General features: G+C 38.6%; 1 protein-coding gene and 3 long non-coding RNA genes across 18 annotated transcripts in view; 2 read left to right on the top strand and 2 right to left on the bottom strand.

Annotated features, from left to right (window-relative positions):
• LOC123629942 overlaps positions 1 to 3,181 on the top strand; it is a 3,682-nt gene extending 501 nt beyond the window's left edge. The window contains exons 2-3 of the long non-coding RNA XR_006732410.1: positions 560 to 685; positions 3,160 to 3,181. This is a non-coding gene — a long non-coding RNA (uncharacterized LOC123629942). The remainder of the gene's footprint in view (positions 1 to 559; positions 686 to 3,159) is intronic.
• Positions 3,182 to 21,460: 18,279 nt separating this feature from the next.
• Positions 21,461 to 27,303, bottom strand: LOC123629933. 2 transcript variants are annotated; one of them, XR_006732402.1, is made up of 4 exons: positions 27,289 to 27,303; positions 26,199 to 26,394; positions 25,037 to 25,265; positions 21,461 to 21,735 (listed from the first exon to the last, which is right to left on the bottom strand). It is a non-coding gene; the product is annotated as an uncharacterized LOC123629933 (long non-coding RNA). The 2 variants fall into 2 exon arrangements; XR_006732401.1 differs by lacking the exon at positions 27,289 to 27,303 and having other exon boundaries at positions 26,199 to 26,435.
• LOC123629938 lies at positions 21,461 to 31,344 on the top strand. The gene is made up of 3 exons (XR_006732407.1): positions 21,461 to 21,793; positions 28,808 to 28,936; positions 30,258 to 31,344. It is a non-coding gene; the product is annotated as an uncharacterized LOC123629938 (long non-coding RNA).
• On the bottom strand, positions 27,363 to 50,477 carry LOC123629928 (putative coiled-coil domain-containing protein 144C). 14 transcript variants are annotated; one of them, XR_006732387.1, is made up of 10 exons: positions 50,266 to 50,477; positions 47,012 to 47,234; positions 44,605 to 44,647; positions 42,681 to 42,885; positions 42,512 to 42,538; positions 33,738 to 33,919; positions 33,425 to 33,542; positions 32,216 to 32,448; positions 32,025 to 32,115; positions 27,363 to 27,401 (listed from the first exon to the last, which is right to left on the bottom strand). XR_006732387.1 is itself a non-coding variant. In XM_045539290.1 (5 exons), the coding sequence occupies exons 1-4, from the start codon at positions 50,400 to 50,402 to the stop codon at positions 42,782 to 42,784; spliced, it is 507 nt and encodes a 168-aa protein (XP_045395246.1). In that variant the 5' UTR covers positions 50,403 to 50,473; the 3' UTR covers positions 32,273 to 32,448; positions 42,681 to 42,781. The 14 variants fall into 14 exon arrangements, 6 of the variants coding, with proteins under 6 accessions (XP_045395246.1, XP_045395247.1, XP_045395250.1 ...); XR_006732386.1 differs by having other exon boundaries at positions 32,234 to 32,448; XR_006732383.1 differs by having other exon boundaries at positions 32,025 to 32,448.
• Positions 50,478 to 72,089: the final 21,612 nt, after the last annotated feature.

Raw genomic sequence — 72,089 nt, 5'->3', positions numbered from 1 at the left:
CGAGTAGCTGGGACTACAGGCATGCACCACCATGCCCGGCTAATTTTTCTATATATATTTTTAGCTGTCCAGATAATTTCTTTCTATTTTTAGTAGAGATGGGGTCTCGCTCTTGCTCAGGCTGGTCTTGAACTCCTGAGCTCAAACAATCCACCCACCTTTGGCCTCCCAGAGTGCTAGGATTACAGGCGTGAGCCACCGAATCTGGGCAACAGATTTCTTAAGTTAAGAAATTCCAAGACTTAAGACAAAGCTTCATACTTTAACCAGTTACAAGTCAAAGAAACTGTAAGTGCACATATAACATATAAGAACACACTTTAAGATGTCCTGCCATTTCAGGGAAAACAATACATGCCCTCCACATACTGACTTAGGGAGTTATTTGTAGTTCCTACCTGCATGAACCTATACAACCAAACTGCACCGCAGTAGTGTGGGCACATATTCTCAGGACCTCCTGAGGCCATGTGCTCCAGGTGAGCCAGTCATGCATGTTCAGATCAGAATAAACCTCTTTAATTATTTTAAGGAGTTTGGGTTCTTTTCTTTTCACAAGATGGTGCTCACACCTGAGGTTCAAAGAAGACTCAGGATTCCTTGAAGGAGGAGCCCAAAATCAGCAACAGGTAGCAGCACAGCATCCAAAGCCACCCACCTCCAAGCTTTCCCTTGGGCTGAACTGGTAAGTCCTCCTGTGTCCCCAGACCTCACAATCTTGGTTGATGGTCCTGGTATATTCTGAGCCGTGGATACTTTTTCTAGGAAGCTGTTTTGATGGATCCTAATTTTGACTTGGAGGTGCACTCTGAAGGGTCTTCTCCATTCATTGCCTCTTCCTCACCAAATTTCTCTGAATTGGCCTTTCTGGGCCTTTGTGAAATGAAAGAGGAAACTGAACTGTCCCATTTGTAAACAAATAAGAGTCTCAGTTGCTCAGCTCCGAAGAGAAAGGGCATTTTCCTCCTCCCAGCCAAAGGGAAACCTGGGTGACTGCAGGTGCAAGTGGGAGTGCTTGGGGTGACTGCCCCCGGTCGGACATGTCCCTGCAGGGAATCCCCAACAAAATTAATTAAAAGAAGGATCAGCCTGGAAATGCACATAAGAGCTGATCACTTGGCATTTTGAGCCTTCTCAGAGGTGGTAGACCCCTGGAGAGAGAACCTGAGACACGGGTGAGAGGCAGCAACCAACTCAGTGGTGAAACCCTGTGCGGTCCTGCCCACAATCAGCACATGCTGATCCAGTACACTGACCCGTAGACCGCCGTTCGGTTGCTTCCTGTAAAGAAAAATGGGAAGCCAATCCTCTACAAGTGAGAAAAGGCAAGGAGAATGATCCTATCTGGGCACCCCGGTCGCATTCCGGCAACTCTACTCACAAGTGTGTGTGTAAATGGCAAGATTCAAAGGCGTGCCAGGTACGCTAGGACTGCAGCTGGTTAGGGCCAATTCTTGTGCACATGTTTTAACTGAAGGGCAAATTGCATCCATGAAAATTCAGAGCTCAAGTGCTCGACCTGCCTCTATGAATTTAAAATGTCCAGTTTTTCAAGCTCTCTGTCTCTGTTGTCTGTTCTGTCAACTCTCAACCTGCTAAGTTTTCCTGTTGCTCTTGAGGTGGACTCAAAGTTTATGCTATTTGTCATTCAAAGCTACTTGGAGATCTTACAGTGAGTTCAAGCTAAAACACAAAGATTGAGCACTCTTTTTCCTCTAAGGAAAAGAAAGAAAAAAAGGATAAAAGGGTCTTTTTAAAATCAGACTGCCACCAAACTCTTTTATCCAACACTTTGGTCCATAGGCTTAATTAGCTTAACTCTCACGGCCATGAAAATTCAAACGTATGAAAGAGACCAGTTTTGTCAGAGGTAATTCTGGTCCAGTGATGTTTTGTAAACCGGGGAGTTTCTATCAGAACCTCATGGCTAGAATTGTGAGGTTAAAGGTAATGGAACATTGTGTGTGTGTGTACGTGTGTGTATGTTTATATGTGTGCATGTGTTTAGATTTATTTGTGGATATCCATGTAGTATGTGTTGTGTTTACATGATGCCAGACTGGTTTATACATAAGGCAGCACTCCTAACTTACTTAAAAAGAAGCAAGATTACTCTGTATTTCCTATGAATTTAGTAAACTTTGGTAAATGAATTGGCTTATTTAAACAGGGTAAGTATGAATGGTGAAGTGAAAGTGAAAATTTTTTCAAATTGTGAGCATACATTTTTATGTATGCTCCTGGACAGTTTGATGTGTTTAAAGTGTCAGTTTTTAGCACAAAAATCTTACAACTCTAAACCCATCCTAAAGCAAAATGGTCTGTGTTTGTATCATTTCTGATAAGTTAGGGATATTTAATGTTAGTCTCACAATAACAGCAAAATCTCCTGCCTTATGAACAAAACTGCCCATGTGTTTAATGTTCTTAAGTATCTAAAAAGGGAGACAGGCTGAACTAAAATAAATGGTCAGAAAATTAACATAATGGAAACATGAAGCACATAGGAGCACAGAAAGACATACTTATGGTCAAAAGCTTATGAAGTTATTATGGTTTTGGCCATTGAATCCTAGATACGATGTATTTTCTTCCCCTGATTTCAATGTCTCTGCAAAGGTACACATAAAATGTGTTTCTAACTCCCTCTTTCTATCATTTGATATGAACGTTACCATTAGGGATTTGAAGCTGTGGTTACAAGGGCTTAAACTGGCAGCTTCAGTTTTCCCTTTGGTCTTATCCACTGTTCATTTGTCCAACTCTTACTAGCTAGGACGTTATGTGTCCACTGCACAGACACAGCACAGTTTCTGCTTAGGAGAACAAATCCCTAAGCTGTTAAATTTTATATAATACTTTATTTTAGGATAAACACAATGGTTATTACAATACAAAGAGAATCTCCAAACAGTATCCTTAAACCCACCAGTAACCTGTAATACCCCCCTTTGACATGTCATGCCTTTTGGGGCAAAACCAATGTATACCTTCTGTATACTGAATTATGGGCAAACCCTGCCCTTCTGAAAGGTATAAAGCCAAGATGTAACCCAATCAGAGTGAGAGCACTCGCTGAAAACCTCTTGCCTGTGATTTTCCGGTCCATGGTCACACGTACTCAGCTCAGGATAAACCTCTTTCATTTACTTTTCCGAGTTTGGGTTCCTGTCTGTTCACAAGATGATGTCAACCTGTGTGGCACCCAGAAAACTCACCAACCCCTGAGAGAGTAGCCAACCATGAGTGCCAGGTAAAGGCATGGCCCCCTCGGGTGCTCACCCTGCTTCAAGATTTCACTTGGTCTGAACAGGTTAGTTCTCTTGAGACTGCACGGCCCTCACGATCTTGGTTGATGGTCATGGATTTTTCTGATCTGTCAATACTTTTACTGGGAAGTAGTTTTGAGGGGTCCTAATTTTGACATGGTGATGAACTCAAAAAGGTCTTCTCCATTCATGGCCTCTTCCTCCCCAAATTTCTCTGAATTGGCTTTTCTGGGCCATTATAAAAGGAAAGAGGAAACTGAACTGTCCCGTTTGTAGACAAATGAGAGACTGAGTTGCTGAGCTCCAAAGAGAAAGGGCATTTTCCTCCTCCCAGCCAAAGGCACGCCTGGGTGACTGTGGGTACAAGTGGGAGTGCTTGGGGGGACTGCCCCTGGTGTGACGTGTCCCTGCAGGGAATCCCCAACAAAATTATTTAAAAGAAGGCTCATCCAGGAAATGCACATGAGAGCTGATCACTCGGCATTTTGAGCCCTCTCGGTGGTGTTAGACCCCTGGAGACAGAACCTCAGACACAGGTGAGAGGCGGGAACCGACTCAGTGGTGAAACCCTGTGTGGACCACCCACAATATCCATCTGTGTCATAAAGAAACTCCCAGTAAATTGTTAGGGTACAATCCATGTTAGTCATGTGTTCAAGAATTCACAGATATTTCTGTATTGCATTCCTTTCTTTCTTATTCTTGTCTGGTTTTTATGGAGAAATAATGTTTTAATTGCTAATGGAGACCTATGAGTCACAGCCAAGATGCAGCCAAATATGGGATCCTTAAATTAACTACTTTACTTCACCTACCTATGCATGTATACATACTAGGTGTTTGTCTAAGCAAACAGTTACAGAAATTGCAAAAATTTCCTAACAGCGAAGTGTTACCTAGCTAGCAATTGCTTAAAACAACAAAATATGCAAAGATTTGTAGTTAGATTAAAATATAATTTTAAGATCCATGGAAAAAAATTGTTTGTAAGACTGATTACATCTTCTTCCATCTGTATAGCTATATTTCCTTGTGTCTATATATGTTATGTATATAATATTTTGCTACCAATATATACAAAGGTACTTTAATTGATTATCTTAGAAATAATTGCTACATCAAATATTTTTCTAGAAAATAGAAACTAATTGAAATGCTTTTTTAGAGTATGTGACTTTAATAGTACAATAATTGACCTCTGCTCAACTTTTTTTTTTAATTCCATTTCACTCTACTTCACAATTTCTGTTACATTCACCTACACAGTGAGACTATTAACATGGACCTGAGTATTCAGAGATACTGTGAATGTCCTTCAGTATTCTCTCAAATTGTCACAGCTGATTCATACTTTGACGTTTAGCCGGGGATCCATTCTTTTTCCTTACTTGTTCAGCATATGGACAATGTTTTACTCCATAAACCAGGTGTCCTCTTAGACATCCTCATTCTTTGAAAGTCTCTGACTGAGTGACGCCATAAAGCCTCTAGGTCCAAACTCCAGAGGGTACATGCAACTGTTACTTAGTTTTAACATAAAATATTTCTGGGCACTCAAAAGCTCACCCAAAAATTCCTTGAGTCAATTTTGTTATAGCCCTCATTAGAGATTATATATTGGTAAAAGGAAATTTTGCCACTATTTACACAGACTCCAAAGATGCCTGTGGAGGCAGGTGATATTCTATTGCCAGGGTGTCTGGAAACTGTTGGGATTTAAGTGAACAATTTGATACCGGGACTAGCTATATGCAGACACTGACTAATATGCTTGAAACATATCATCAGCAGGTGAAAGGATCATGGCTTCCACCAACTGATATGCTCTGCCATCCTTTTTGACCAAGAGAGTCTGTATACATCAAAATTTTTAGAGAAACACATGTACTATCATCTCTCCGGGCAGGCCCCTTTGAAGTACTGTTAACTACCTACATGGCCATCAAAATAAAAGAAAAATTTTCCCGGATTCATGCGAGCTACACCAAAGTGCACTGAGACAGTAGGAAGATCACCCCTACAGTGACCTGAAAGCAAGGATTTCCAGGGCTAATTCCCGGGCCCCTGAAGCAGACATCACATCAAAAAGTAGACAGGTTTCTCCCAAGATGTTAGATCAAGAAACCACATCTTCTATCTAACAACTCCTTTTTGTGTTTTTTTTTTCTCTTTTTATCCCCTCCCCTCAAGAAGGGTTCTTCATAAACCCTTTTTCTTTTGAGCCTCCCTGTTCGAGGATTGCACATGGGAAGCTGAGTGGGGATTGCCTCAACCTATCCCAATTTCCCTTTTAATCTTCCACTATGACTTTTCTTTCAAACTATGACTCACTCTTACTAACTCTTACTGTTTTTCCAGCAGGTCAGACACAGACCCAGCATCCCTTTGCACCAGTTTTTCAAACCCTGGCCACACTTACTAATCAATCCAATTGCTAGTTATGCCACCATGTAAATCATACAAAGGAACTTGAACTCATTTTTGTTTCTGCCAAAGTGAGTGCCTGGTGGGACTGGTCTGGAAGATGGAGATATGACAAGCAGTGGCATCCACAGCCAAAGAAAACATGTTATGGTACTGCTGCTGTTGGTGAGTAACTGAACACAGAAAAAGTGTCTTTTTCTCAGGTAAAGTCACTAGAAAGAAAATTTTTATCTCTTCTGGGTGACATTCTAGGGCAATATTGTGATCAATGGTTTGATTCCACAGAAGGCATTCTTGCACCTCTTAGATGATGTTGACACTACCCTTCATGATGTCAATGCTTGCTAAATGATAAGATGTTCTGGATGGCTCGCAAGCCAGGCCTCTGCAGCTTGCTCCCTTTGCTAAGTTGACGGACACTAATGATTACATATGGACAGACCAAAAGTCTGGACTGACTTGGTTTCGTGACAAAACCAAGCCCTGTATCTGCCAGAACTGGACCAAAGGCCTTTTGTATCAAATATTTCACAACCTGTTTTGTTCTCACAGACTGGCAGGGACACATGGAGATGAAACTGTCCATATTAAAGTACTGTGAAGCCACAAAGTATAAATAGTAATCCAGGTCTCATTTTTATAGAAGTACAGATACAGACAGAAATCAAAGAGCCATTGTTCCCTAACTTCCTTGCTGCTGCAAAGGGTTACTACTTAATTGCACTACTTGTGCCTCCCTGACAGGCACCAGATATGTGACTCCCCCCACTATTTCTATAGATAAAATTGCTATTGTAAATCCCAAGACTTTTGACTCCATTGCTGTTTAAGTCTTAAGACTGGTCTTTGAGGTGTTTTTCAAACTCTGCATCCTGGAGACCTGCTGACACCAACCAGACCCGTGGACAGATGTGGGAATGGATCCAACAGCCTCGAAAGCCCCTACCCAGGAAACCTACCAACTGAGAAGATAATTTCTGCATTCCAACCCTATGAGCTCATCCCTCACCCATCAGCAGACCCCATTCCCTAGCCCTTTGCTCACTAAACTGCACTTAAAAACCCTTTCTCCCAAATTCTTCAGGAAGATGGATTTGAGAAATTACTCCCCTCTCCTCGCGTGGTGCCTGTGATAATAAAACTGTTTCTCTGCTGTAACCCCTGCTGGCTCAGTGTGTTGATCTCCTCTTGAGCAGCAGGCAGTGAACCTGCTCGGGCTGTAACAGATACTGGAGATGTAGAAGTGCCAACGAGAAAGAGCAAGTACAGCAAACTCCACACTGGGAGTCACAGGTTCCAAACTGACCCTCTCGGGAAATAACACTGGTATTTTAGTTCTTAGGAGAACTCTTATGGTTTCAGCCTTCTCACATGTTTCAGTCACATTTTCACAGTGAAGTGTTTTCTGTACAATCCAGTATATTGATAACTGAGTCAAACTGCTTTACCCAAAATTTGGTTGACAGCCTTTATGAGATGGCCTACTTAGGAAAATCTTAACCTTATCCCATTTTGTTAGAAAAATGATTTAGGTCCAACTGGTTTTTATAAACTGGTGAGTTTATGTTTTAATATCCCATGACTAAAATCCTAAAATGAAAACTGTAAGACCTTTTTTATGTGTATATGTATATATATATACACACTATATATATATATATTTAGACGTATTGGTGCATATACACATGCATTATGTCATATGTAATGTCTACATAATAAAATCTTGTGTAGTCAGCAAGAAATCTCTTCAAAAGTTGTATTTTGATTGGTTTAAATAAATGAACACTCATAAAATATTTAGTAATTAAATTAAATTATTTTTAGTTCATATGACAAGAAAAGTTTGGCAAATTAATTGGTTTAAAAATTAATGATAACATAAAATTAGAAATGTCTTTAAAGCTGTCAGCATACTTTCTTGCCTGGTTTACCGGCTTACTGGTGAAGGTTTTTGCATCCATGTAACTTTCTGTACTGCTTTCAAAGTCTTTTGATTATCACTTTGGTTAGATGAATGACTACTATTTTACAGTGTTCTCTGATTTTGTTTTGGTCAAATGTTTTGAGCCCTTTAACATCTTTGACAAACCTCCCCTAAATTGAATTCTAACTTAAGCATCTTTAACCTAGAATTAATTATGAAAATTTCCAGTTGGGTCCCTGGAAAGATTCAAAATATATATCTCTCATCTTAAAAGGATATTAAATGATTAGACTCATTGGATAAATTGTATAAGAAACATGGTCCAATGATAAGTGACACTAGATCTTACTTAGTTTCATTTATTGGTATGCTGTTGATATGAATGTTTCAAAAACATCATTTCTACAAGCATGTAAGTTTATAGAAGTTTAATATATTATCAGTCATAATTCTGGTTACTATCTGTCATAGATATAGTGACGTTTCCTTGTTGACTGTAAACTTTCATCAGATTTTTAAAATCTCTAAAAATCATTTATACTCAGATTCATGAAACAGACTCCAACAAACACTCTTACATACAGGTTTCTGATAACTTTAAGGACAATTGACTAAACAAAAATTTCCGGAACTCTGCTAAAGAAATGGGTGGATTCATGATACTACTAATGGAGATTAAGCAGAACAAATGTTGACTATATGACATTGAATACCTGATAAAATCATGTCCGTATGACTTTTATTTAAAACATTTTTGTTTGTCTACTTGAAATGTTTGTTTTCCAGATTTATTACCAAAGCTTTGACTAAAATATCATATTTGAAAATATGCATACAATGCCTGACTTCAAAGGTCCCTAGACTTAAAAAAAGTAAATAAAAACTCACTTTCTGTCAGAGCCAGCATCCTTACAACAGTAAATAAAACCTGAAGTCTGCCTTGGTTTGGCTTCCCAGCCTTAAGAAGTTATTAAACCTGAGGTTTCTATGTGATCAATATAGAGAAAAAAAAGTTATACTTCTAAAAAAAAACAGGTATAATACATTCATTATTTGACTGTAGCTCTGTATACTATTTTCTTAATTTTTTCGGGTTCTTCTCATCCAAATTTCTTACAAAAAATTACAAAAAGGCAAACTTCTTTGTGCCTTAACCCCTATAAGTTGAAACTAGATAAATTTCAAGAAACAAGTCTGTGGGTAATGTATGGGCCACACAGAAATTCACCAAACTATCTGATGCTATAGCCAGAGACATGGAAATGTAAACCAGGACAAGTTGAACTTCCCATGCTATAAACGGCTTTTCCTAAGTGGTTGAAGCAAGACTCCATATAATAATTCTCACCACGTATGTCTGGACTTTTTAATATGTTCAGCTGATTACCTTTAAAATTAGTTTCATGGTTTAAAGCTATTATTCAAACTGGGCTTATTATGCCATTCTGATTTTAACTTTGTTCTTATTGTCTGCCTAATCTCTGTAAATCCAGCTCTCTTCACAACATAATTTGCCTAAATGCTTCAAGATAATTTCTGATGCCTGTGGAACTGATAAGATGGAACTTGATGCTGGAATCCAAACAGCTGTGCTCAGAGAACATGTTTCCTTCTGGCCTCTTTGTTACTGTAATGTGTCCTGGGTCCCTGACAGGGCCTCATACTTTCTCCTGACTTGGGACAGAGACCACCAGGACAGGTTCATTTTCGCACCTGTCAGGTGCCAAGGGACAGGGTTTGGCACTCAGTTTTGTACCATTTTCTGCACAATTTCCCACGTGCCTTTGTGGCACCCCGACATGACTGTGTGATCTCTGGGTTAGAAGCTATGTCTTTACAGTCAATTACATTCTTAAAGCCTTCATGGGTCCCTTATTACCCTGTGGGTGCAAAGCAGTGTTTTCAGGGTATATGTGCGTGTGTCTGTTAGAGTATGCATGTCTGTGTTTGTGACTGTGTCTGTGTGTGTGTCTGAATGTTGGTTCGCGTCTATATGTGCACGTGTGTAAGCGTGTCTGTGTGTGAGAGAGGGACACCAAGGTGAATGAGACACACCCTGCTTTGAGGAGCTCCGACTGGAAGACAGGGCCATCCAGGGCACAGGTGACTGTGGTGGGAAGCAGACATGTGGTGGAGACGGGGTAGAAATCTGGGAAGGGGTGGGAAAAAGCTCCGTGGAGTGACAGGCCTCTGGGCTGGGTCTTAGAGGTGAAGCACATCTCACCTGGGCACAGCGCAGGGGGACAGGCCTTCTGAGGAGGGAACTGCTGGAGCCAGGCTCAGACGGCAGGGCCAGGTGTGTCCAGGGTCAGGGAACTCCAGTTTGACTGGGTGTTCTCAGAGTCTCCTTTGGTACTGGGACATCTGATGTGGTCACGAGGCCCAGGCCACAGACCGAACCCTCCTCTGTGTCCAGGAGGTCGGCAGAAGTCAGGAGGGGACATGGCTGTTTGGACTCTCTACAAGCCACACTGGGGGCCCAGGAGACTCAGCTGTGAGGTGTGATGGAAGATGGGGCATGGATGTGCTCTGGCTGCACCTATGTTCTCAGGGCCCCCCGCCAAGCACTTCTCACCCCTCAAGCCAGGGGCCCCAACTGAAGTTTTGGGGGGAAGCCACAGCCCACAGCTGAGTGAAAAAACTGGGCACAGACTCTGATAGGAGCACACCCTGATTTTGTCAACCCATGTCAGTTTATTTTCCCTCACCCCAGAAAGTTCAAGGCAGAATTGAGCACAAGCTGAGGTCCAGGCTCTGAAAGAAATCCAGGTGTTTCCCATTAGGAGCACGTCGTAAAACCAGCACACACTCCGGGCCCCAGATGCCCACTCCTTCCTACCAGGGGAGCCCGTTCATGTTCTCGGTGAGAAGGCACCTCCCGGAGGTGGCCACCATGCAGCATCTGATGTGACTCAGTGCCCCTTAGGCCGCTGTGTCAGCTGGGCCAGCTCCCTCCCATGCTCGAACTGCTGTTGGCCGCCTCATGGAGCAGGGACAGCTCCCACTCCAGGTCTTCAATCCTCTGAGCGAGGTGGACTCTTCTCACCTCCAGCTCCAGGGCCTGGTGGCTCTTCAGGGCCCAGGGTCCCAGCTTCTCTCCATCTGGGCCACTTGTCTCCAGTGGATGAAGTTTATCTTCCTGCCACTCACAAGGGGAGATGCTGGGAGACACCTGGGAATGACAGATGCACAACATGGACAGGTGACCCCTGAACGCTCTCAGCTCACTCTATTCTGAGCCCTCTCTGTGGTCTTGGCCCTGACTTTTGTCATTTAGACACTCTCTAGGCACCAACATCCACCCCAAACATGGGAATATGCCAGTGAGCTCCCTCCAGGGACTGACCTCATGATTAACAAATGAAGACACAGTGTTCACAAGTTTCTGTCACCACAGTAATGCACAACAGTGGCCAACTATATCATTATACAATTGTCATGTTTAATAATTTAGAATGATTATTGAATAATTAAATCTCAGCATATTTTATAATCCCTCATCTAATCCTAATTTTCCCTTCCTTAAAACCAGGGATATTTGTATAGAATGTATTTTTAAGGATGATCACCTGTTACTTTATCCTCACCGAGTCATGCTCTTCTGGCCCCTCAGTGCAGGTGAGGACAGGCTCCTGCACCTACCTAGTCCCTCTGCTGTCGAGCTACCTTCACGACTGCCCCTCTGAGGTGGACGGAGGGCGGGTTCACAGAGGAACTGACCCCTCAGCTTAGAGCAAACGCTGTGGAGGAAGTCCAGATAAAGCTCAGGGCAAGAATGATTGGTGCGATGAGATGACAGGAAGCCAGCATCTGCATTTGGGTTTCCCGAGGGGACCCACCTCTGGGGCTCAGGGACCCTGGAAGGCCGTGAGAGACACAGTTCCCGCAGCCTCACTGGGAGGGGCATCTGTGCCTCTCGTGGCCAGTCCTTGGGCCACACCCTGCCTTGTCTGCTCACAAGAGAAATGTCCCCTCAGCTGTTTGTGGACACAGGTGCCCTTTCTTATCATTTCTGTACTAAGAGAGAGGTCAGTTTGACCAAGAAGAGTTGATATTCCAGATCTTCAGACATCAAGACCCAGATACCCACGATGTTCTCCTGAAACTCTCCATATTGAGGGACCAACCTGACGTTCCCTGCTGAGTAAGAATGAGAAGAAAACCTGCCCCTTGGCCCGGACTCCTGGGGTCACCGTGGCAGAGGGTGTTCCCTGGCAGGGGAAGAGGGGATTCTGTGGTATTTCAAGGTATCCCAGCCCAGACGCCCACACTGGGAAGGCGGATGTGAGAAGGTGCCTACCCATGCCCCTCCGCCACCCAGGGTGCTTCGCTAATTTTAGCAACGCACGGACGAGGCTGGGACAAGTGAGGCACTGGGCTTCGGTGTGAAAGTCCAGAGGTCCAGGGTCTAGAAGAGAGGATTAAACATGACCCGATAGCAAATTGGGGACATGACACACAGAGATAAACGACATAAAAGGTGCCAGAAACTTCAAGTCCGGTTGAATAGTATGTTATGCAGTACGAAAACAATCAAACTGGTGAACTAACACCCAAAGACTGGCTGTCAGCTTTAGCAAATAAAGTTGGCTTTTTTGCTTTACTTTTTCTTTTTTTTCTTCTTTTTTTGAGACAGAGTCTCGCTTTGTTGCTCAGGCTAGAGTGAGTGCCGTGGCGTCAGCCTAGCTCACAGCAACCTCAGACTTCTGAGCTTAAGCGATCCTCCTGCCTCAGCCTCCCGAGTAGCTGGGACTACAGGCATGCGCCACCATGCCCGGCTAATTTTTTCTATAGAGATTTTTAGTTGGCCATATAATTTCTTTCTATTTTTTTAGTAGTCACGGGGTCTCGCTCTTGCTGAGGCTGGTCTCGAACTCCTGACCTCGAGCAATCCACCCGCCTCAGCCTCCCAGAGTGCTAGGACTACAGACGTGAGCCACCGCGCCTGGCCTTGCTTTACTTTTTCTATATTTTTAAGGAAATAAAGTTATCTTGAGCTCAGTGCAGACACAATGGCATGATCACTTCTATCTTTCATCCTCCTTTCTTCTCCATCGTTTCATGTGTCTGCAGCTAGGACAGGGAACAGCCTGGATGGAAGATGCATCTTGCAGAAAGCTCCTGGTCCCAGAGGTGTGCACTATTAATTAGGCTACATCTACAACAGCCATTGTTAGTGCTCCTTTTCCATGCCCGTCCTCAGTATTTTCAGGCTGTGAATTAATTTAGAGAGTTTCAACCTAATCTGACGGTGTGGGCTTCCCTGTCTCCAGCCCCAGCTCAGCTTTCCATTCATGAAACCAACAAAACAGAACCTGACTTTGACTGGCGGACATTCTGGTCAGAGCTGGCTATTGCAGTCCTAACACCTCTCTGTGGAAGGGGCCGTGACTCCATGGGTCCCACCCCCCTGGACACCTTAGGAGCTGAGATGCTCATCTGCTGGGCTTACCACAAATGTGGAGCATTCACCTGGGGGCAGTGGGTCTGGCTCATCCTCCTCTTTCTGGAGCTCCAGGGCTGGAGAAGAGAGCTGGAAGAACTCCTCATTCACCTCATGCACAGTGTCTTCCACATGCCGTATCTTTCCCTAGAAACAAGGAACATGTGGTCTTTATTACTTTCATTTGTATTCTAAGTTCATTGAAAATTTCTTGTGCTCCTACTCCATGATTGACAGCGGGGTCAGTGCAGGGCACACAGACTCAGAGTCAGGTGTTGCTCTCGGACAGCTGAGCATCTGAAGGCAAGGGGAGCCAGACCTGCAGCCCAGCACAGCAAAGTAGTAAAGCTAATTGTAGAGAGATACACCAGGCACTGCAGGAGCAAAAAGCAAGACACCTAGTCCAGGAAGGATGGTCAGGGAGAGCTTTCTGGAGGAGGGAATGTCTCAGCTGAATATTAAAAGGTGGACAGGAGTTAGCAGGGTGGAGAGAGGGAGAAGAGCATTTTAGGCAAAGGGAGCAGCATTTGGGTAAACACAGGCATGAGAGAGTATAGGTAACATTGATCTATTTGTCCATCTATTCATTTGTCCACCCATTCGTTCATCCATCCATTCATCTAACCTTTCATAAATGAACTGAACCATCCATCTACCCATATATCCATCTAGCCACCCATCCACTCGGTTATTTGTCCACCCATATATCCACCCATCTATCCACCCACCCACCCATTCTCTACCCAGCTATCTATCTATGGTTCCATCCATAAGTATAGAAAGACTTACTATGAACCCAGTGTGTATCAAGACAATGGTCAGTTATGGGACACTATTAGGGAACTTCCATGGAGTTTATAACCTGTGAAGAAAGGCAGACATATGGCAAGAAATTACATGCGAAGGGGGTTATGTGAGTGGATGTTTGGGTTGCAGTGGGGATTAATTAAAGTTCATTTGGCAGTGGCATAGAATTTGTCAGGAAAAGTGTCAAGAGATGATGCTAGAGAAATGAGGGTGGCATGCTTTTCTTACATTGTGGGGTCATCTAAAGGCCAATTTGGTAGAACCTTTCTTATGAATAGAACCTTCATTTTCTTGGGAGGGTCAATTTGCCCAGCTGAAATATGATTTATCTCAGACTCTCCATAAGATAGAGATGATCATGTGGCTAGTTTTGGCCAAAAAGATGTAAAAGGCAGTATTGCCTGCCCCTAAATGATGGCTTTGTTGTCAGGCTGGCCTCATAAAATGACTGCCAGCAGCACGCATGCTGGCTACTCCTTCACATCCAACAGCAGAGCAAAGGCCAAGGCCCCTTGTTAGAACCGGTGGTTCTAAAACCATATGGTCTCAAGCTTCACTCTGACTGGGCCACCCCGATCCAATTTATCTAACTAGGAAAGTGTCATTCCCTGATTTACTTACATCTGCGTCAATCACTATGACAGGGAAATGGGATTATTTCAAGTGGTTTAGAGCAACCAGAGCCCTCCTCTGGATCTGAAGATGAGGTTTCCCCTTCTAAACACCATGGCTGTCGCTCGAGGGAACTGAAAATGGATGGTAGAACAACTTCAATGTTTGCTACAATTAAAAAAATAATTTTTAGCTATTTAGTGCAGTGTTCCTCGTTGCCTTTTTTTCATTTTAAAGTTATCACTTATTTTACTACATTAGACACTTTCCAAATAAAATATCATGCTTTAGCATCCACAGGCAGGCATAGCTTAGAGTGAATTAATGGAAGCCAAGACATTAGCAACAATTTCAGAATATCCAGGTTAGCGGTCTTGTCTTCTCTCTCCAATTCTCCTGATTTTTCTCTCCCTCCATTTTCTCAATGATCTTTTGTTTTCCCTTTCCTTCCACTTATAATCCTGTTTTTCTTCTCTCAATATGACTTTTAACATATGCAAACATAACTGGATGTATAGTTAGACATTTGCCTACCTCCCACAAGTTTAGCTAAAGCCTCAAAGCTGTTGACACAGGCGACAATGTCCTCCCACAGAGGAACTACACATGCCCTCTCAGGAGTTATTCAGAGGAAGCCAAAATCATCCATTGCTCATGTCCCAGGCATCGTGTGAAAGAGAAAAATAGAGATTCATTAGAAAGAAAGTTCTACAGAGGTGAATTTATAGGTAGAGATGAGACAGGGATGGTCTCACCCCCCCAGAGCCAACTGGAAGACTTTCAAGTGACTCACTCAGAGAGTGCTGGTGCTTGTCACAAGGGGGAGCTAGTATCTTATTCTCCAAATGGATATATCCCAAGAGCCACAGTCTAGGAGTTTGGAGGGTGAAACAGGCGAAGAAAGAAGAGAGTAAAAGAACAAATATTGCCCATCCTTCCCACCGCTGAACCTCAAGCTTTAGGGACAGGGTTGAGCTGGGCTGAGGGTGGAGAGCTTACAGGAAACCTTTAAGTTGCATGCAGGACGGAAAGTTGGACTGAACTGGGCTTTCTAATACCTGAAAACAGCACTCTTCAATAATATCCCCAAAAGGCCCCGCCGAAGCTTTTTTCAAGAATTGAGAAAGAAAAGTCCAAAAGAATACCATTTTAAGTTAGTTGTGGAAACATTCCTTAAAGTTTTACATTACCTGTTTAATGTGAAGAAAAAGGTGGTTTCCTAATTCTACCCTACTGAATTCAGTTATTTATTAAGCAGGAGGACTGGCTGCCTGAGCCCACAGAGAGATGGAGCTGAGCTTCTCTGGCTTGTGCCCTGGACACCACCAGGGGAGGAAGCCCGGCACTGCTGGGCACAGAGCAGAACGTACGTAAACAGCTCACTGCCCCTGGGAAATGGCAAATATTTAGCACATATGAAATATTTCCATTTCAGAATTCTGACAAGCAGAATTGTAATATACAGAATATCCAAATTACTTCTGACTGGTAGAGCTGTGTAGAATAAAGTAGAATTTTTCCATTGAGTCTTTTGTCAAAACATGCAATTACCTTCCTCTAGGAAAAGAAATTCACTTGGGATCAATGAAACCAGCCTTAAGAGTGTAGAGAATGTATTTGAACAAAATTATTATTAGCCTAAAATGAATATGGATAAGTACCTGATAGAAAATAATCACCAAGGCCAGGCACGGTGGCTCACGCCTGTAATCCTAGCACTCTGGGAGGCCGAGGTGAGAGGATTGCTGGAGCTCAGGAGTTCAAGACCAGCTTGAGCGAGAGCCAGACCCTATCTGTACTAAAAATAGAAAAATTAACTGGGCATAGCGTCTGTAGTCCCAGCCACTCTGGAGGCTGCAGCAGGAGGATCGTTTGAGCTCAGGAGTTTGAGGCTGTGGTGAGCTATGATGAGGCCATTGCACTCTAGCCCAGGTGACAGAGAGAAACCCTGTCTCAAACAAAACAAACAAAAAAAACCCACATTACTCACTTGGTATGATTTATACTCAAAAAATCCCTATCAATTTGAATCCATTATATTTGAAATCTCCAAACAACTTTCAAATATTGAAAAAAGACACATGCCAGAGCTCCTGCCTAATAACTTCCAAAGTGGAGAGTTTATGGATAATTCATTCTAACATTTCGTAAGCAGGTAGCATACCCGCATACGTTATGATGGTGGAAAACATAAAAGGGAAAAGCCAGCGAAAGCTCTGCTCATTCACAGTCAGCACAGTAGTGGGCTGGTGACAGTTTTCTAGGTGACTCTCAGGGAGGCTCCAACCCGGCGGCGCTGGGTCAACGTGATTCCTTAACCCTGGCCCTTACAACTACACACCACTGTGATGCGCTCCGAAGCTGATTACAAAAACCTGACTGCTTGGGCACATCAAGTACTTGGGCGTCCTTTTGTATTTCTCTCCCACGGAACACGAAGCCTGACACCTGAAACTCGTCTAACCTTGTTCAGGGGCTTTGGAGTTTTTATTACTTTTAAAGCCCACTGGGCATAAATTCAGTTTCGTGTGTGCTGTGTATGCAAGACCAACCCATCTCCCGCATGCACGGGGAAGAACGCGTGACAGTCAAGCGGCTCCGTCTCCCGAGTAACTTTTTTATCGGTTAGTCCTGAAATTTCCACAGGCAGCAAACGTCAAGCACCGGCCTGGCCACGCGCACAGACCGGGCCCTGGCGCCTCCCGGGGCGGATCTGTCCACCCTGGTCCCGCCGGGCCCAGCCCCGGCCCAGCCCCGGCCCGCTCCGGCCCGGCTCCGCCCGGGGCCCTGACCCGCGCCCCCCTCGCTGGCTCGGGCAAAGCAGGGCGCCTCGTCGCGAGCGCGGGGCTCCCCCGACCGCCCGCCGCGCGTGTCCCGAAACCGTCCCGGCCCGCGCCCGCCCGCCGTCCCCACCCGGGTCGCACCCACGCCTGGCCCGGCGGCCGCACCCCAGTCGCCCGTCCAAGGCCCCCGCGACTCCCCCAGAGGCCGCGCCCGGAGCCCGTAGGCGCCCCCGGAAGGGGGTCCCGCAGGGGACTGAGCTCGCAGGGTCCTCTCCTCTCCGGACACGCTCTCCTCCAGCCGCGCTCACCTGGCCGGCTCCCGCCGAGGGGCCGCCCGCCCGCACCCCGGGCCGCGGCGGGAGCGGGGCTCGGCGGGTCCGCAGTCGTCACGGCGCGGGGCGGGGGCTCCCTCTCGCCGGTCAGGCCCGCCCTTGAGTTTGACCTTTCCCCCCAGCCTGGCTGTGGGGAGGGGCCGAGGGGGCTCGTGCATGTCTCTGTGTGCGTGCGCGCTACCGGGCAAGGGGCCAGGGTCGCTCCCCGATGCCGGCGTCATTGCCATGACAACGGCAGCCCATACCCCCCCCCCCCCCCCAGTTTTCCAATTCCTGTCCCCGCCCACCGTGTGCGTCCCTGGGCCTCTTGTGCTCTCTCACAGGAACGCACGCACTCTCAGAGCACTGGGGCGTTGGGAGGTCATCTGGGCCTCCTCGCTCCCTGTCCCTCTATCTCCGCCTCTCGAAGTTCGACCAATCCGGTGAGGAGTAGGTGTGGGCGGGGCGGGCTCGGTTCCCAGAGAGGTGTGAAAAATTTCCCGAGGCAGAGTGAAAACTGTTCCAGAGCGACAGAGCATGTCCAGTAGCAAAAGGGCGCGCTGGAGGCCAGTTTAGGAAAGAAGAGGAGGTGGCGGCATTGGGGTAGGTGAGAGAAATGTTAGGGTAGGTACTCTGCTGTCAGATTCGGACCCTGTGGATTGGAATGTAGCTCCGCCGCGTCTGGCTGTGTGACCTGGGGCGTGCTCCTTAAACACTGAACTGCACGTCCCGGGTAAAATGGGGATGGTGAGTAAAATCGACCGCTGTTCTTCCAAGGATCGAAAGAGAGAACGTGGGAAACGCCTCACCTGGCAAAGGGTAGAACCTAAACGCCTGGGTATTATTATGGAGCCCACATCCTCCGTATTTCACAGATGGAGGGGACAGGGGACTTAGTCAAAACTTAAGGGACTCGTTCCAGGTCAGGTAGTGGCAGAGAGCCAGGCTTCAAGTTCAGTAATCCTCATCCTACGTAGCCTGTCTTGTGCAGGGGCATCACAAATCCCTTGTGACCTGTGCGTCACTTCGTAGTCTTGCCTCCTTCCCAGCCCCGCGAAGGTTTAAAATTCCGCACATAGGGTTGAACAGCTTTGGGGCAACTTTTAGAAATTCAGCTTCTGAATTTGCCCCTGAACGACCAGCAGAACGGTGCTTTCCTCAATTCCCTTGGGGCCGCTGCATTTCTTCTAAAGTTTTGGTTAAAGCGTAAACACAGTAGCAAGGACCTCCAGGACCTCCACAATCCCTAGCTAGTGGAGGGAAGGTAACTCGGTTAACCAACATTTACCTAACATCCACCAAGCAGCAAATGTATTGAGCACCCTAATGCTCACCCACACCCTAATCCCTAACCCTAACCCTAGTTCTAACCCTAACCCATTCACCATTGTTTCTTAGGCCTGAGTACTACTCCATGGTATACATATACCAGATTTTATTAACCCACTCATGTATTCACGTGCACTTGGGTTGTTAACACCTCTTCGCAATTGTGAATTTTGCTGCAGTAAACATTTGAATGCAGATGTCTTTTTTATACAATATCTTTTGTTCTTTTGGGTAGATGCCCAGTAATGGGATTGCTGGATCAAATGGTAGGTCTATTTGGATCTCTTTGAGATATCTCCATATTGCTTACAACAGCGATTGCACTAATTTGCAGTCCCACCAGCACTGTATGAGTGTTCCTATCTCTCTGCATCCACACCAACATGTATTGTTTTGGGACTTTTTGATAAAGGCCATTCTCACTGGAGTTAAGTGATATCTGATTGTGGTTTTGATTTGCATTTCCCTGATGGTTAGAGATGTTGAGCACTTTTTATATGTTTGCTGGTCATTATTCTGTCTTTTGAAAAGTTTCTGTTCATGTCCTTTGCCCATTTATTGATGGGGTTGTTTGATTTTTCCATGTTGATTTTCTTAAGTTCTATATAGATTCTTGTTACCAGCCCTTTATTGGATGTATAGAAAGCAAATATTTTCTCCCATTTTGTAGGCTGTCTATTCACTCTAATGACAGTTTCCTTGGCTGTGCAAAAGCTTTTTAATTTGATCAGATCCAATTTATTTATTTTGGTTGCTGTTGTGATTGCTTTGGGGATCTTCTTCATAAATCCTTTACCTAGGCCAATGTCTAAGAGACTTCCCAACATTTCTTCCAGAATTCTTAAGATTTCATGCCTTAGGTTTAAGTCTTTTATCCAATGTGAGTTGATTTTTGTGAGAGGTGGGGATCTAATTTTAATCTTCTATGTGTGGATATCCAGTTTTCCCAGCACCACTTATTGAATAGAAATTCTTTTCTGCAATGTATGCTTTTGTGTGCTTTGTCGAAGATTAGATGACAATATGAGGATGGTATTATATCTGGGATCTCCGTCCTATTCCAAAAGTCTGTATCTCTGTTCTTGCGCCAGTACTATACTGTTTTGGCTGCTATAGCCTTGTAGTAAAGATTGAAGTCTGGCAGACTGATGCCTCCTAATTTGTTCTTTTTGCTTAAGATTGCTTTGGCTATACAAGGTCTTCTCTGGTTCCAGAAGCAGTGTAGAATTATTTTTCCTAAATCTGTAAAGGATGATGGTGGAATTTTGATATGGATTGCATTAATTGTATAGATCACTTTAAGTAGAATGGACATTTTAACAATATTGATTCTACCAATCCATGAACACGGTAGGGATTTCCATCTGTGCACATCCTCTACACTTTCTCAGTGTTTCATAGGTTCACCCTATACATATCTCTCACCTCGTTATATATATTGCTAAATATTTAATTTTCTTTGATGCTATTGTGAAAGGTGTTACATTTTTTATTTCATTTTTGGCTTGACTGTTATTGGCATATATGAATACCACTGATTTTTGTGCATTAAGTTTATATCCTGAGACTTCACTAAATTTATATATCAATTCCAGGGGTCTCTTGTTTGAATCCTTGAGATTTTCTAGGTATAATAGCATATCATCAGCCAAGAGTGAGAGTTCGACTTCTTCTGCCCCTGATCAGACACCCTTAATTCCCTTCTCTTGTCTGATTGCTATGACAAGCACTTCCAGCACTATGTTGAATAGAAATGGAGGTAGTGGGCAAACTTGTCTGGTTCCAGTGCTAAGTGGGAATGCTTTCAATTTTTCCCCTTTCAGTATGATATTGGCTGTGGGTTTATCATATATGGCCTTAATAATTTTAAGGAATGTTCCATCTATGCCTATTTTGTTAAGAGTTTTTAACATAAAAAAGTGCACTGTATTTTATCAAATGATTTTTCTGCATCTATTGAGAGAATCATATGGTCTTTATTCTTTCTTTATTTATGTGGTAAATTACATTTATAGATTTGCATATGTTGAACCATCCCTGCATCCCTGGGATAAAGTGGACCCCACCCCCTGGTCATGGTGAATTACTTTTATAAATGCTCTTGGATTTGGTTTGCTAAAATTTTGTGGAGGATTTTTGCATCTATATTCACCAGTGATTTCCATCTGTAGTTTTCTTTCTTTTGCTACATCTTTTCCTGGCTTTGGCATCAAGGTGATACTGGTTTCACAGAATGAGGTGGGGAGGCTATCATCCTTCTCAATGTTGTTGAATAATTTCTGCAGTATAGGCGTGAGTTCTTCTTTGTAAGTTTGGTAAAATTCAGATGTGAATCCATCTGGTCTGGAACATTTTTTTCTTGTTGGAAGACTTTTAATTGCTGCTTCAATTTCTGTGCTTGATATTGGTCTGGTCGGGAATTCTATTTCTTTCTGATTGAGCCTAGATATGTTCTGTGTAAGCATTTGGAACTTGAAACTTTTCTCTAACTTTAAGACTGTTTCCAAAAGTTAATCAGAAATAAACAAATGAAGGAATGAATGATGAGAAAAATGAAAAGCCTTAGGCAAATTTTATTTCTCCAAGAAGAAAGAGTCATATAAATCAGTGCTTAAAATTAAAATTATAAACAGCTAACATTTTGGCAGTCTGAGGATGTAAAACTGGCTTTCATTTGCAAGACCTACTTAAAAGTCTTTCACATTGTATATTTTTTTTAAAAAAAAATTGGCACATATTTCCATGATGCTTTCTAAAGAATGTCTTCATTTAGATTTGACTCATCAGTGAATCTAGAGAAGAAGCTCTTCCACAGGAGAATATCCAGCAGCATCTGGAAAAGAAAGACAGAGTATTATTTACCTAACAGATTTCATTGGAACTAAGTGAAAGTGAGTAAAAAAGAGTCAAGAAGTGTATCAGCATGTTAATAATAAAAAATATGTATGTACAAATGTAATATAAAATTATTATTAAATATAATTTGCCTGTAGTTGCACATTGAATTAATTGTCATTGTGGTTAGGTATCAGAGCTTCTGCTTTTCTGAGTCTTCATTCAGTTAACAACCATGTGCTAAGGTACTATGACAAGCACTGGTATACAAGGTAAGGATAATACAGCCACATCATTGACCTCAATAATCATATAGTATACTATGAAAAACAAAACAGACAAATAGGCAATTTCCATGCAGAGTCATAGAGACTATAACAAGTTTAAAAGAAGGCACAATTGGAACACACAGAAGGGCCATATGTCTAAGTCTTCTCTCCAACACTATAAACTTTGTGATGCAGTGATATGGAAGTTGATAGCTGAGAGACAAGGAAAATGTGTGCCAGATAGAGGGCAGCAGCAAATGCAAAGTGCTGGACGTGAGGAGGAATGCTGTAGAATTCTAAGTAGTGGAGTTTAGTGAGATGCTACGGCAAAGGGGCAGAGTAGGTACATGGTAAGAGATAAGGCTGAATAAACTAACAAGAACCACATTAATATGGGTGCTTTTTCCCATGCTAAGAAATATGGAACTTTTTCTGAGGGCAAAAGTACACCAATGATATAGTGAATGACTCATTTACAATGTCACCCATCAGGTGACTGCATGTGAACTGCAAGTGCTTGGCTAAATGTTGCTAGTGAATCTGGGGTCTTTTGGCCTGAAGTTGCTAACCTAAAGGTAGAAAGTTGAAGATGCCTTGGTTTTCTGAGAATAGTTCCAGTGTGCTGGCTGACACACTGACAGATTCGTGGGGATGGCAGGAGTAAATAAAGTGTAGAGCCAGAAAAAAAAAAGTTAAATACACTTCATGAGATTTGTAAAAAGCTATGAAACATGATGATGCAATCACGAGGCACAAGTATACTCTTCAGTATGAATGCTAGTGTTTTCAGATCTTTAATTACATGTGTGGATGAGGAAATATTTAATGCAGTATCTATTAACCAAACAATAGAGAGGAAAGCCACTTGTTTTTTACAGTTGATCTCAGAAATCATTTTGTTAATCTCAATTTCATTCATAAAATTTGACAGGATACCTTCTTCCAGTTCTATAGTTATTTCTTCATAATATTCCTGCCATATCTCAAATAAGTCAAATACTATTTATAATATTTAGGTAAATCAGATATATTTTCATGAGACGATTGCAAAGACTAAACTTCAGTTGAGAAGTGCTTAAATAGAAAAATAATCACAGAAATAAAATAAAATTCCTATTTATTTACATGCAGACAATAGAGAATATATATGTGTGATGCTACTTACATTCATCTAATAAAAAGCACAATTAATATTGGTCTATTGAATATTCATCATTTCAAAAGGGTAGCATTTTCTCTTATCAGTACAAAGGGTGCAGAATTCAAGTAAGATTTTCGCATGAATGTGTTACTTTGTAATTCTTAGAAAAATCCTGCCTTTTATATAAAAGTATGATGAGTTCTTCTCACTTTGATGGATTTTTCCTTAAAATTAAGTTGCTATAGTCCACTTCTAGAAAATTAAAATTTTAAAATATGCTTTATGCTGCTAACTTTTTAGCTCAAAGTCTTAAATATACACATGAGGAAAGTGGCACTATCATAATGTCATGTGAATATTGTGGCAGAGATTAAATAAAAATATTTTGCTGTCTGTATTATGACTAACGTTTTTTCATATGAACACAAAGAGTTCATAAAATTTGCTTGAAAAAAGGAAAAATATGCATTACAGCCAGTTTTCAAACCTAGTTTCTTAGATTCATGATCTTCTAGAATTAGAATAAGGCAAAAAATATATGGTTCTTTAATTGTTACTTTGATTTATTTTCAGAAATTAGTACCAAGTTTCTGAAACATCTGACTACTTATAGATGCAATTATCTACTTGTTTATGAAATGTGTGAAAACATTTCAAACTATATTGTAAATGTTCTCATCTAGAAATTTCTTATTTAAATCTTTTATATAAAAGATATTGTCCCTCTATCCTCCTGCCTAAGCCTCCCAAGTAGCTGGCACTGCCGTATGCACTGCCGTATGCACTACCGTGCCGAGCCTTTAAAATTCTCCCCCTAGTCAAAAATGGTGAAACATTGAACAAATATCTTAAACTGGGTCAAGTATACTTGAACTATTTTTTTTTTCCTAAACAGCTCTACAATTACCATACCTTTTCATTGTTGAATACATTTTGAGATTTTCCAGAAATAGATTCTTTGGTGAAATCAAATTTTGGATTGGGATGCTCTTCTTACATCTTCAGGGGACATGGGCACCATGTTTGGCATTCCATGGAGTTCTGGGTAGGAAGAATATAATTGATTCTGTTTGGTCATCATTGCTGTTTAAAGACTCTTGATGGTCTTTGCAATCATAGTCACAATCATTCAAATGATACCAACACAGAGAGACAAAAGTGAATGCCATTTTAAAAATTCAAATGTTTGCTTGATTTAACTATTTAAAAAGTGCTGTTCAATTGCCCATCAACAGGCACATTTTACAGAATTGAGATAAAAATGCTATAATTACCATGGGAATTAAAGGTGTATTACTACTTATGTGTAAGAAAAAGACAAATCTTTTAATTTAAAAAGAGAAGTTAATCTTTGTAGTTCTACAGGTTTATTTAATTCATAAAGCTTATTTATCTTGGCTTGTTATAAATAATAAACATCCAGATGTGGTTAAGTGTTTGCATGCCAATCATTCCCTTATGATTAAGGGTGGAAAATTTGATATGGTAGAGGAAAACCTTAAAAGTGTTATGAATCACAACCACAGTCAAACTAAAATCAATTAGAAGGAAGCCAAAGCACCTCTCAATATACTTTCTGTTATTAGCCAATAAGATTCAATCTCTAAAATTTAACTTATATGCAGCTTTTAAAGAAATTTAAAAAGCGTCATTTTCATTACATATATTGAATAGCATTAATATTACTACATGGGTATCTCTTAAAAATGAGAGCTGCAGGGACTTTAAGAAAATGGAAAAATTTCTCTTTCCTCTCTTTATTAACACAGAAAATTATAACCTTTACTTAGCATGCATAGGTCCTTTAAAAAACTCAGTATTTCACCAAATAAAAACAAGTATTATATCAGAATTCAGAAACCCAAAGGAAAGAAGATAATATAACTAACCTCACTCAAGTTGTTCTTCATGCCGGTATGTGAAGTCCATGGGCAGGAAAAAGAGAACGTTGAGTATTCTTTTGAAGTAAATTCTCTGTGAAGACCTAAACCATTATTAAGATTGCCACCAGGAGGTGACTATAGGACTGTCCATGAGTGGTAAAGAAAGTTCTGGTCTCCTGTCTCCACAAAAAGATTGCTACTGAATGCTGCTAGTCTCTCAGTAGTTCTGTGAAGACTGCAAAAGACAAAGTTTAGTAGTTCATTTTTTTCCTAAATGATTCCTCAGTGATTATATATTTAAAAAGTGACCTTGAGAGAAAATGGAATTTCCCACTAAATAGTGTTTTAACTCGGAAAATGTGTCACAGCATGCCGACTCTGTGCAGTTATAGTTTTGCAATTGTTCTAAAGAAGTATAAGCATTCCTAGGGGAATGTCTGAAAATAGTAATTCAAATGAAGTAAGGAGCAGAGAGAAATGTCTAACAATAATGTGAGGCTTAACAGGTAACACTTGCTGCCTTCTGGAATGGATCTATTTATAACATTCTTGAGGGTGTCATTAGAAATACTTGTATTTAAAGGGTTAGTAAGTGAAACATTACTAACCTATTGGAAATATGTTATTAGCTTGAATATAATGGCCATTCACTATGTGTAAGTAGATCAAAACACAACATTGTACTCCTTAGATACATACAGTAAAATGCTTATCACTAAGAAAAGGTAGAAATTATTGTATTTAGTAAGGCAGTATAAAGAAGTTAATATACTGAGTGCCAGAAACCACCAAGAGTAGCTGCAGTAATTGACTCTTTTGGTTTACTTTGTAATCTTTCAAAAAGTAGATAAACTCATTAATATTTCTATTTAGGGACTGGTAACAAGCAATTTTATAACAGCATCATTGTCTAAATTATAAGACTTCAAAAATACTTAGCTGAAAGCCTATTAGGTCAGGTTAATGACATGAGAATATTAAGGGGAAAGAAAGTCATAATAAAACAAAAAAGATGGAGAGATATAAACTGTTCTGGACTACCATTAAAATTATAGTATGTACTTAGCTTTCATGTCCCACTAATGTCATAAACCTGTCTCACTAAAAAGCATGTTTTCAAGGCAAATTAATGAACTAAATTTATTTTCTATTCCATACTTTGACTTACTTTTTAATTTTGTTTGACAAGTATTTTCTAGCTTCCAATTCTAATTGATAGAGGTGCTTGTATTTTCCCAATTCAATATAATGAAAGACTTCTCAAGAAGTTTTCCTGTTGGAGACTTCAGATTCAAGATCTTTCATTCTGAGTTCCATGTGACTTCTAAGTGAAGTTCTCTGTATTCTTCAGATGCTGCTTGTGCCTGAATCAAATTAAAAGGATACATTTTTAGCAGTGACAACCTGAACAATTCTTGCATATTTGTTTCCTTCACTTTTAAATCAGACAGCCATTTTATTTTATTTTATTTTATTTTATCTTAAATTTTCGAGACAATGTCTCCTGTCACCCAGATTGGAGTGCAGTGGCCCAATCATAGTTCACTGCAGCCTCAAATTCCTGAGCTCAACCTATCCTCCTGCCTCTACCTCCTGAGTAGCTGGGACTGCAGGTGTGCACCACCATGCCTGGCACATTTTATTACTTTTTGTAGAGATCGGGTCTCATTATGATGCCCAGGCTGGTATCAAACTCCTGGCCTCAAGTGATCCTCCCACCTCAACCACCCTGGGAGGCATGAGCCACTACACCCAACCTCAGAGAGCAATTTTAAATATGTGACAAAAGAAGCTGAGGTTTAAAACATTTAACATCAATTGTCAACTAAATTGATAATTTCATCTGGCTTATAAAGAATTGAATCATTCCTCAATTACTACTTATGTGATCTGATAGTCCAAAGAAAAATAGGTGTAATTTAAAATTTTAAAATTTGAACAATTTAACAGAAATACAATTCAAGAATATGGTACAATTTCTAAATCACAATTTTTTTCTTTTCCTAATAGTCTTCTTTTATGCTAACTGGCCCAAATAATCAAATGATTCTCTAAGGAGTATCAGCCTTCTCAAAGATCCATTTAGTTACAATGATGACAGAAACTAAAAAAGCTAAAGGGAGCAACAGAGGCAACCTTCCTTCTAGAAATCTGCAAATCCAATTGCTGTAATGGAAACAGAGGAAACACACACAATGTACACATCAAAAATATAATGTGCAGTGAAATAAAGTAAGTGCATTTCACACTTAACTAACCTGTAAAAATAGATTGACTTGTTTGAATTTTTCTACAATACCTTTCTTGTGCTTTCTTCAATCTCTCATAGTGTTCAACTTCACCACATTGAAAGCGCAAAAATCCTGTGGTGCTGGATGAAGGTTGGAGATATCAGTATATAAAGAGATGAATATACAGATTATATAGAGATATAAGTATAACCATGGGTTCATACACACACAGATTTTCTAGTTCTGACTGCCAAGAAGCAATGAAAATAAATCTTCGTTTCTATTTTTTTATCTTTCATTTTATTAGTTTTTTTTATTTCTTGGTTTCTAAATAACATTTTCAACTATAAGGAGTCAGGTCTTTGGAGAAATGATTGATTCTAGGACCAGGCCAATGAAAATACCAGATGATCCTGGAGCATCCTGTGGTGCCAAAAACAAATTTAAAAAGTGTCCAAGAAGAAAAGGAGAGGTCACGTCAAAGAGGCATAGAGCTTACCTGAACAAGCTACCAATTGCCAAAGCTAGCACTATCTGAGCAACAACAAGAAATAGTGTGATATTGGGGGGTTATAATCCAAAGTGAAATATAAATATACATGAGTCATACTCATAAAAATAATATGATGGATAAATAAATGGGAGAGAGGAATCATCTTTCCTATGGAAGAGTTTCCAATAATTTATGTAGAAAACATGGGGAAATAGGAAATCACTATTAGAACACCACAGCAGTAGTCGCTGCAGGCAAGATCCAAAGTCGGATCGATATTATTGGGTGAAACCTGAAAACGAGATTTGTAAAAGCTCAATATATATTTAACCACATATTTACTACCTGCTGTGGTTAGTCTGATGCAATTATTACATACACAGTGTGGAAAGGGAAAGATAGTAAGTTCACATTGGAGAAACCTGGCAGACTCCACCTTAACCAGGTGATCATGGTTAATGTCAGCAGTGATACCTTGCCCCCGTATGATGTGAGGAAAAGGTCGCTTCGCCTTTGTGTTAGTCTCTCCACAAATCCATAGCCCCAAACTAGACAGAGAAGCATAAACTAGGGGAATTCTATAAATATATAATCTGTATTCATAAAAAGTGCCAAGGTCATGAAAAACAAGGAAAAAGTGAGAAACTGTCAAGATTTGGGAAGACTACAGAATCATAATGACTAAACACAACACTGTATCTAGTACTGGATCCTGGAACAGACAAAAATAGGAATGGAAAAATGGTAAAATTCTAATGAATTACACAATATAGTTAATAGTACCATAGCAATGTTATTTATTTTTTTTAGTTTTGTTAAATGTATTATAGTTAAATAACATGTAAACCTTAGGGGAAATTAAGAAAAGGACATGTGGAAATTCTGTGCAGTCTCTGGAATTCTTCCTTAAATCTAAAATTATTTCAAAATATATTTTTAAATAAAGCATGGAGGAGAATAAACTCTGCAAAGTATGGAGGAGAGCAGTAGGGTTCTTTGTTTTCATAGGGAGGTCAGAGAAGTTCTGACACCATTGTCATATTGTATCTCCAGCAAAGAGGAAGCCAAGCCTGGGCCATGTCTACAAAACCCTGATGACAGAGTGAACAGCAGATAGAGGGGAACTGAGGCAAGATGCTGGCATGTTCAGGGAAAAGAATAACAGCAAAACCAACAAGGCAGGTAAGACAGGGATGAGGTCAGAGAGGAGCACTGGGAGTGGCAGGAGGGATCTGTTAGCCCTGGGGAAGAATCTGGGCTTTGCTGTGTCACCTGAAACCATCTTAGGTGTTTGAACTGTGGGGTGGCTTGCACTGTCTTGAAGGCAAGACCCTCTTCTGGTTTCTGAGAATAAAATGTGGATGGGCAAGGACTAAGGCAGCAGAGGCCATCTGAGATAGAAAAGGACAATAAAAACTACAGCAAAAGATGATGCTATTTGGGTGAGAGCAGTGGTGGAGAGGCAGTGAGGCCTCACAGATACCAGATAAAAGTATAATTTAGGGCCCCAGCACTGGTGGATATATGACATATGGGTTTAACTGAAAGAGAGACAGCAGGGATGACAGCAAGAACACTTTCCTAAGCTACTGGTATGATGTGGTTGCCATTAACTGAAAAACAGAAAGATTGGAGAGGAAGAAGATTGCAAAGCAGAAGAATGGGAGAATAGTGATTCCAAATGACTCCCAGGTACAAAGGCTAAGTGACCCCACAGGCAACTGGACATCCCAGACTGTAGATCAGGAGTGTGGGACCAGGCTGGATATATACAATCATGAGCCATCAGCACAGTGATGCTATTTAAAGTCATCAGACTATATAAACTTCCCTCTGAAATAAGTTTAGAAAATAAAAACAAAGAAGAATGAAAGCAAACTATCAAAGGAGTCTGCAAAGGAATGGTTCCTGATGTAGGAGGGTAAATGAGACAATGTGGTGTTCTAGAAGCCAAATGAAGAGAGCTTTAAAACTAGACAAGAGTGGGGATGAACAAGGCCAATGATTACTCCAATATTAAATTAAGATGAAGGCTAAGAATTAAACTTTGGATCTAGGAAGAGGCCAATGGTGACTGACCGTGGCAAAGTTGGGAGAAGGGGAAGATGGCTTGTATGAGTTCTACATAGAATTGGAGGAGAAGAATTGAAAACTATAAATATTGATATAAATTGGAAAAGAGAAATAGAGTGGCTTGAGGAGAATATATGGTAAAAAAAGAAGGTATTATTTATTTTCGAGAAGCAAAAATTACAAAATAATAGTGAGGAGAAATTCTCAGTGCATCAGGGGGCATTGGTCAATGTCTAGAGGTATATCCGTGTGTAGAACATGGTAGATAGATTCTAGTGCAAGGGGGAGGGTTTGGTGTGAAAGGGGCATGGGCAGTGAGCATGCCTATGGCATCAGGAGAGAAGGCCAGGGCATAGACACACACAGCATGCAGGTGGACAGGTGTGGAGAAAATATGGAAGATCCCTTCTGATTGTTTCTGTTTTCTCAGTCTCAGTAGGAAGAAGGACCTCCACCAAAGAGTGAGCACTAGAGGTTTTGGAGGTTTGCAGGAAGAAAAGCTGTGAAATATTAAAAAAAAATACCGTGGGAGCATCACCAGACTAGAGAACATGTTAGAATTTGGGGGCAACACTGAATACCTTCATGAAGTTACTGGTCATGAGTCAAAGTGAGAACAAAGCTTAGATACCCTAGCAGAAATCTTGTCTGGATGAGATGCTGGTGGTTGATCATTAGATTCATCACCTAGCCCAGGGCTGTTGGTTGATGCCTGAGACCCATGGAGGAAGGGACAAAGAATCATATGTAAAAAAGCAAAAGAAAACACTGCACCACTAAAAGCTTTGAAATATTAACACTACTTTTAAAGCATGTAAACAAAAGATGAGAAGATGACCGTCTCTCCCCATCCCACCGCTCATCATGGAGCACCTCAAAGAATCTCCTGCTTTGGCACTGGTGGAATTTTCAGCCTTACCAGGTGAAAGTGGTGGTGACCTGAGGAGGATTATGGGACCTGTGAGTGTGCACAAGCAGGAGGACACTGCTGGACCCACGAAGAGGAAAAGGATCAAGATGTGAACACCATGTGGTGACTGACTAGAACGTCTCACCACGAAGGTCCCTCTGAGAGTTCCCAGAAGGACCTGAATGTAGACTCTGTCGATAAAAGATTCATGAAGGTTTGCTGTGGGAGGAGGAATTCTAAACACAAACCTTGCTCTGGCTGGTACAGAAGGGAAAGTCAAAAAGATTTAAAGCACAAGTGGACCTGGCACATCACTGCTTGCTTGAAGACAGAAGAAAACCCATGAGATGGAGTGCAGATAGTTATAAGATGCCATGATTGGACCTTGGCTAACACCCAGCAAAGAAATAGACCCCATCCCTAAAACTGTGAGGAACTGAATTCTAGCAACCTGAATGAGCTTGGATGCAGACTTCTCCATAGAGCCTGCAGACAAAAAACCCACCTGGATATCAGTTTGATTTCAGTCTTCTGATACCCTGAGCAGAGAATCCACCCAAACTGGGAGCTCTTTGTTAATAAATGAGTGTTGTTTTAAGCCCCTAAATTTGTGGTAGTTTGTTATGCAACAATAGAAAACTAGTACACTAGTCTTCATACATCTCTAGTGCAGGGCCTCATGAGCTTTAGAACCAGGACATTCATGTCTGGTCGGTGGCACTCAGGGAACTCAGTGAACTGGGGCCGTGGGGCATCAGGTTCTCTCAGAGGCATCAATGTACCTGGAAAATTGTGCTCATCTCCACAGTGACGGAGTTAGTTCCTGAGATCTTTTCCCAAAACTTGTTGGGTTAAACTTTGACCATGATTCAGTTTCAAAGCCATTATATTATATAACATAATTCTATCCACAGACTCCCATTTACTTATAGAAGAATAGTAGGACTTTAATAGGCTGTGAAAAAGTTTTACAATGTTGATAATCACAAATGAGACCCTATTAACACTCATTATATCTGTGCCTCCAGTTCATTATTTCTTAGGATAATCAAATGAAGTTGTCACACAGAAGGACTATAGTTTTTATTGTGGAAATTACAGTTTTTTTTCCCCAGCTGGCATGTTAATTATCTCCAACCTAATTACCAGAAGATTCAAGGATTTAAAAAGGAATCAAATACACAAACACACACACACACAAATTTTAACTTTAAGACAATACAAATCTGGATCTAGCCAAGTTGGAGAAGCCTCAGCATCTGAAAGGTGAAAAGAAGGTGCAGTTACTGGGGAATAACACAATGATGAGCTCCTTGGGTCCTCAATTTCTTCCCATATGCTCTGGAGAGAGTGCTGCGGAAGCCTCCAATCAGGACCACTAAGTGGCACAGACAAAACAAAACAAGAAGCCTGCTCTCCCAACCAAAGGATTGGAAAAGAATGGTCTAACAGCAGAAAACCTTGCTGGCAATACCCACCCAACTGCAATGAAATACCAGGATGGTTTCAGTGGAGTCCATCGGGGAGCAGATTATCTACTTCATATCCACTGAACAGAAGCAGCCGTGCTCTGATGTTCTTGCCTGCTGGTATTACTGGCACCAACGAAGGAGCTCATCTTCTATTTCCCATCTGGCAAAAGTAGGCATTATGATTTTCACTTTGGAGTGGTAGCAACAGACAAAGTAGGAAGCTGTTCTCCATCCCCTGCCTGACAAAAGGAAATAATTTTACAGTTCCCTTGGCAATGTAGTATCAATGGGGTCCAGAGGGAACCTGAGCCCCCACACCCACCCAGCATGCAAAAGATTTACCAAGACAGTGTGAAGCAGAGCTAGTGTCATCTGTGAAGCCCTGATGGCACTGGAGTTCAGTAGGAAGCTGAGCCTCCACCTCAACTCAATAAGAAAGAGTCCCACACACTGAGAGGCAAGGTGAGTGTCACCTTCCCTACCCTGGAGTCACTGGAGACAAGTAGGAAGCTGAGTCACCACTGCAAGCCAGAATCAACACACTGACAAGATAGTAGAGTCCAGGCTAATCAGCACTTCCATTTCCCATACTTCTGTTGTCAGCAGGGCCCAGCAGGCAACTGAACCTCTACGCTGCCCCAGCTACAATGAGACTGAGTGAGGTCATGCCAATAAGCAATTAGGAATTGTCTGGAAACAAATGAAAACCTTAAAAATTTCAGGAAAGGAAAAGAAGTTATGAGAAACAACCAAATGGTTATGGGGGGTAAGACGGTGGACCGAAGGCACCACCAGCCAGAGCATCTCTATAGAAGGAGAAGTTTTAGATGAAAGAGAAAAAACAGACAGACAAATGTAGATCAGAAAGGGGGCTTAAGGAAGGGTTCCTGAACCCACAGGAGACTGCAGGGGAAGAGGAGGAAGAGCAAGACTGGAAGGAGAAAGGCATCGATGGGAATTAAGCCCAGTGAGGCTAGGAGTCCAGGCGGAAGGGTACCTGGATCCAGTACCATACCCCTCCCTTGTATCTCAGACTTTTCCTGGGCTCCTGAGGTGCTGGAGAGACATTCTGTTGACACAAGCCCAGACAACGCTGCTCCCAGTGAGTGGAGAGCTGCTTTCAAAAAGGGCACCAGACTCCCAGCACCGCTTAGTGCATCTCATGCCGCACAGACCCAAGCAAGATGGGAGATTCCACATTGCTTTTTGACACACCTGCTGCCTTTGTCTTCACCAGGGTGCCCCAAACATTCCGGTTCCATCTTCCTCATCCCAACACAGACATTTATCAACTCTGGCCCAGACTGCAGGAGCCACATGAGTGCAGTGGGTCCTGGATGATGAGAGTGATTCCACACACCCGTCATTCTGTGTGGACTGCCTCCCAGAGAGAGGTTTGAAGAAGACCAGAGAGTGGACTTTCCTCCACCTAGACTCTTTTTCTTCCCTTCCCCTCCCCCTCCCATGGCTACTGAGAGAAAAAATTGAGCCACCACACAGAGGCTCCCACAGGGAATGGAGCTCATACCTTTTCTCTGGAGGTCCTGTAGCAGAAAAAAGAGGTGCTTGGACTGTGAGTGCACTGCCTGCTGGCCATTCCTGGTACTGTTGCTGGTGACTTCAGCAGAGTGGGACACAGCCCGAAGTGGAGGGACATTGATCCAGCTTGAGCATCCCAGGAGGGACTTGGGAACAGTATGCTTCTCCCTGCTATGTTCAGGGATTGATCTCCAGGGCCCAGAGGATTGGGCCCACATGTCAGATCCAGTACACTCAGGTCCCAATCACAAAACCCAGGGGCAAGAGGGGATATTTGTGAATAATTCTCATGAGCTGTGGATGCCTGCAGGGGCAGATTGGGAGAGAGTGCAGTTTGGGTTCACACCTATGGTGTACATGTGGGGGCACCCCTCCTCCCCCAGAAGGGCCCCATTCCCAGCTCTGGCTGGGATCCTGGACAGGGAAACTCTCAGTCCCCATCACAGTCATAGTACAACAAGGCTGGCTTGAGGTCCTGCCTGCCAGCAGAGGCTTGGAAGAAACCACAGAATAGGGGAGGGTGGAAAGAAGTGAAGTTTGTTCCAGACTACCTGATTCAGGGTCTCAGACAGCCCTGCCTCCACACACAGACTTTCTGGCTCAGTAGGCCCTACTTCAGCCCATCCCTGGCAGCTTTGCCCAAAGGCAGGTAGCAGAAATTTGACCCCTGCTAAAACTTCTGTGGAATTTTAGTGCAGGTTCACGAAACCAAGCCACACCCAGCCTCACTCCCTACCTGGACCTGCTGAAGTGTAAAATAAGGACACACCTGCCAGTTCCAGAGCCCCACCCACCACCTGGGACACTAGAGTTCTTCTGAGTAACTAGACGAGGTCACAGGAACCAAAAACAACACTGAAGCTTGTTCTTCCCAGCAAGCAACACCTACGGATAGGGAGGTCAGTTTACATGCCCTTTTACTACATTTACTGACTCACCATACAGGGTGTGGTCAGTTCTCACACAGAAGCATGACCTCAGGGCTCAGATATTAAACTTGGTATATGTCATTATGGAAACAAAAGAAAATCGAAAGGTTTTACCTCCAAAGAGGTAAAAATTGCTCCATATGAGAAAGAATCAGCAAAAGAACTCTAGAAGTATGGAAAATAAAAGCTAAAGAACACCCAGGAAAGGCTTCACCAGCACTCTAGCAATGGATACCAACCAAAATCATAACACTGAAATGACTGGTGAATAGTTTTGAGCATGGATTGTAAGAAACCTCAATGCAATTCAATAAAATATGGAAATACAACACACAAAAGAAACCAAAGTGCAGGAAATGAATGAAAAATTCACTAAAGCAGTTCAAGTATTAAAGAAAAATCAAACAGAACTTCTGGAGATGAAAAATTCATTCAAGGAATTACAAAACACAGTAAGAAGCCTTAAGAACAGGTTAGGTCAGGCAGAAGAAAGAATCCCAGAGCTTGATGATACCACCTTTCAATTAAATCAGTCAGTCACAGAGAGAGAACAGAGAAATAAGGGAAATAAACAAAGCATACAAAAATATGGAACTATGATAAGAGGCCTAACATAGGAATCATAGGCATTCCTGAGGGGGCAGAAGAAAATACACAACGGTTAGATAATTTAATTGAGTGAATGATTGAGGAAAATTTCCTTGACCTTGCTAGAATTCTAGATATCCAGGTACAAGAACCTCCTAGGACCCCTGGCGGAGCCATGATGAAGAGGAAAACACAACACATAGTCATCAGAGTGGAGAAATTAAACATGACAGAGGTGCTCTTATGAGCTGTAAGGGGAAAGCAGTAAGTAGCTTACCCAGGGAAACACATCACACTAACTGCAGACTGCTCAAGTGACACCTTACAACTGGGGCTCTATTCTCACTCTTCTCAAAGGAAATAAGGCCCAACTAGAATTTTGTATCCTGGAGAACTAAGTTTCATATATGATGGAGAAATAAAATTGTTCTCAGATAAGCAATCTCTGAGGGAGTTGTTCAAGACAAGACCTGCCATGCAGGAAGTACTCAGAACTGCATTAGTCATGGATCAGCACAATAGAACTCATCAGTGTAAAATTACCCAAAAGCTAAAGGTTAAAGGCCAGATACCACAATGGCACAGAGATAAAACAAAGCAACAGAAATCTAATCAACAGGATGAACAGATCCGACCCACTTATCAAATATTTCAATAAATATGAATGACTTGAACTGCCCACTGAAGAGACATAAATTAGGTGAATGAATACATATACATATGCCAAGTAACATCTATCCTCAGGAAATACATCTAACTCACAAAGACTCATTCAGACTCAAACTGAAGACATGGAAAACAATATTCCATGGAAAGGAAAACCAAAACAAAGCTGTTGTAGCAGCTCTCATATCGAATAACTTAGTCTTCAAATCAACAAAAGTAATGAAAGACAAAGATGGTCATAATATAATGGTAAAAGGAACAATTCAACAAGAAGACATAACAATTCTAAATATTTACATGGTCAACAGAGCTGCACTCATATTCATGAAGCAAATACTACTTCATCTAAGCAAAATGATAAATGGCAGCACCATAATAACTGGGGTCTTCAAAACCCCTTTCACAGAACAGAACAAATCCTCCAAATAAAATATAAACAAAGAAACAATGGACTTAAAGTGAACTCTATGAGAAATGATCCTAACAGACATTTACAGAACATTTTACCCAAAAACTGCTGAGTATACATTCTTCTCATCAGCTACTGGGACATTCTCTAAGCTTCACTATATCCTAAGCAATAAAACATGTCTCAACAATTTTTTTTAAAAAATGCAAATTATACCATGTATCCACTCAGACCACAATGGAATAAAATTAGAAATCAGCTCCAACAGAAACAATCATCTCTACACAAATTCATGGAAACAAAACAACATACTTCTGAATGATACTCAGGTCAAGGAGGAAATTAAGATGGAAATCAAAAGATTCTTTGACCTAAATGATAACAGGGACACAAGTTATCAAAAATCTGTGGGACACAGCTACTGCAATCCTGAGAGGAAAATTATAGTCATACATTCTTTTTTCTAAAATACAGAAAGATCACAAACCAACAATCTAATGAATCATCTCAAAGAACTGGAAAAGGATGAGCAAACCAATTCCAAACCCGACAGATGAAAAGAAATAAGAAGGATCACAGCAGAACTAAATGAAATCAATAATAAAAGACCTATACAAAAGATTTATGAAACAGAAAGTTCATTCTTTGAAAAGAAAAGAAAATTGGCATGATCCTGACTAGATTGGCAAGATCCTCACTAGAACCAGAAGCACAAAAGTCAGGGTGCTAATAAGCTCAGTCAGGAATGAAAAAGGAGAAATTACAACTCATACCATGGAAATACATAATATCATGTATGAATACTATGAAAATGTCTATGCAGGTAAACTTGTAAGTGTGGAGGAAATGGACAAATTCTTAGAATGACAATGCTTCCCTAGGCTCAATCAGGAAGAAATAGAATTCCTGAACAGACCAATATCAAGTACTGAAATTGAAGCAGCAATAAAAACTTTCCTAAAAATAAAAGTCTCAGACCAGACGGCCTCACAGCTTAATTTTATCAGACCTACGAAGAAGAACTGGTGCCTATACAGCAGAAATTATTCCACAATATTGAGAAGGTAGGATTCCTCCCCAACACAGTTTACAAAGCCAACATCACTCTGATCCCAAAGCCATGAAAGGACTTGCCAAAAATAGAAAATTACAGACCAATATCCATTATGAATATACATTCAAAAAATGTCAAGAAAATCCTAGCAAATCTAATTCAACTACTCATCAAATAAATAATCTATCATGATTAAGAGGGCTTCATCCCAAAAATGCAGGGATGTTTCAACATACACAAACCTATAAATGTAATTCACCACATAAACAGAAGTGTAAGCTAAGACCATATGATCCTCGCAGTAGATGCACAGAAAGCATTTGATAAAATTTGGAACACTTTTATGATAAGAACGCTTAACAAAATAAGCATAGATGGGACTTACCCCAAAATGATAAAAGCCGTATAGGATAAATTCTCTGCCAACATTATACAGCATGAGGAAAATTTGAAAGATTTCCTGCTCAGAACTGGAACCAAACAATATTGCCTTCTATCACCAGTTCTGTTCAACATAGTGCTTGGGTTCCTAGCCAGGGCAATTAGATAAGAGAAAGAAAGCAAGCCAATACAAATGGGGGCAGAAGATGTCAAACTACTGTGCTTTGCTGACAATATGATATTTTATCTAGACCCCAAAGATTCAGCCAAGAGATTATTGCAATTGATAAGTTCAGCAAAGTCTCAGGTTACAAGATTAATGTACATAAATTGGTAGCATTCATATACGCAAACAACAGTCAAACAGAGATCCAAATCAAAGACTCCATACTTTTCACAATGGCAACAAGGTAAATAAAATACCCAGGAATATATTCACCTAAGCTGGTGAAAGACCTCTACAGGGAGAACTACAAAACACTGAGCGAGGAAATAGCAGAGGACATAAACAGATGGAAAGCCACACCATGCTCATGGTCATACTGCTCAAACTGATCTACAGATTCAATGCAATCTCTATTACAATACCAACAACGTTTTTTGCATATCTCAAAAAAATAAATGAACACTTTATATCAAAAAAGAGAAGACCCCCGTATAGAAAAAGCAACCTTAAGCATAAAGAAAAAAATGGAAGGCACCAATTTAGCAGTCTTCAAGCTATCCTACAAGGCTAGAGTATCCAAAACAGCATGGTACTTGCACAAGAACAGAGACATAGACCAGTGGAACAGGACTAAAAACCCAGATACAAAACCATCCAGATAGAGCTATCTGCTCTTTGATAAACAAGAAACATACACACAGTGGGGAAAAGAATACCTATTCAATAAGTGGTACTAGGAAATTTGGATAGCCACTTGCAGAAGACTCAAACAGGAACTGCCCTTTTTGCCTCTCACAAAAATCAATTCACAATGGATTACAGACTTACACCTAAGGCATGAAACCTTAAGAATTCTAGGAGAAAATGTTGGAAAAACTCTCACAGACATCAGCCTAGGCAAAGAATTAATAAAGAAGACCCCAAAAGCAATCATGGCATCAGTGAAAACAAACAAATGGGACCTTATCAAATTAACAAGGTTCTGCACAGCCAAGGAAACTCCCATGAGAGCAAACAGACAATCTAGAGAATGGGAGAAAATATTCACATGCTACACATCCAATAAAGGGCTGATAACCAGAATCTATATGGAACTCATCAAACAAATCCATACAAAGTGGTCAATGACATGAACAGAAACTTTTCAAAAGAAAATACTAATGGCAGACTAATGGCCAACACACATCTTTAAAAAGTGGTGAACATCTCTTATCCTCAGGGACATGCAAATAAAAACCACTATGAGATATCACTTAACTCCAGTGAGAACGGCTTTTATCAAAAAGTCCCAAAACAACGAATGTTGGTGTGGATACCAAGAGATAGGAACACTCATATACTACTGCTGGGACTGGAAACTGACACTACCCTCTATGGAAAGTACCATAGTGATAACTCAGAGAACTAAAAGTAGAACTATCATTTGATCCAGCAGTCCCACTATTGGGCATCTACCCAAAGGAAAAGATATTCTATGAAAAAGACATCTGCACTTGAATGTTTATAGCAGGATGGTTCACAACTGCAAAAATATGAAAACAATACAAGTGCCCATCAATACATGAGCAGATTTAAAAAATGTGGCAGATGTGTACCGTGGAGTACTAGTCAGCCGTATAAAAAAATTAAAAATGATTAACTACCTATTCTATTATATTGGATGGAGCTAGAGTCCATTTTTTTAAGTGAAATATCATAAGAATGGAAAAACACCACAGGCACTCACCATTAAATTCGTACCAAATGATCAACACTAATGTGCACATATGGGAAGAAACATTGATAGGGTGTTGAGCAGGTAGGAATGGGGAAGAGGGATTAGGTAAATCCACAAATAGTGACTATGGTACATACTCCCTAGTGAATGGGCACTGTTTTGGGACAGTGCAAAGGCAATTATGTAATCAAAGCCTTTGTAACCCTATAATACTCCGACATACAAAATAAAAACAAGGAACCAAATGGAAATTGTAGATTTTAAAACTATAATAACTAAGTTAAAATTTGGGGGATAAACTCAATAGTAAAAGGGAGAAGATAGAATAAATGAACTTCAAAGCAAATCAATAGAATTTCCCTATTTTGAACAATAAAGAAAAAAACAGATATAAAACAGAACAAACAAGACAGCCGTGGGGACCCATCAGACAGCATCTGTACCATCAGAGACCCAGGGAAAAAAAGAAAGTCGAAAGAGACAGTAGGACTGAAAAAAATATTCAATGAAGTAATATCTGAAAATATCACAAATTTGGCAGACAAAACCCTACAGATTCAAGTATCTAAGTGAATTCTACATAAGATAAACCCAAAGAAGTCCAGATCAAGACATGTCCTTTAAAACCTTCTGAAAACTGAAAAATGAAGACAGATAAAAACTCTTCAAAGCATGCCCAAGAGAAATGATGTAGACTGATGGAGAGATATGGATTCAAATGACAGATTTCTCATTCAAAACCATGGAGGATGGGAGGAAGAGGCCTAACATTTTTAAATTGCTGAAAGAAAAGAACTATCAGCCACTAAATCTGCATCCAGCAAAATTCACACTCAGAAAGGAAGGGCAAATGAAGGCATCCTCAGATGGAGGAAACTAAGACAAGTTGTGCTTAGCAAACCTCCTCTTACCAATGTATAGAGTGAGTTCTCTAAACAGAAAGGAGCTGGTATCAGAAGAATGCTTGGAACCTCAAAAAGAAGAACATCAGAATGGGAAAATAGGGGAGGATAAAATATGCTTCTTCCCATACGTTTTTGAATGATATTTGATGTGGCATCCAGTGCAACAGGGGCGTCACTTAGCACCATTCCATTTTAAAAAGTAAAAAGCTGAAGGAAGCTAAATGGAAATAAGGTTTCTACATTTCACTTCAAATGGTAAAACATCCACACCAGTGGACTCTGATAAGTTGTGCATGTATAATAATAATTAAAGTCACCACTAAGAAAATTATAAAAGATATATTATCAAAAACACTGTAAAAAAATCAATATCTAATCCTAAAACTCCTGAAGTATCCAACAGGAGGGTAAGGAAAGAGATGCAGAGGAAAGAGCAAGATAATTAACAAACAGAAAACAAATCAAATAGTAGCACACACCTGACCCTTAAGCATATAACAATTCCCTTGAATGCAAATAGTGGGCATGTGTCAATTAAAAGACAATACCAAAGTGGAGGGGGAAAGAGCATGATTCAACAAAATTTATGCTGCCTGTTAATGAACGCACTTCAAATTTAACAGCATAGTTACAGCGAATGTAAAAGGATGGAAGTGATAAACTACACAACCTCAGTTCTCTTTAAAAACTAATATGGCTATGTTAATATGAGATAAAGTAGACTTCAGAGCAAAAACAATTACTAGACATAAAGAGGTACATCACACAATAATGGAAAGGCCAACAAACAAGAAAGACATAAGAGCTGTTTAAATGTGTACACAATATGGCCTCTGTACACATGGAGTACAAACTGACAGAACTAAAAAGAGAAACAGATAAATGCACAATTTTACCTGAGGACTTCACCACCCCACTCTAGTAATCTACAGACAGAAGATCAGCACAGGCGTAGAACAAGTGAATAACACTCTCAGCCCCCACAAGTGGGTAGTCATAGAACAGTCCACCCAATAATAGCAGATGAAACTTTTTTTCCAATAATCCATGATGAATTCACAAAAATAATCCATATTCTAAGTCACAAAATAAACTTCAAGAAATTTAAAACCATTGAAATCATACAAGTACGTTCACTTAAAATAATTGAATACACCTGGAAATTAATGAGAAAGGTAACAGAAATTCTCCAAACAGTTGAGAATTAAATAGTACCCATCAAAGAAAGCCATGGGTCTAAGAAGAAAGCTGAAAGGAATATAGAATACATGAAACTGGATGAAAATAAAAATATAACTAATGAAATTATGTGAACGCCACTTAAACAGTGCTGAAGATGACATTTATTGCACTAAGTACCTACATTATTAAAAAAGGAAAAGTTCAAATCAATAGTCCTAGTTTAAGAAACTAAAAAAGAGCAAGAGAAACTGAAAATAAGAATGACGAGGAAATAGTGAATATAAGAAGAAAAATAATTATATGAAAAACCAGGAAAATAATAAGAAATCAAGAAAAGAAGTAGCTAGTTCTTTAAAAAAATAAATAAAATCAACAAAAATCTGACAAGACCGAGAAAGATAAAAACAGAGAAGATACAGATCACTAATATCAGACATGAGCAGCAAAAAAGGCAAATGTTACAGCCATTAAAATGATAACTAATGAATGCTACAAAAAATGTCATGCTCATCAACTTAACTATGTATAACAAATGGAGCAATTTCTCAAGAACCACAAATTATCCAAACTGAGCCAATATTAAATAGATAACCTGAATAGCTCCGTAACTATTTAAGAAACAAATGGCATTTGGAATAAAACAGCTCCCTCTCCCCAAAGTCTCTAGGCCTAGAGGGTTTCACTGGAGAATTTTAACCAACATTCAAGGAATTAACACCAGGGTTATACAAACTCTCCTAAAAAATTGAAGAAGACAATTACTTACCAAATAGTTTTATAAAGCCAGTATCACCTTCACATCAAAACCAGACAAAGACAGCAAAAGAAAAAAAGAGAACAACAGACCAAAGGATGTCACTAATTTAGAAATAAGATCTGCACCAAAATATGAGGAAATTGAAGCAAGTAAGGTTAGTGTGAAAAGAATTACACACCTGACTGAGTTAGATTTATTTCAGGTACTATGCTTGGCTCATTCAGCAAGTCAAATCTCAAACACAGCAGATACCACCATTAGCGGTCAATGCTAACATCATCAGGAATAAGACAAATCAGATGTAGATCCCATGTTAGGATGCAAAGAGAAGATCCACAGGATCACTTCTGTGATACACTTGTCAAAACACACATGATCTAAATCTGAATGAACAGAAAAAATCAAAAGAGTTAGGCAAACTTTTTGTCTCTAGGAAGAAAGAGCCATATAAATCTGTGCTGAAAATTAAAATTACATAAGTCTGATGGCACTGTAACAATTGTAACACCTCCAAACATTGACAATGACCACAGTACCTGAACCAAAATGATGTCTGTCTAAATGTAAATTTATCATTATGTATAGTGATGAAAATGGTAAAAGACGAATGAGAAATCAAGTAACTTCACTAAAGTATTCATGAAAACTTGCGTGTTTGGTTATTGAAAGAGCTCACACTTTGACAGTTTGAGGATATAAAATTGGCTTTCATTGGCAAGATCCAATTAAAAGTCTTTCACATCATATAATTAAAAAAAAAATTGGCATATATTGTTGAGATGCCTTCCAAAGAATATATTCATTTAGACTTGACTCATTAATGTATCCTAGAGGAGAAACTCTTCTAGAGGACCGTATCCAGCAGCACCTGGAAATAAAAGTAAAGAATTATATTCTTTACCTAAAAGATTTTGTAGGAAATAAGTGTAAGCTAGTAAGAAAGAGGCAAGAACATTATTGGTGTTAATAAGAATGATAAATATATATGTAAACAGGCAATACAAAACTCGTATTGTAATATTAATATTATATTATCATATTATTATTATTATATTAAATATTATTGCCCATAGTTGCACATTAAATTAATTATCATTGTGGTTCAGCATGTGGTTTTCTCAGCTCCCTTCACTCATTCAACAACCACATGCGAAGGAACTATGACAAGCACTGGAATGACAAGGTGAAGATGACACAGTCCACATGACCGACCTCAACAATCGTATACTGTAATATGCAAAGAGGAGAAGCAGGGAACACCCTGCAGAGTCAGAGAGACCATAACAAGTATAAAATGGGCACTCTTTTAACACAGACAAGGGCCATCTGTCCAAGTTTTCTATCAGTAGAGTACACTTTTTGGTAGGAGTGATACATAACTTGATAGCTGAGGGACAATTATCAGATAGAGGGAAGAAGTAAAGGAAAACAGGTGGCCGTGAGGAGGTACATTGTGGAATTCTAAGTAGTCTAGTTTTTGAGATGCTAGAACAGAGGGGCAGTGTAGGGTATGTGGCAAGATATGAAGTTGAAAAAATTGACAAGAACCACATTGATGTGGGTGATGTTTCCATGCTAAGAAATATGGAACCTTTTCTGAGGGCAAAAGTATGCCAGTGAAAAAGTAGATGATGGATTTAAAAGGTCACAGGTCAAGTGACTGCTTATGAACTATAATTGCTTGGCTTAGTGTCACTAGATGAGTCTGGGGGTTTTGGCCTTAAATCATTATCATAAACGTAGAAAGCTGATGATGCCTTCGTTTTCTGAGAATAGTTCCAGTGTGCTGCCTGACGCATGAATAGGTTCATAGGGATGGTAGAGTGAATAAAGTGCAGATCCAGAAAATAACAAAACAAAACATAAATTTCATGAGATTTCTCTGAAGCTATGGAATATGATAATGAAATCATGAAGCATAAGTATACTGTTCAGTATGAATGTTAGTGTTTTCACATCTTTCACTAGATTCATGTAAGAGGAAATATTTAATGTAGTATCTATTAACCAAATAATAGAGAGGGATGCCACTTCTTACTTACAGTGGATTTCAGAAATCAAATCATTACTCTCAATTTAATTCATAAAATTTGACAGCATACCTACTTCTAGTCCTACAGTTATTTCTTCCAACTCCTGCTGCATCTGAAATAAGTCAAATATTATTTATAATCTTCAGGTAAACCAGAGACATTTTCATGGCATTGCTAGAGAGACTAGACTTAACTTGAGGATTGCTTAAATAGAGAAATAATCACATAATAAAATAAAATTCCTATTTATTTCACATTTAGATAACAGAGTGTGTATGTGTGATGCTGTCTACAATCATCTAATAAAAAAGTACAATTAATATTGGTCTACTGAATATACATGACTCCAAAAAGGGTGACATTTTCTCTTATCAGTACAAAGGTTGGACAATTCAAATCACATTTTCACATGAATGTGTTACTTTGAAATTCTTAGAAAAACTCTACCCTTTATAAAACATGATGAGGTTTTTTCACTGTAATTGATTTTTCCTTAAAATAAAATTTTTATTTTCCACTTCTAATAAAACTAAAATATTAAAGTATGTTCTATGCTACTAACACTTTAGCACAGAATCATGAATACACACATGAAGAAAATGGCACTGTCATAATGTCATGTGAATATTCTACTGGCTAAGATTAGGTAAAAATATTGTGCTGCCTGTCTTATGACTGACATTTTGTCATATGAACACTAAGATCTCCCAAAATTTGCTTGAAATAAGGATAAATATAGGTTAGAGCCAGTTTTCAAACTTAGTTTCTTTGATTCACGATGTTCTAGAATTAGAAAAGAGGTCAAAAATATATAGCTCATGAATTGTAATTTTTATTTCTTTTCAGAAATTAGTACCAGGTTTTGGAAACATCTGGCTGCTTATAGTTGCAATTTTTAGTTATTTCTAAAAATGTGTGAAAACATTTCTAACTATTAATGTATTGTAAATGTTCTCATATAGAGGATTCTTGTTTAACTCCTTTGTATAAAAGGTATTCTCCCTCTAAATGCCCAAAACGGGGCCTGAAAGAGTATATTCAAGCTAATAAATATATTGTGGTGATAATCATAATATGACATCTGATGCCTTCACAAATGTCTGACTAACACTTTTCCCAGTATTTTGAGAGACTGTTTTCCAGAACACTTTTGTGAGAACACCACCATAGAAAGGCATGAACAAATGAATAATCTGATAACAGTATTACCAGCCAGGTGTTGTAAAAGTACAACTCAATACCAGATAAAGGGAGAAGGCTTTATCAACAGAATCTTACGTTACCATTAATAAACACTATGTAAAATGTACATCGCAACGTGACTTGAAATAAGGGCCTATTAATGTAATAATCTTTTCCCAGGTTACATATGAAAGCTCAGAAGGGAAAGGGACGGACCCAGATCCCAGCAAGGGAGCTGCTCTGGGAGGGGCACCCAGAGGCTTAGGAAAAGGGTCTGGAGTATTGATGCTTCTAGTTTTGTCCTGGCTGGTGGGAGGCTTGAGTGATTTTATCTATATTGACAAGTGAGACTGTCAAATATTAAATGTTTTAAAAGACTCTTTCATTTTATTCTTACTTTCCCCTTAAATCACACATTTTCCTCATATTTCCCTTACTAGAAATTCAGAATTGTTGTCGCCTGAAGGGCAATACAGTGCCTGGCACAGATTATAGAAGGAAAAAAGACAGCAAAATGTCTTGATAGATTTTCCATCTTAGTCATCAATCATTCAAGTGATGGCAAGATAGAGAGACAAAAGTGAATGCCATTTTAAAAGTTCAAGTACATGCCTCATTTAACTAAAAAGTGCTGTGCAATTGCCCACCAATAGGCAAATTTTACAAAATTTGAGATTAAAAGGCTGTAATTACCTTAGCAATTAAACATGTACTTTTATGTAAGGAAATGACAAATCTTTTAATTTAAAAAGAGAAGTTAATCTTTGTAGTACTACAGGTTTATTTAATTCATAAAACTTACCTCTCTTGGACTGCTATAAATAATAAATATCCAGATGTGGTTAAGTGTTTGGATGCCAATCATTCCCTTGTGACTAAGGGTGGAAACTTTGAGATGGTAGAGGAAAACTTCAAAAGTGTTATGAACCACAACCACAGCCAAACTAAAATCAATTGGAAGGAAGCCAAAGGACCTCTCAATATACTTCCTGTTATTACAGAAAATTCAATCTCTAACATCTAACTTAAATGCAGCCTTTAAACAAATCTAAAATGTGTCATTTTACTTACATGTATTGAATAACATTACTATCTGGGTATCTCTTGAAAATGAGAGCTGCAGGGAATTTAAGAAAATAGAAAACTTTCTCTTTCCTCTCTTTATTAACGCAGATAATTATAACCGTTACTAATCATGCATAGGTCATTTAAACAACTCAGTATTTCACCAAACTAAAAACAGTAATTATATCAGAAATCTGAAACCCAAAGGAAAGAAGATCATATAACTAACCTCACTCAAGTTATTCTTCAAGCTGGTATCTAAAGTCCATGGGCAGGAAGAAGAAAACAGTGAGTATTCTCTTCCAGGAAATTCTCTGTGAAGACCTAACCCATCAACAACAGTTCCAGCAGAAGCTGACTCTGTGCTCATTGTACAAGGGCCAGAGAAACTTCTGGTCTCCTGTGTCTCTGCAACAAGACTGCTACTGAACGCTGCTGGCCTCTCAGTAGCTCTGTGAAGATTGCAAAAAGACAAATGTTTAGTATTTCATTTTTTCTTAAATGATTCCTAAATGATTACATTTTCAAAAAGTGACCATAAGAGTAAATGGAACTTCCCAGTAAATAGTGTTTTAACTTTGAAGATGTGTCAAAGCATGCCTACTCTGTGCAGTTACGCTTTCACAATTGTTCCAAAGAAGTGAGTGTGTGTGTGTGTGTGTGTGTGTGTGTGTGTGTGTATGTGTGTATGTGTGTGTGTATATATATATATATTCATATTCCTAGGGGAATTGCTAAAAAAGAAGTAATTTAAATAAAGTAAGGAGGGTAGAGAAATGTCTATCAATGATGCAGCAATGTATGGCTTAACAAGTAATAATTGCTGCCTTCTGCAATGGCTCTATTTATAAGATTCTTGTGGATGCCATAAGAAACACTTGTATTGAAAGGAATAGTAAGTGAAAATGAACAATGTGAATTTATCAGTTTGGTGCAATATAATGGCTATTTCACTATGTACAAACATATCAAAACATCATTTTATACTCCTTAAATACACACAACAAAATGATTATCCCTATGAAAAGGTAGATTAGTAGTATTCCATAGTTACATATCTGAAATTTTACTAATCCACTCATGTATTGATGTGCATTTGGGTTATTTCCACATCTTTGCAATTGTGAATTGTGCTGCTATAAACATTGGAGTGCAGATGTCTTTATGAAAGAATGTCTTTTTGTTTGTTTGTTTGTTTTCTGAGACAAAGTCTCACTCTGTTGCCCAGGCTAGAGTGCCATGGCATCAGCCTAGCTCGCAGCAACCTCAAACTCTTGGGCTGAAGCAATCCTTCTGCCTCAGCCTCCTGAATAGCTGGGACAACAGGCATGTGCCACCATGTCTGGCTAATTTTTTCTGTCTATGTTTAGTTGTCCAGATAATTTCTTTGTGTTTTTAGTAGAGACAGGGTCTTGCTCTCGCTCAGGCTATTGCTCAGTCTCAAACTTCTGAGCTCAAATGATCCACCTGCCCCGGTCTCCCAGAGTCCTAGCATTACAGGTGGAAGCCACCATGCCTGGCCCTAGAACATCTTTTTTTCCTTTGTTTAGATGCCCAGTAGTGGGATTACTGGCTCAAATGGTATTTCTACTTTTAGCTCTTTGAGGTATCTCCAAATTACTTTCCACAGGGGTTGTGCTAATTGGCAGTCCCACCAGCAGTGTAAAAAGTGTTCCTATCTCTCCGTATCCAGGCCAGCATTTGTTGTTTTGGAACTTTTTGATAAGGGCCATTCTCACTGGAGTTAGGTAATATCTCGTTGTAGTTTTGAGTTGCATTTGCCTAATGAGTAGAAATATTGAGCACTTTTTTATATTTGCTGGCCATTATTCTGTCTTCTTTTGAAAAGTTTCTGTTCCTGTCCTTTGCCCATGTATTGATGGGGTTGATTGTTTCTTGTTGTTTTCTTAAGTTCTATATAGATTCTTATTATCAGCCCTTTATCAGATGTGTAGAAAGCAAATATTTTCTCCCATTCTGCAGGTTGTCTATTCACGCTAATGATAGTTTCCTTGGCTGTGCAAAAGTTTTTTAATTTGATCAGGTCCCATTTGTTTATTTTTGTTGATGCTGTGATTGCTTTGGGGTTCTTCTTCATAAATTTTTTGCCTAGGCTGATGTCTGAAAGAGCCTTGCACCTCTTATATTATCCTGGACAGAGATCGAGCCCGTCCTTTGATGTGAGGTATCACAAGGGTTGAAAACATGCACCACATGTACTCGCCATCAAATTGGTACTAACTGACCAACACTATGGTGTTCACATGGTAGTAATACTGAGTGGGTGCTGGTCGGGGGGAAGGGTAGAGGGTAAACCCACAACTAATGGAAGCAGAGTACACTGTATGGGGAAGGGACATGCTTGTAGCCCAAGCTTGGGCAGGGCAAACAGTATTGTATGCAACTGTTAGGTTTATTACAGGTAGAAACCCAAAAAGGATGTATAGGACAGAATGTGGTTAATGCAAAGCTTAGGCTCATAAAACAATAGCCACAGCAGTCTGGGGAGACCCCGGACTTTGTAGATCAGACAGTTGCAGCCAGCATTCCTTCCCGCTCCCTCCCTGATGTAGACCAAAGCTATCCCTCCCTAGGTCTCCTGATAAGGACTATGCCAGAACAGAAGGATGGATGCGACTGGGGAAAGGGGCCATAGGACTTGGTCATTTTAAGAAAAATGTACTACAAACAACTGTTGTGCCCACTGTCCTCTGCTGCCCATAGCAGGAAGCAATTCTCCACCTGCCAGTGTGGCCCAGAAACAAAGAACTGAACACAGCTGGTGGGAGGGGGTCGGCTATCCCGGTTTATAAAAAACCTGATTGAACTCCCTTCTGTGTTGACACTTCTGACTCAGCCCACCCACACCCGGGTGAATAAACCAGCCACATTGCTCTCACATAACCTGTGTGTGAAATGTGTCCTTTAGGTCATTCATTCACCCTTTCAGTAACCAAAATGTTTGTACCCCCATAACATCCTGAATAAATAAAAAAAAAAGAAAATGTAGAAATTATTATTTTTGGTAAACCAATATAAACAAGATAATTTACTGAGTGCCAGAATGCACCAAAAGTAGTTGCAGTACTTGGCTATTTGGTTCGGGCTGTAGTCTTCCAAAAAGGAGTCAAACTCATTAATATTTTCATTTAGGGGGATGGTGACAAGCAGTTTTATGACAGTATCCCTCTCTAAATCATAAAGCTTCCAAAATACTTAGCTCAAGGACTATCAGGTCAGGTTAACTACGTGAGACTATTAAGGAGAAACAAAGCCAGATAAAACAAGAAAAGAGGGAGAGATGTAAACTGTCCTGCACTCCCATTTTAAAGGCAAGTTTATTTATTAATATAATTTTCCAAAATTATATTATCTAGCTAGCTTTCACTTCCCACTAATCTCATGAACCTGTCTTAGTAAAAGGCGTGCTTTCAAGGCAAATTAATGATCTTAACTTATTTTCCATTCCATATTTTGACTTACATTTTTAGTTTCTTTGGCAAGTATTTTCTGTCTTCTAACTCTAATTGATAGAAGTGTTTATATTTTTCCAGTTCAATACAATGAAAATCTTCTGGAGCAGTTGTCATATTGGAGACTTGGGATTCAAGATTATTCATTCTGAATTCCCTCTGACTGCTTATTGCAGCCAGATGATTCTCTCTCAACTGTCGTCTGTATTCTTCCGATGCTGCTTGTGCCTGAAACAAATTAAAAGGATACATTTTTAGCAGTGACAACCTAAACAATTCTTGCATATTTGTTTCCTTCACTTTTGAATCAGACGGTGATTTTATTTGATTTTGCTTTATCTTAGTTTTTAGAGAAAGTATCTCCCTGTCACACAGGCTGGAGTGCAGTGGCCCAGTCGCAGTTCACGGCAGCCTCCAATTCTTGGGCCCAAGCGATCCTCCTGCCTCTACATCCCAACTAGCTGGGACTGCAGGTGTGCACCACCATGCCTGGCACATTTTATTATTTTTGGAGAGACGGGGTCTCATTATGATGCCAAGGTTGGTGTCGAACTCCTGTTCTCAAGTGATACTCCCATCTCCACCACCCAAAGTGCTGGCAGGCATAAGCCACCACACCCATCCTCAGAGAGCAATTTTAAATACATGACAAAAGAAGATGAGGTTTAAAATACTTACCAGCAATTATCAACTAAATCGATCATTCAATTTGGGTTTTAAAAAATTTAATCATTCATAAATTAGTACTCAAGGAATCTAATAATCTAAAGAATAGAAATAATTTACAATTTTAAAAACTGAACATTGTAACACAAGTACAATTCAAGAGTATGGTAGAATTTCTAAATCCCATTTTTTTTTTCTTTTCCTAGTACTATTGTTTTATGCTAACTGCATGCTAACTGGCCTAAATATACAAATGATTCTCTAAGGTGCATCACTACTCTCAAAGATAAACTGAAAATGTTAAAGGGAGAAACAAACGCCACCCTCATTCTAGAAATCTACAAAACCAATTGCTAAAAGTGTAGTAGAAAAAACACACACAATGTACATATGACAATATAATCTGCAGGGAAATGAATGCAAGTGCAGTTCACACTTAACTAACCTGTAAAAATAGGTTGACTTCTCTTAATTTTTCTGCAATAAACTGTGTGGCTTTTTCTTGAATTTCCTGCTCCTACTGTTGAACCTGACCACGGTCTACCATGTTCTGTTCCAACCTAAGTGCCCGTCAATTCATGACTGGATTACTAAAATGTGGTATATGCATACAAAGAATATTACACAATTGTGTATGACAATAAGAAATGACAGTGGTCTAGCACCACTTATACTTTTCCTGGATTGAGCTTGAGCCCATTATCCACAATAAGGTATCACAGGATCAGAGGAATAGCCTCCACATGTACTCACCATCAAATTGGCACTGACTGATCAACACTATGGCGCTCACACGGTAGTAATATTTTCCAGGAATTAGGGGTTTGGGGAGGGCATAAACTCACAACTAATGGACATGGTGAGCATGGTAGAGGGGAAGAGCGTGCCTCTAAACCCTGCCTGGGTGAGGCAAAGACATAAAATGTAACCAAAACGTGTGTACCCTCATAATATCCTGAAATAAAATATAAATTTAAAAAAAGTATTTTTTATGTATAACTTTTATTAGCTGGAAACAAGGTATGTTTCTAGCCTGATATTGCAAATACATTTATCATCTAGATATGTTTATATTCAACTAGATTCAACATATGGTCACAAACAAAGATTACTTTAAATTTTCTTTCAGGAACTTTGAAAAAGATTTATGTTTCTTGATACTTACTTCTTCTGCTTTCCCTTTTTCATTTTGATACAGCCTTTCTTTCAACTGATTGCATTCACCGATTAACTGCTTAATTCTATCTTCTAGCAGACGGGTTTGCTTTCCGTTCTCAGCTAGAAGGTTTTTCACAGTATCTTGAAATTGCTCTCGCATATTCATCAGTGTCTCCTCTTTATGCTCTGCTCTGCTGTGAGCGTACACCAGTTGCTCTCGAAGCAACATATTTCCTCTTTCTAGTTCAGATATTCTCTCCTCTAGATATTCCTGTTGTCCAATGTATTTCTTCACTTGATATTGTTCATTTTCATACATTTGATTGATCTTTTCCATTTGACATTCTGTTTGGTAGAGGTGTCTTTGGACACATTCCAAAGACAGAGTCTTATCTCTCAGAACATTTCTTGTGCTATGGAACTCATCTTCCAGGCTACCGATTTGACTTTGAGCCTTAGAACAGTTTTGACCAAAAGTCTCATGGTTTTCTTTGAGATCAGACACAGGTACATTTATTTCATTCCGTAAGCAAAACCACTCATGTCCTGCTCTCTGGAAAGACATTTCGACGTCTCTTCCTGACATCAGAATTTGATCAACGTATTGATCATGTATTGCAGCAGTCAGTCTAGAACTGCAGGATGCAAGTTCTGCTTGCAGTTGTTCCTTGCTCTCTTTTTCATTTTGTAGTTGAGCATTTAGCAAGGCATTCTCACATGCCAGAGCATTAAGCTGGTCACTATACTGAGATACTGTGTCTGTTAACTTTTCCACATTCTTTTTCATGGTCATTTGAAGGTTCTCATTCACTTCTTCCACAATTTTAATGTGGTTGATATACTTATTTTCTTTTTCCTCATTCTGATATTTTATTGTGGCTATTTCCATTTGTAGCATGGCTATTTCTTCATGCAACATGTCATTTGTACACATGAGAAATCGTTCTTTTTCATAACTCTGACAAATCTAAGTACAACAACGGGAACTTTTAGTTAGCACTCAATGAAATGACATATGATTTCTTCTTAAAATAAAGGAGAACGTATCCATTTATACATTGAAAATGATGCAATAAGAGAATATCCAACTGGAAATAGAAGATGGATCAAAACCTCACACTGTATAATAGAGCATAAATTCTCAAAACATCAAACATTCATTTCTGGAAAATGAATCCATGAAAGGAAAAAGGAAACCATTAGAGAATTTTTAAGAATCTCAGAATTGGAAAAGCCTTTCCCTGAATTACAACAAAATCAAAGGCATAAGAAGAAAGATTTATGGATTTGACTACATTAAAAAATTGGGTTTACACTGTAACAGCTAACCTCTGCGTTACCCATAGCAAGAGACTTAGCTTTGCATATATTTGGACAGATAAAATTTCCTTATAGATATTCTACCTTCCTAGCTATTTGTAGTCAGTGTGTATGGTACATTGGTGGACAAATGATGTATCTAGGCTTTGTCCTACACCATTTCTACATACATCAACAAACTCATTTAGTTATCACAGTTCTGAAAAGGAGAGGTTAACAATGTAGGCAAGCTGTGGAATTTCCCCCAGGTCTTCTGATTCTACCTCTACCAAATCACAGTTACTTCTCTTGTGTAAGCATATAAACACAAAGGAAGCCTTTCATTTCAAAACACCAACCATAACTAAGATAACATTGATTGAGCTCTTCTTAAGAAAATCATGAATTGCCATCACAATGGCTCTTATTTTCTCCTGGTTACAATGTTTGAAACCGTAATCAGTGTGAACAGGGGAAAATGCACTCAATCATTTTACTAGGAATAAAACAGTTATCAAAAAATTCTCACTAAGTCTATGTTATGGCATACTATTGTTTGCAAAACCTCTTTGTACTGAAATAAGACACTACTTGGAGCAAATTGTAACTCCTCTCCACAGTGAGGAGCATGGCATCCCAAATATGGTCTCTGAACTGGCTGTCCTTTTCCTCCTTAACCATCAGTGCAAGTAATAAACTAACCTCTCCATTAATATATCAAGGGAATGGAATCACTTCCCAAAACTAGAACATCTATTCTTAGTAGCAAGGGATTTGAGATTATGAAAATACCATCAATTCCTACAGAAAACATTAAAAGCCTCTGATTTGGATGAGGCCATTGTGACTATAACTACTGGACTATGGCAGAGAAATGTAACTAAATTGAGAACAATATTTTATTCAATGGGCCAAAAATGCCACCACCATCACTGCCATACATGTATAAATACACAGACACGCAGCTTAAAATACTTTATACTTTCCAAGATGCATATAGTTTGTGTTTTACATATTAATATATACACATACAAGCACACACAAACACGTATGTGAAAATGACTAAAGAAAATACCTGAGATTCCATTTCCCTCAGAGTCATTTCTGTTTCAGTTTGTGTGTAAAGTTGATTGGCCAGAATCCAACCTTGTAATGGTCTGGCATTCCGCTCTCCATATAGCTGCCTCTGACTCTCGTTGTACTTTTCTGCAAGCTAGAGATATAGTAAAGTTTTTGGTCTAATAGCATCAGGGAAAAAAGTCCAAAAAGTTAATTAAGAGTATAACCTTTAACAAAGCTGTGAAAAGCAAGAGCTTATGAAGACAAGGACTTTTATGTCTCAAGAATTACTCCAATTTTAATTGAATAAATGACAGCTAAATTCATCAAAGAACAACAATTTTAAATACACACATATATAGTACTGTGAAAAAAAATTTACAGAACATTAAACTAGTTTCATTAGAGTTTCAAAGCTATAGACCTTACTGTAATATAAAAATGCCTAAATTAACATTTTTATTAGTGATTAAACTCAACTTTCCCTTCATTGCTCCATGCAGAACGCATATACTGAACACTTATCAGATGCCAATATTTATAATAAGGAATTTTAGCTAAAAATGCCATAATTCATTTTTAAGATAACATTTTTCTTGTGTTTTAATCCTACATAACATATATTTTACCAAATTGATGTAAGCAATATTGTTGACATACAGTTAATCTGGGGAAAGGACATGGTTGAAGTTCTGACTCGGGGGCGGGGGGGGGGGTGATGGGCGGGACATGGCAATATATATAACCTGGACTTTTATACTCACATAATAAGCTGAAATATAAAAAAAAATAGAAAGTTTTACCGAAGATCAATTTACCTCAGACAAATAGTTTCTTAATATATTCATTTCTGCATTCAGTGTTTTGACAGACTCTTCAGCTTGTTGTTTCATTTCAACTTCTTTCCTGCATTCCTCTTCCTTTTTTCTTATCTCTTCTCGAGTGTTTTCATGTAACAGATCAGCATTTCTTCTCTTCTCTCCTTCTTCTTTTAAGGTACATCTGCAATTAAATACACTTATCTTTTAAAATTAGTTTTTTGTAGAAAATACAAAGTCCACTTTATGATCTGCCTCTTCATATGTTGGTCTATTATCCTAATAAAATTTCCATGCTCTTGAATATTTTTCCTACTTCTCAGGTTTTTAATTTCTCATTTCAGTCTCTTCCAAAGGATATAAAGAGTACTGATGAAAGAACTATCTGCTAACTGATAAGTTTGTGTTACTAGTACCTCTGGTAAATATTATGGAAAAGAATACTGGCAATGATCCACTAAAGATACAAGTTGAAAGTTTCCTTGTTTTCACACAGTCATAATTACCCCTCAATTAGGGCAGATCATTTCAAGTTAACTAAGTTTTAAAAAGTCACTGTTTATAAACAAGCTTAGACATTCAGTAGAAATAAATTGTCAACTTCATGACATATTGCAGGTATCCCTAACAATAATTTACCGTGTAGGAGAGCACCTTCCCATGTCTTTCACAGAACATGTATCTACAGATTACCATGATCCAGGAACAGCCTAAGGAGTCCAGTATCTATTACCCCACACCTTTTGCATTTCTTTGTTTGGTAACATGTTCAGTGTATCTTGCTCATTATTTTATATTTCATAAAAAATTTTAAAATCTGCTTTGGAACAAGAGAAGATCTAATATTTAATTAAATAACATAGGATAATATGTATTTTAACATAGAACTTTGAATTAACTTTATCTCTGTATGAGAGAGTGATGTTGAAGAAACAAATCCGTAATTATGTTCCATGTTACTTTTTGTTCCATGCATATTCAGAATAAAAGCATATAAAATTTTTAAAATTCATTCTGGGTTGAGAAAAATGGCCATTTCACATTCTGTTCAATTGTAAATTAATATGAAGTTTCTTGAGAAAAAAATATCAATATTGATCAAAGATCTTTCTTTAAAAGTTCCTATACTTTCACCAAAAGTTCTACATTGAAGAATTTATTCAAAGTAAATAGTTAGAAATGTAGGAAAATATTTATATCAAAGCTGTTCCTTGTAGCATTGATTATAATACAGAAAATTTTAAAATTCAAAATATAATTTCTGGAATAATGAGATTTCCAAATTTTAGACTTCTATGTAGCCATTAGCATTAAGTAGTAAAAGAATATGCATTTGTTTATTAGTAGACATATTCACAGTTTATAACTTACTGTCTTACTTTGAAGAATTTCACACTCTACAACATCACAGATTTTACCCCTGTTAAACCCCAGAATGGAAGTAGCAATTACTCAAATTCTCCTGTAGATCTTTAGTGTGAAGTAAACAGTACATGCAAACATTTCTTTAAAACTAGGATGTCATACCTCAAAGTAGAGAGTTCACATTCCCATACGGCTTTTTCATAATTTAACTGTGACATTATTTTTTTGGCTTCATAGAGCTCATCTTGCAGAACGCTAACCTCGTTTTCCATTTTTCCAATTTTTATTGTGAGTCTTTCACACTCATTGCTTTTAAGTTCTACTAATCTTTGCTGGGAAAGAATGGCATCTTGCATTTTCAATAGGATAACAAAATCTGTATTAGGGAGAAAACAATAAAGATATAAAATACATGAGTACTTTTGGGATATAAAGGACTGCACATTTAACAGTCACTCATTCATACAATGAACAAATATATAGCAAGGGCCTGCAATGTGGAGGACCTTACACCCAGCTCTGAAGATAAAACAGATAAGACCTCTGTTCTTATTTAAATACTTTAAGTGTGGTCAGGAACAAAGACAATTATAAATTCAGATAGATGCTATAAGTAAAGAGAGTTCTATGAGCACTTAAGAAAAACTGATCTACACTGAGCCCAGCGAACTGTCTCTGAGGAAGGGATGGCAACACTGAAAAACAGAAGATGAAAGGAAGCAGTTGAGCAAAGGGAGAAGGAAAACATTCCAGCCACTCTACAGCCTGGGCTGAAGCTCCACTGCAATCTGCTTCCAGCCAAGTTGGAGGAACAGGTGCTGATTGACCTTCTTACCTGAAACAACCAGAACAAAATAGACAAGGCACATTAAACAATGATTTTCAGGACAGTGGACTTCAAGCAATGGAGACCATGATCCCCGAAAGAAAGGAAACAAGTGAGCTAAGCCTTATGAATGCCTCAGCCCTCTGCCTTGACAGACGTTCCAGGCCATGACTGAGGGAGGAAAAACCTCAGGTAGAGTCTCCCAGACTCCCCGAGTTGAGGTGATGAAGCTGAGAGTCTGGTAAAACCAAGGCAGAGAGAGATCACAGGACAGAACACTGGATAGGAGAGAATAGCACAGGGAAAGAAACCTGGAGACCTGCAGAGATCCCCTGTCGGGTATTTAGTAGAGTAACGAACAGTGCATGTGTGCTAGGAAACTACCTAAACCAAGGGTGGGGGGTGGGGAAAAGCTAAAAGAAATAGAGGAAACCATGCCTGGTGTTCACACAGAGCCAGGAAGAGTGGCCATTCCCATGAGCCAGGCTGGGAAAAAAATCATACTAGCAAAAAACAAGCAAATTAAAATTTTAAAAATATTTACAACTTCATCAAACAATGAAATACAGATAAAACTGGTAAAATCAAGAAAACCTATACACTGAAAACTATACAATATCACTGAAATAATTAAATTCCATTATATAATTGGAAAGATACCATCTGGTGCCAGAACAGTTGAATATCAATAACCAAAAATGAACTCAAAATGGAACCATAGATCCAAATATTAATATAAGCCCTAAAACTAGAAAACTTCCAGAAGAAAGCACAGGAGAAAGTCTTTGTGATCTTATGCTGGGCAAAGACATTTTAGACATGCTATGAAAATCAAAATCCATAATTGAACAAATAGATAAATTGGACTTCATTAAAACTATAAACTTTTTCTCTTTATAAGATACTACCAACAGAAAGAAAAGTTAAACCACAAACTGGGACAAAGTCCTTGCAGAAAAAAAACAAAACAAAAACATTGTTAATAAAGTAAAAGTATCCAAAATGTATTTTAAAAAACCTCCAAAAAGATAGTTCACAAAGAAGTCATAGAGATGGCAAGTAAGCATATGGGAAGATGCTCAAGGTTATTAGTTATTAGGATAATGTATATTGAAACCATTATGATATGCACAATACACACCCACCAGAATGCCTAAAATTTAAAAATTCTAAAAAATGGCACAACATGGTGTTTGTGGCAATACAGCGCAACCGGAACTGTCAGATACTGCTGATGGCAATGAAAAACTGTACAAATACTTTGGAAAACAATTGAGTAGTTTCTTAATAAAGGAATAGAAAGGGGCATGAGGAGACTTTTGTGAGTGATGGATGTTAACTATCTTGACAGTGGTGATGGTTTAATGTCTCCATATGTGTCCAAAATTATCAAAATGTATATTTTATCTATGTATTTATCATATATTAATTATGCTTCATGAAAGCCATTGATTAGAGCGACAAGCATCTAAGATGGTGGCTGGAACACAGAGAGAAAGAAGGGTAGAAAATTATGCAGTATAATGCTGGAGAATTGAGATCTTTAACCTTATAGCAATGAAAGATGATAGCTGCGTTTTAAGCAAGGGAGGACCATGATGAGATCTGGAGTTTTCAAAATATATAATTATAGTTGAAGAATAGACCACAGTTTGGGCAGCTAGGGTAGAAGGGAAAACAGTTTTAAGTGTATTCCAATATTCTAGGTGGGAGTTAATGGCAACCTGCCCTTGGCTATAGGTAGGAGGAGAAGCAGAGTCAACAAAAAGACTGGGCATGCCATTCACACAGAGAAAAACACAGTGGAATTATCATAACTCTTCAGCTGAGAGTGCACAATATACATTAGTTCTAATTGTACATTAACATAAAGTATATTTCTGGGATGAACTCGTGACTATAGCACATCAGTGCTGTATGGTGCAGTGCTAAGCAATGGGTACATATATGTTACTTAGGATACGTAAGAAGGTCTTACATTTATACAATGGTTCTACCTTTACAATACATTCCAAGCTGTTCAACAAGCAAGATAAAATGCTGATAGTAAGAGGAAGGCAACTCACAATCCTCTGGGGCTGTTGCAGATGACCAAGTTAAGTCATCATGGTCACCCATAGACTGTATTTGTTCTTTCACCTACAAAATAAATAACACTGCTTCAATATGTCTCCAAATACTCATAGCATAAAAAAATGTACAGAAGTGCTAGTTATCCAACTTTTATATGAATAAAATCATAGGTTCTTCTAAAAGAAATGGATTTTTGTTCGAAGGATACCTTTATCGATGCCTACTGCTTCTTACCACTTTTTCAAAGCAAATGACTTTACAACAAAATGTCCACTATTTTCTTATTTTATGTTGTATAATACATATTCTAACAATATTTTTGATAATTTATTTTTAAATACCTTGTTCTTTTCATTAGGTGTTTTCTTTGCAGGCCTGGAAAAACACAAACAATTTCTTTCAGACAAACAATAAATATATGAAATACAAAGAATAGCTAAAACTTTTGTATATATAAAATGTCTAATTTTTATATGATAAAATTCATATGTAAATTTATTTCTCCTCTTCAAAATGTTACAGGTAATTATATTTACAGGCAATATAAAATATAATAATTTTTACAAGGAAGTTTAAATGATAGAAAGTAATATGAAGAGATACAGAAAATATATTAATAATATAACAAAGAATTAAATTTAGATCAAGCTTTCTGACATTCAAAACAAAAGGAAACACATCTTAGCTACATTATTTGATAGAAAGAAATCTATCAGGGTATTTTTATTGTGATTATTCTCCTTTTCACTAAAAACAAGCTTTTACTGGCACTGAAACCTACTTGGGAAATCATACTTATGTCCTTATATGAGGGAAACGTTTTTCTCATGATGGTATTAGCTAGCTCATTCCGAACTTATTATGCAGATACTATGCATTATTTTAAGCACTGTGCATGTGGTAAACTCACTTTTGTCCTCACCAAAATCCTGTGAGGTAGGTGACACATTAGGTATTTTATAAAGGAAGAAGCTAAGCACAGAAAGGCCACAGAACTTGCTCAAGCCCATAAAGCTTGTCCGTAGAAGACCCAGCATTCAAACCCAGGTTTCTGACTCCAAAGCATGGGTTTCCCCATGTGATGTGAAAGTAACATTTATTTTTAAGTGTTTTAAGTGGGATGATAGCAGAGGAAACAATATTATCATTCCATTTCTTTCCAAAATCATACATAATAATTTCTAAACCTTACAAATGTTTTCTTAAAAGGTTTTATACTCAACCAATTTTGGAAACCTATTTTAATAAACTAAACATTTATTTTTTCTACAGAACGTCATCAGCAAGCATTCATTTATCTATTCAACTGTTCATTCATGCATTCAACAAATACTTATTCAGCATGTAATACATGTGAATGACATTGTTGGTACAATGAAACTTTATTTTATACTTTAGAACTTTATAATCCAGAAGTAATAATCTGTGGTAGATCATAATAGTTTGCTTTTTTATTGTACATGAAGAAAGCCCTCCCCACAATCTAAATAATTATAAAGTTGACACATATACCTGATACTTTAGAGCACCTTACCAAATCATAGGTATTTATTATGCTACTGGCAAAGGTACTGTAATATATACATGGTCAAAAAGAAATGTTTAAACTGTAATAAATATGCCTTAAGTGTCTGTGTGTTTTTACTACACTTTTTAAAAATCCTATCTATTACAGTTTAATTTTTAAGTCATCATTGGCATCTTTATTTTTTTTTTTATTTATATATATTTTTTTTATTTCAGCTCATCATGGGGGTACATAAGTTTAGGTTATATACATTTTCCATGTCCCACCCATCCCCCCGAGTCAGAGTCCCAAGCGCGTCCGTTCTCATTCTCCAGACAGTGCACCTGGCACTCATCATTTAGTCATACCTCCATCCCCTCCCCCCCCCCACCTCCCTGGGTCTGCACCTTCAAGCATGACCATTCCCCAGAGGGTGTGCAACGCACTCATCATGTAGGCATACACCCATCCCCTCCCCCCACCCCCATCCCAGTCTGATATCCAATTGGTATCCTTCCCTGATGTACATTTAGGTGATGATCAGGGAAACCAGTTTTCTGGTAAGTACATGTGATGCTTGTTTTTCCATTCTTTGGATACTTCACTTAGTATAATGGGTTCCAGCTCTCTCCAGGAGAACCAAAGAGATGTCGTATCATTGTTATTTCTTATGGCTGAGTAGTACTCCATGGTATACATATACCACAGTTTACTAATCCATTCGTGGATTGATGGGCACTTGTGAAAACCCAAATATAAAATCATCCTCATATAACTATCTAATCTTTGACAAAATAGACAAAAACATACTCTGGGGACAAGAGTCCCTATTCAATAAATGGTGCTGGGAAAACTGGATAGCCACATGTAGAAGACTGAAACAGGACCCACAGATTTCACCTCTCACAAAAATCAAATCACGGTGGATAACAGATTTAAACCTTAAATGGGAAACAATTAGAATTCTAGAAGAAAACGTAGGAAAGACTCTTACAGACATTGGTCTAGGCAAAGAATTTATGAAGAAAACCCCTAAGGCAATCGCAGCAACAACAAAAATAAACGACTGGGACCTGATTAAATTAAAAAGCTTCTGCACAGCCAAAGAAATAGTCATGAAAATAAACAGACAGCCTACAGAATGGGAAAAAATTTTCGCATACTACACATCAGATAAAAGACTGATAACAAGAATCTATTTAGAACTCAGGAAAATCAGCAGGAAAAAATCAAACAATCCTATCAAAAAATGGGCAAAGGACATGAATAGAAATTTTTCAAAAGAAGACATAAGAATGGCCAAAAAACACATCAAAAAATGCTCAACATCCCTAATCATTGGCATCTTTAATTCAATTAGAAAATTTCATTTCTGAACCAGTTCTGAAGAAATAACATCCTACTATAAAATCATACATGAATAGAACTTCTAAGGACAATTAGTTTACTACAAATGCTTAAAACGTAATGTATGAAGGTTTCTAGTGCTCAGACATGTAAACAAAATTAAATTTCCTTCTCTACTTGGTCATTCCCAACAGCATACAAATATATTCTCTAAAAGCTTCTAATTTAAAATAAAGAAATAAAACTCCCTTGAATCCCACATTCTTCTTCAGTTATTACCCATTTCTCCATTGCCTTTCCCAGGAAAATGTCACTCAAGAGCTGTCCATGCTGTCCACTACAGTCAGGGTTCCATGGTAACCATTTATTGAAACTGCTCCTTTCTTGAGCTACTTCACTTAGGACAATGGTCTCTAGTTCCATCCACTCTATAATAAATTGCAACTAGCTAAGGGGCACACACAGACACACAGGGAACTGAAGTCATTGGAAATCAAGCAGGGGGAAATAGGGAAAGGGGCACAGACCGCCCTGAAGGGTATACTGAACACTGCTCAGAGGATACGGGCACACTCACAGCCCTGACTCAAGTTTTACAAAACCCACCCATGTAACAAAAACATTTGTACTCTCTTAATATTTTGAAATGAAAAATAATAATACTTAGCTTAAAATACAAAAAAAAAAAAAAAGAAAGAAACTACTGCTCTACTCCTTGTCCAAGTTCACTTGTCCTCATCTTAATCAATCATTTCACAGCATGGATACAGTTGAGCATTCTCTAGTTTTGGCAGACAACACTATTATATTTCCAGTAAAAGTAATCACTGCTGACATTCTTTCACAAGGACATAAAGGACTTAGAGATTTTATGTTCCTTCATTCTATTTCACTTCAGGCGCTGTCATCACTCACACCTCCAGGTACTAAACTGGCCTTCTCATACACTGCTCGTCACAGACTCGTTTGAGGTCTGTTTTTCATTTTCATTTTTCTTTACTTCCCTTATATGCAATGCAGGACCAGTACTTTAAAACAAACACATAAAAGAGATAATGTTTTCTAATAATTCTATTGACAATATATAAAAGGGAATTTTTTATAAACTTCTACATCTTCTCCATTTCAATTCACTTATTAATTTAAAAAAATATTATGAAGCACCAACAATATGCAAAGAAATACATATTCCTTGCTTCAAAAAAAAAGGTCAAATGCAATTATGATACAGTGTGATACACAAGACTGAATCTTTTTGAAAAGTTCTACATGAGCCCAGGGAAGGCTTCACAGAACAGACAAAATACATAAAAGAAGCTCACCAGGCAAAAAGTAGGAGAAAGCCAACCAACTTAAGGAAAGAATGTGAGTACCAAGATGAGGCACAGGGTGTCTAGGTGTTTCTTAGGAACTTGAAAGGAAAAGTGTAAAATACATAGAAGCAAATGCTGAGAGGTGAACGCTACACTGACCTTGAATCCTACACTGAAAGCTGGGAGCTCACTGCCTACAAGAAATGATTCTTAGGCATAGGAGCAATAATTAGATTTGTGCTATATTTTTGGTTTTCTGTTTAAATATGACAATGTTTCACTTCAAAAGTTATAAAATAGCATGAAGCACACATAACATGAATGTAAGAAATCGGCAAATATCTTAGGGGAAATCCTTACTTTTAGAATACCTATATATCATTCTATATAGGATTTATAAATGGTAATATTGTGATGAATTATAATTTTGTTTGAAAATAAAATAATTTTTTGACTTTTATATACTTTTAGCCTAGCTAATTCTAATGTAAATAGTAAGATATACCAACAGAAAAGTGTATTTACTTTTTTGTGGAATAAACACATGTGTAAGAAAATCACTATCATATACGTATATGAATTTACAAAGAAACCAAAATTTCCCACAGGAGATTATGTTAGGAGTTGAGCATGAGCCTTTAAATATATCAAAAACAAAAACAAAAGTAACAGCTATAAAATGAATCATGTAGATAACTGTTCTGTTTAAGACTAAGCAGGCCAGAAAGAAAAGGGGGTTGGGGAGAAATCTTCCTGAGAGCAATTATCAAACAACTGCTCTTGACTCAAACTGCAAAATAAGTTTACGATTCTAGAATAACAAATAGTTTTCATTTTGAACATAGTTGATAGAAGGCTGATTACAACACAAAATGTCTGGTCCTCACACTTAGAAAATGACTGATCTGTAGCCATGGTAACAAATAGCCACCCCCAAGTAGTTTTAAATCTAGTCAATCCATCAGTGACCACTGGCCTCATTCACCAATCAATGTCAGCCACTTGCTTCTGAGAGACAGCCAGTCAGACACAAACTCATTCCAATAAACATGCCTGGGAGTGCCCAGCACTCAACCACTGTGTCACTCAAATAACCGTGCTAGTACAGATGATGTCAACCCATGTATTCCTCTGAAAGGCTGCCAGTCCTTCAATGCCACTCTTCCCAAAACCCTGTGTAAGATCAGCAACTGCTCTGTCAGAAGAAACTGCCTCACCAGCATAGCTCTCTTAGTAGAGAAAGCAATAAATTCCAACTTCATCTTCTTATTTCAGATATTGAAGGCTCACCATTCTTTGGAAAGAATTGTTAAGTCCATTAAAATTACCTCACTTATATTTTACTTTTCTTAATAAACACAAATGAAGTTTGCAATTCCTTTGATCTGTCTTACCATATGTAAAACAATCATCATTACAGTAAAAGAGTAACTACTGAGTAAACACATTATTGGGCTTTTCTCCCCAAATGAAAACAAATAAATATACAGAATATAGCTTATTAAAGTGTACATAAGAATTCAAAAATGCATAATCGCTAGGTAAAGTTGTCACAATGAACCCATGTCACACTTTTAAATGAGATTTAGTCTAATGATTAAAACAATACCCACAGGGTAAACTCCATACACTCAGTTAATACAAGTGTATGGAGTAGGTCCTTATGACATTACATGCTAGGCTGTTTTCCAGACACAGGGGTATGGCAGTGAACACGCAAAAGTCCTATCATGAGAGTGAAGGAAACACACAATGACAGTAAACAGAACAGCTGGGCAAACTGCATCATATGTTAGAGGAGAAAAGGTAAAGCAGTATAATGAAATGTTTATGTGTTGGAGAAGAGGCATGGTGGAAATGTTAGCATGTCTAGAAGAAGCCTTGCTGAGAAAACAGTTGTTAAGGAAAGAACTGAAGAAATAGACAAAAGGAGGCCAGAAAGATTTCTGAGGGAAACCATTTAAAATAGACAGAACTGCCAAGTACAGAGGTGTGCCTGTAGAGTTTAAGGAATAGTGAGAAGTTCAATGAGGGAGTAGCAGAGCTAAAGGGATTTAAAAAAATGGAAAATTAAGGCAGAGGGACTAAAGATCAGATCATGTGCTTCCTTTTAGGTATTAAGAAGAATGGTGACATATACTCTGACTGAAATGGGAGGCAATTGGGATGTTCTGAGCAGAGGAATGACATCCTCTGACTTGTTTTAATATGAGCACTGGGTTAAGCACTGATGGAAAGAGGACTAGAAAAAAAAGACCATTTAGGAGTGCGTTACACTCACCTAGACAGCAGATGGTGGTGGCTTAGACATTGGTGGTGGCTTCACCAATCTGTGAATGGTTTCTGCATCTATTTTGAAGGAAGACCTGACAAGATTTGCTGACAGATTTGGTATGAGATGTCAGAGACAGAGAGGGAGAAAAAAAGAGGGAATGAGAGAGAGAGAGATGTCAAGGATTACACCAAGGTTTTTGCCAGAGTAACTGAAAGGGTTCCCATTAACTCCGGTAGGAAAGACTCCATGATGAGGGTGAGGTATAAGAAAGAACATCAATAGCTCAATTTTGGACCTCGTAAGCTGTGATACCTAATAGCTAACCAAAGAGGGAGGTCAAGTAGGCAGTTTTGTCTATAGGTCTGGAATTAAGAAAATCATTAGCACACACAAGGTAGTAAAAGTCATGAGAAAGAAGCCTGAGGACTGAGCCCTGGGACACTTCAATGTGTGAAAGGTGGGGTGTGAGGATGAACACACAAAACAGACTAAGATGGATGAACTAGAAAAGAAGGAGGAAAAACCAGGTGAGTGAGTGATACCCTGAAAGTCAAGGGTAAAAGGGATTATGGAGGAGAGGGTTTTTCACTGGAGAAAAGATTGCTGACAGAGTGAGTAAAATGAGGTCTCAGAAATTATATCTAGATTTATTAAAGTGAAAACCAGTGGGAACTTTGAGAAAACCAATTTTGCACTAGAGGTGGGAGTGAAAATTGCTGGAATGAGTTCAAGAGTGAATGGCAAAGAAATTCAAGTCCATGTGCAGACACTAGGCAGTTTTTTCAAGGCCATCATACCTAAGTGGCATGATCATGGGCACTCTAATGTTCTTCTTGTTTAGCTATATATTTCAATCACTATAAAATAATTATATAGCATATTTTCACACTTTAAATGTTTCCAAATTGTATACATATGGCATTTTAAAAAACGCCAGACCAAGGTATTAAAGAATAAATTCACAAAAATTATAGAATTACAAGATCCTATGAACATTTCTAGATCATATAAGCTGATTTTTGCTTGTACTTTTGCCCATACTTATAAGAAAGACCACAGAAACACCAAAACATTCAAAAGTAGTATTTTTGCCTTTAGAAACATCATCCAATTGCAGGATATTTTATACTCATCAAATATAGAAAGCAATCACTCATACTAAAATACTGATTCAAGGACAGGAATGAAAGGGGTAAATGCACAAAATAATCTCATTTTTAAACTGAATGTTTGTAACATATAAAGTCACTGTAGAAAATACGGTATGATGCATACTGACATATATTTAAAAGGAAGGTTAATGCCATGAATTCAGGCTATCTTTACAAAGAAGATTCACCACATTAGCAGCACCTTGGTGTTGGCACGGGGGTCAGCAAATTAGTGTCTTGGGGCCAAGTCAAGCACGCTGCCTGTTTTCATAAGTAAAGTTTAATTGGGACACCACCATGTCTATTTATTTACTGTCTATCACAGTTTGTGGACTACAATGAACAGAGGCCCTGTGGTTCACAAAGCCTAAATCATTTACTATCTGGCTTTCTACAGAATGAGGTGGCCAATACCTGGTTAGTAGATTAAAGATCCTTTGATGTATTTTAGTAAGTTTTACCCAAAATATGAAAATGTTTATATGGGATATGGATATGCAATCCCTTGGCAATATCTGGATTAATGTGAGGATCCAGCAGGTGAGCACTCATGCATTGAGAACAAAACCCCAACAAATCAATAATTAGCAATTCTGTTGGGAACAAGGTAGAGCTGCAGTGTAGCATGCGGCATCCTTTTGAACCTCAGCAGATATTACAAGAATTCTAACATAATTTGCTTAAGATGTGTCATCAAACTATATGCTTTAAATATCCGTCAATTGTGAAGTAATCAGTACACTACAGATCTAACTTTGTTGTTTAAATGGTTGCATATGACATTATTATATGGACATGACAATGTAACTATTTCCTTCTTGATTGGTATGTAGACTACCTCGAAGTTTTTGAGATGATGATGTTACAGTAACTATCTTTAACATGCATATACATGTATGCACGTAACACACTTGTATAAATATTCTGAACACACATATATTATAGATCTTTGACATACATAGGCTATTTTATGAATATATTGGCTTCTTGTATGTTATATACAATATAGAATAAATGTCCTTAACTCGTATGTGTTTACATGTGTTTCTACAAGTCATGTTTTCCTGCAGCATCTAGTCCCAGATCCTAAGTTCCTGGTAGGCCAAAGGAGTGACATATTTGAAGTGTTGATACATGCTACTAAATTACACTTCAAAAAGGATTTGTCAATTTTATTTACCAACAGTGTATCAAAATGCATTTTCCTCACATTTGCCAACACTGCTAATCTTTTAATAAAATGCCAGTATCATTGGAAAATATGTTACATCATTAATGTGCATTTTTCTGATCACCGAGCAAGGCTGAATATACCTACGGAAAGCATAAAATTTGTTAATCATGAATATTAGTCCAATTAGAATTAATTGTATAGCACAATAAAATTATCTACTGTTAAATATTGCTACAGGCTTACCTATCACACACTTCATTCTCCATCCTAGGAAATTGCCAACTGTCAGTTTTTCTACTCTTTCTTTCTTGAAGTAATGCGTCATCGTCACTGTCATCACCAGCACCATCACATAGGTTTTCTGATGCTGCCATTTTATTGCTTTTGTGCTTCTCCTTTTCTTCAACCTTTAATGAAAGCTTGATAGTACGAATAATTGTTATTACCTTATCAATAAAAATAACTTTTTCTCTTTTCATTGATTTTATCCCTTGACTCACCTTAACTGTCATATTTTTAATCATTAAATATTTTGTGCTTACTTGAATATTATTGTACATAATTATCATATAATTATAATTATTATGGTATTATTGAAATTTTTATAAAGTCTACTTCATTTCTGTTTGAGTGAATGAAACAGAATTTTCCCAAATTTCTAAAAGGGCCCTTCTTAATTTTTTGCTGTTATTCACATCCACTCTTCTCTGGATAACAGGAATTTCCACCCCCATTTGACTGGCAGAGACAGAAAGAAAAAGACAAAGACATAAATCACGTCTTCTTCTGTCTTATCACCTGGATTTTACGTTAAATGGCCAGATTTAGAGGATGCAATATTGTAAGGCTTCAGGAACAGAGAGAAAGCTTTCCCTTTTCTGCACCAAGTTAATCTTTTGCCGCTGCCGTTTATCATTCTTTTTTCATTTGGATAGAGAAATATCAAAAGATGAAGATACACACAAATGTATATGAACCAAGTTTGTCACCACACAAGGAGCAGAGTGCAAGTGCTCAGTTGCTGGTGTGGAGTCCTGAAAAATGAGATGCTTCCCAAATTTCACATTCAGTAGCCATACAATTTTACAGCTGGAGGATGTACAGTATAAAGTAATTATCTACTTTAGCTCCTTCTCCTACTGATAACTGGAGTAAAACCGAGAAAGATTAAATGATTCATTCAAAGCTCCTAAAGTGGCATTACCTAGCAATTTGTGACAAAAAAAAAAAAAAAAAGAGATAGTGGAATTGCATCATGCTGAATCAGGTAAATTACGAGATTAAACTAGTCAAAAACTAGTCAGATAAATTAACTGTCTGACTTTGGCAAAATAACTAAATGCCTTAATTGGGGGGCAGGCCTCATCTACATTGACATTTAAAAAAGAGTATCTCTAGATTTTTGTGTAGCTTTAAAACTCAACGTACAGAACTCACCTTTCCATTTTGGAGTCAAATACTGTATTTTTGGCTGGGGATTTTTCTACTCATATGATCAAATCATACTTGTCAAATCTTATACCATATTTCCAACATAATGTAAATTCTGATTTCACAAACATTTGAGAGTGGCGATTTTAAAAGCTATGTGGAACTATATATGTTTCTGGTCAATAATATTTAAAGTGGTTATGATGGAATTTTAAGTTCCAACAGTTTGAATCAAATAGATGAATCTTGCACACATAAAAGCACATTAAACAGATTCACTTGGCTGGGCATATTTGTTGCAAATCTCAAGGTTAGACACATATTTATCTCTTCTCAGTCACTGCTTCCTTCCCACTGTATTTTCATTTTATTGTTCAAATCAATGCAATTCATCTTTAAGTCACTAGGGGGTGAAAAAATCCTAGACCTTACTACATACTTTTATTAACTTATTTTACATTTATTCTTGTTCAGATGATATGGCATGTGAATGAATTAGCTTCCCAGTCCTTAGGCCACTTGGAAGACTGGTGATAAACAGGTTGATTAAGGAATAATGATTATGAAAAAACTATTCTGAACTCCTATCATTTACATAACAGATATAATCTATTTCTATATACAATTATATCTTTAGATAACTCCATCTTACCCATGAACTTTTATAAGTAGAAAATCAGAATGGATCAGGCAATTGATGAAGAGAAAGTAGAAAGGGTAGCACTTAAGTACTTTTTCTAAAGATTGCTAACTGGAGAGTGTCACACTTTTAATTATTAGGATCCAAAATCAACACACCAATTAGAAAGAAAAGGAATTTCTTAAATGTTAATTCAAATGATATACCATAAGATGATAATGTCACCAATCTAGATGGACAATCTGCTTAAGACTGGTTCTAATATAGTCTTGTTAGAAGAGAAGTTTCAGAGACAGGGCTGAGATCACATGTGGGGACTTGCAAAGTGGGAGCAGATGTTAAAGTAAATAACCCTTAGACAGGAGCTGACTACAGGGGCTGTTAACCATAGGCAAGAACCAGCTTCAGCTGGCTTGTCATTATGATTTCTGTCATTTTACATGAACTTAGGCCAATTATTACTGGAGTTTTACAATTGCTCCACCCTTGAAATCACCATGATGGCTCAAAGACAGCCATATACAGTATTAAAATGAGAGCAAACCCAATTTTAGGAATTACTACCCAAATTCATAGCAAAAGTCAGCCCCTTACTCATAAATACTCCTCCCCTCGATTAATAAGACTTCAAAACACCAAAAACCTCTTCCTCCTGATGCAGATGCTCTTTTCAAGCCTGCCCACTCTCTTACTCTTGAGAGAGTGCACTGTTGCTTTCAATCATTCAATATAAAGCTTCCTGCTTGACTTTCATGGTCCATCCTAAAATTCTTTTCCTGATTAACACCAAGAACTTGGAAAAAACCTCCATTCAGAGGCCACTAACAGTCTAAAGTCTCCTAATGACAGTGAATTTAAAAATATAATAACATTTCATGATTTCCCACATTAAAACAAGTTAGAAAGTTGTTTGTACCCTAACACCAAAGGACCCCTTCTTAAAGATATGAGTCCCTTAACAGACAGTACAGATGACTTTATGACCCTATTCTCACCCTGGACATAGATGATGAAGTCAATTAGAGACCACAAGGCAGAAGAAATCTTTAACCATGCCATTAATGATTGATAACATAAAACTGAAAATTCTGAACCACTGGCAATGATTACTCCTTTGACATGAATACAACTCAGTGGTCATCACTCTTAAATTACTCATAATTTCTATTGCTTATAATTCAATATTTGATGTCACCCTCTTTATCATGTAAGGAAGTTGTAAAAATGGAAGAGTAAACAAAATTTGGAAAAACATATGCCTCAACTCCAAGGTAAACATCAGCTATAAGTTACTAGAGATTGTAAGAATATTTTCAGTTGCATAACTACTTTAAATGGGGGTAGGTAAACTCATAACTAATGAGCGCATAGCACACTGTATGGGGGATGGGCACACTTGTAGCTCTGGCTTGGGCAATGCAAAGGCATTACACATAACCAAAATGTTTGTAGACCTATAATATTCTGAAATTTTTTTGAAAAATGAAAATAAATAAATAAATTGGAAAAATAAAAATATAAATAAATAAAATTATAAAATAGTAAATGATTATTTACTCTAACAGGTTAGTGCAAAATGATGTTATTAAAATGAAGAAAATTATGTTAAACCAGAAATTTAAATTTAAATCTTTACATACCGGTGGCTGGTTATTTTCACTTCCTTCATGACTCTCTTGCTCATTCTCTGATGTCACTTCTAGGTCTTCTTCTGCTAAAAAATCCATACATT

The sequence above is a fragment of the Lemur catta genome, unplaced genomic scaffold, assembly GCF_020740605.2.
Source record: "Lemur catta isolate mLemCat1 unplaced genomic scaffold, mLemCat1.pri scaffold_63_ctg1, whole genome shotgun sequence".
In the NCBI taxonomy this organism is placed as follows: domain Eukaryota; kingdom Metazoa; phylum Chordata; class Mammalia; order Primates; family Lemuridae; genus Lemur; species Lemur catta.
Note: the sequence above shows the minus strand (reverse complement) of the source record. Positions and strands in the feature narration are given on the sequence as shown.

Bases quoted from the DNA above. Each gene is read 5' to 3' on its own strand.
- LOC123629928 (XM_045539290.1), bottom strand. From the start codon at position 50,402: ATGAATAATCTTGAATCCCAAGTCTCCAATATGACAACTGCTCCAGAA. The intron at 47,235-50,265 runs GTAAGTCAAAAT...CAATCTTCACAG, and splicing joins TTGCCAAAGAAACTAAAAAT to AGCTACTGAGAGGCCAGCAG. The intron at 42,886-44,604 runs GTATGCTGTCAA...CTGTTCATTCAG, and splicing joins AACTGTAGGACTAGAAGTAG to ATTTAGATCATGTGTGTTTT.